Source organism: Silene latifolia, chromosome 3 (genome assembly GCF_048544455.1).
Source record: "Silene latifolia isolate original U9 population chromosome 3, ASM4854445v1, whole genome shotgun sequence".
Classification (NCBI taxonomy): domain Eukaryota; kingdom Viridiplantae; phylum Streptophyta; class Magnoliopsida; order Caryophyllales; family Caryophyllaceae; genus Silene; species Silene latifolia.
In genome coordinates this window covers 120,144,553-120,216,641 of record NC_133528.1, presented here as the reverse complement: position 1 = coordinate 120,216,641, position 72,089 = coordinate 120,144,553, and the positions used below count along the sequence as shown (strand labels likewise).

The window sequence follows — 72,089 nt, the reverse complement described above, 5'->3', positions numbered from 1 at the left end:
TCCTCCGAAGTTTGTTTGAAGACTACCCAAGCAGATTTCTCCCAGCAGTTCCCGCCTGTGTCCTACTACTCACAATATTTCTTGTTTCCCCACGGAGTGCGATAAAGTGTCGTTCTCCAGAGGTTCCCAAACCAGTAGCGTTCCTACACTCAAGCCTTAGTTACCCCTCAGTTTGAAATTGTATTCGGGTCTCCTTCCCTTTGATGCTTTCCTTTAGGGCCCCACACCCTAGCACAATCCTTACTTATCCTTTAGGTCTTACCCTTAGCTCCTATGCTTACCCTTAGCTCTTATGCTTACCCTTAGCTCCTATGCTTACCCTTAGCTCCCACGCTTACCCTTAGCTCCCATGCACCTCCGGAAACGTCTCTTAAGAAGTTTCAGGTATGGTCTCTTCTTATGGCTGGCGAGCCTCCTTACGTAGTCTAATGGACTTTAAACGACCCTCCCCGATAGTCGACAGACTCTAAAATGTTCCCGACGACAGGTCATTGGTTCTAACCCCTTGAGCCGCCTCGCGTCGCCATAGTCGTCAGGTTGTAATCTTCGATTGACCTGATGGCTATACTTTGACTTTCGCCTTTTCCAAGCCTCAGTCAAAGTGGGGGCTCTGTAGATACCTCATTTCCACACCTCCCGCAAACCACCCGGTGATGATTGGGCCTCATGTTTGATACGCGGAACGATTTGTGACAGTTCGTAAGTTTATCGTCAAGTGATTGCTCAAACACTGATGTCTATCTCTTAGTTGTCATCTACGCGCCGATACGGTCGTTTTGACAGTAATTAGAGTACATTTGGAGTCCGGGCCTAAAACCGTCTTCATTTTCTGATAACCGCTAAATCCCAAGTCAGAATGTTCTGGAATGTTCCGGATATTTCTATTCCATATTTTATAAATCTTTCACAATCTTTTATTATTTGGTAAACAATTTCCCGTAATATTCATACAAATATTAAGGAAAATAAGATTATCCCGTCATTCCATAAACCAAACACGGAAATCTTTCTTCCGCAGGAGGAAAACACTTGGGAACAGACGCAGCAGGTGCTGCGCCTCTTACAAGAGACGCAGTGACTGCTGCGCCTCTTCCCAAGTCCTTTTCTGCGTTTTTTTCGTATCTTTTTAATATCTTTTCGAGATTCACTTCCAAAGTCTCTCCGAAAACCCTATTCTTTCACGTGATTAGTATAAATAGGAGCCTTCACTCCTCATATTTCTTACGCGAGTGTCCGCCCTTCTCTTCTCCCTTTGCATTCTAGACCACGTTCTTACTTTTTGGCGTCTACGTGCTTAAACTTTCGACCACGTAAGCTCGGATCCTTCTGAGTACCAGCCTCGTTTGCATGACCGACCAATTTGACCAACTCCATAATTAATCAACTTAACTAATCTTAATCGTTTTCCTCTTACGAGGGCACTTTCGTTACGTTCGAGTCGAGCATCACTAATCGTAAACTTAGTTCATCTCGTTTCGTCAAACATGTAAGTCTGAGGGTGTAAATCTCTCTTTTATTTATTGTTATTTACTTTTTGTATCATTAATGAAAGGTTTATGTTGAAAATATTTGTTAAAACCGATTTCTAAAACCGTGCTTTAAAACCCTTTTTACGGATTACCAGAAGATAACCGTCGAGAAAGGACGCAGCAATTGCTGCGCCTCTTCGAAGGGACGCAGAACCTGCTGCGCCTCTTCGTGAGGCTGTCGCAGCTCCTGCTTCCTTTCTTCTTCCTTCGTCCTCTGTAAATTCGTTTGCTTATATTTGTTTTCGTTTGTTCTTCAATTCTTTGACATACAATCATAATAATTTCACATGTATATTATTTATCATCATTAATACGTTTAATTCATCATTAAATTCGACTTAAATCCTAAATAGTCCAATATTTGCGGGTTTTCGTCATTAAACTCAATCCGGGTTGTAGAAATTCGATTTGTTCATATTAAGTTTCTGGAATTCGACCTTTGATATATTTCCATCTGTCTATTGTCGTATTCGTCATTAGTTCGTCATTAATTCATCATGTTTAACCTATTTAGTTCACCTATGTCACTAATCAATCTTTCATCCATGTAAATAATTCGTTCGTATCCGTCTCATCCATGTTTTATTGCTTTTATGACTCTTTCACATGTAATTAATGTATTAAATCACTTCCATCCGAGTTAATATCGTAATCAATCCTTAAAATCATCAATTAACATTAACGATTTGCAGTTCCGGCTTCACAGCCGGAACTCACCCTTGGAACAGACGCATCAACTGATGCGCCTCTTCCAAAGGGCGCAGTCCTGCTGCGCCTGTTCCAGGTTGATTTCTGTCTCTGAACTCCCTTTCTGCCTTGACCTATTTTGTAACACCCGTAAAATTCTCATTTTGACATTTATAATTTATTTAACCGATCAATTACCTTATTTTATATTTTTAAATTATTTAATTTAATTAATTCATTTTAAGCATGAATTTTATGAAAAGAATATTTTAAAACGTGATTTGTATAAAAATACGTATTTTAGTCGAACGGTAATAATAGTGACAATAATAATAATAATAATAATAATTTCCGTCTTAACTTCCGTCTAGCTATAGACCGTCACATTTCTACTTGTGGGACTAATCCTTTCTCGACCTATCGTATATCGACAACACACTCACCTACCCTCTTACACTCTACCCTTTTAAATAATTCTTATATTCTTATTATTAATATTATTAATATTAATATTATTATTATTATCATTATTAATTATTATTATTATCTACGTCCCCACCCCCCTTTTTCACTTCCCTTTCTTTGCTTTCACACGCAGCAAAGCAACAACAACAATCAACAGATCCCAAATCACCATTTTTCCGTCGACATTCAACCTCAGATCCTGGCCCACTTCTCAACCAAATTCGATAATTTTTGTACCATTCTCTTCCCCTTTCCTTCCTCCTCCTTTTAAGGTAAGAAAGTCTCCTTTTTGTAATGGTCTCGTCTTTCGTCGCCTTATAAAAGTGTCGTCTTTTAGCTTCTTTATTCCGTTTTCTTGCCCTTTTATGAAGGATTCGAAGACCCGGGGTGAGGCTCGTGCCTTGTGGACCATTTATTCGAAGAATAAGGGGCGTTTAAGGTAACACGATTCTACCGTCCCTAATAAATTTATTATTGTTCGGGGTTGTATATATATGTGCAATTATTTGTCTTTGTGTGAAAAAAAAAATTATTAATTATAGATGCTGGATTATCATGATTGTTACTCAATAGTATACATAGTATTACTAGTATATCTAACTTTGTAAAGTTGGTCGAATGGCGAGATGGGTATCCGTAGTGTAGCCTTTAATTGATTTCTGAGTATAATAGTGTGACCTCTTTAAGGATTAATTAGTAGATGGAAAGGTCAGTGATTAGTGATTTTAGAATGAGCGAGCAAGTACAAAAGATTAGTCTTAGTATTGAAATTATGAGGTATGGTGTCTTAATTGACTTGTGTGGTGAGTCGTGTGTGGTGTGGGCTAAAGTATTCAAGCTGGGACTAGCTGGGACTAGGTCCTAGGTGAGTATTTCGGTCTTCATCATAGATAGGTCTTTATAGTCTTTGACGAGTATATGTTCACTGCTTGATAGCCTTTGTGTTCCTGACTAGTGGATGTTTATCCAAGTTGGGGCATGACCTCAGTTACTTATTTTGATAGTAAGTGGTCAGCTTAAGTACTAGCCAACCCTTCGGTGGTGTCCTTAGGGTACTCACTTCACTTTGTTTTAAAAAAAAGTTGTGGGTCTTGGGTGCGGTGGTGTGTATCCGCATGTCTAGGTCTGCGCAGATTTTAGGCTAGGGTTGTGTTGTGTCTTGGCCATGTTTTATTAATATTAACCGCTGAGCCAAGATACCGGTTCGATTACCTTCCCTACCTCGTGGTATAGACTCGAGTTCTGAGTGACTATTGACGGTGCTAAGAACTTATGCCTATCTTTGATATATTGCCCTTTCTTGTATGGTGATTCTATGAATCATAGAAGGTGAGATGCAAGCCGGCTATGGTTGATAGAGTTTGGATTCCTGGATGTTATGTGATTCACATGATAGTGTAGTATGAGTCGGTCTAGTATTCACATGCTAGGACTATGTGTTGTTATATTGTTGTTCACATGATAAGCACGATTGTCTAGCATCTATATGCTAAGGCTATGTGTCATTCATATTCATATTCTTATGTTTACATGTTATATTAATTATGACATTTCGTGGCTGGGAGAACTCGGAGTTACTCCCCTTGCCGTGGCTTTCGTATTTGTATAAAATGCGAATGACAGGTAGGTGATGCATATATGGGGTACATGGACGAGCTAGCGAGCAAAGTAACCTTGGGACCTAGACTGGTTTTATTTTATTGTGACCCTTAAACCCTTTTTATGTCACATACATTTAAGGGACATATGTCTCCCTTTCTCATATTTGGTTTGTATAACTTTGTTTCGCGACTTTAGCGATGATTCATTCATGAGATTTATTTTGGACCTTGCATGTTTGACACCTTCCCTTTTGGATATCTTTATAACAGGTTCAGGTTTTAAAAATTACAGGTTTTTACCCAATTGAACCTATTACAAACATATCCATGCAGTTTTATTCTAGAATTACGTGTTTACTTTTCCGCAATAAATGAGGTTGTCACATATTTAATTAGTTTACGTATAATTAACTATTAACTGTATTATCGCCTACTGATTTGTTCGTTGATTTATTCCTTTATTCTTTCTCTCAAATTATCCGTTTTAGGAGTATTTTCGACATAAATCGCTAAACCCGATGTAATTATTGTATCCTTTATTGTATTTATCATTGTATTTTGTATCACTTGTATGTTTTCACATGTAATTGAACCTTAATTCCAACTTTGACCTTAATTGTATGTTAAATTGATTGTTCACCGACTTAGTCTAATCTTCACATGCTATGATTAAAACTTGGATGTTGCATTGCATGCATATAATCGACGGTATATCAAGTATAGACGATTTTCCCTAATCATTAGTAGAGGCCGCTATCGAGGCGGGCGGGATTAGGTGTTTGATCAAAAGAGCTTCCTAATACGTACCCTCACCCCTTACTCCAGATCTCTGTGAATATCCGTGTTCATTGGCATCCACGAGAGTCATTCTAGACATAGAATGCTAAGGGTAACGAGTTCTTGGTGTTCATGTCACTACTTTGTGTCTTGACATGGCACGAGGTATTCGAACGGTTCCAATTTCCCATAAAAATTGGTGGCGACTCCACAAATGCAAACGCTTGTTTCCCAAGCGCCCCCGTGGCTCCATGTCCACACTTGGTTGTTTGTCCATTTGATCGAATTTCTCCATCCTTTTTGCCGATCTGAATTGGTTTCGGTGATTAATGCGGTAGGATTGAAATGGGCATCTTGTAGTATCATGGTAATGATCTCGTCCTGCGTAGCTCTATCAAATCGATCTTCTCCAAACAGAAGGCTAATGGCTTGTTCGTCTAAGCAAGGTGCTTGACGAGTCTTGACGGTAGGAACCGTTTCTGAAGGAATAAATTAGCAATCATGAAAGATCTTGATTCCAGCTAGTTGTCTTCCTTTATAGTGCCAAGGTTCGGGAAACCCATGGAAGTATTCTTGACTCCCTTCTCTAACAAAGTATCCATTTAGGGTAGGGAGGTAGGGTCGCATTTGAATTCCCACGCTCTTGCGGTTTTAAAACTGTGTGAGCATCTCTAGAGCTTCTTGTTTCGTGGGTTTGTACCCCAATCCTAGTGGCACCCTGTGAGAGTTTTCTTCTATGTAAGGTGCAAAGGTATTTCTTCGGACAATATTCAGTGGCATTCCCGGGATGTATCCCTGAGAACTTGAGTATGTGGTTGACCACTAAATTGGAATATGGATTGAAGTATAAGGGTGTCAGTTCACTTTCTACCAGGTTTATGCTATGGAAGCCCCCAAGCTCGTATACTGGATCTGTAACCACTTGGTTGCTTGACATCTTTTCTATTACTGCCTTGATAGGTGACGAAGTGATCGTCACTACTTTGCCATCTAGTGGGATCTTGATTTTCTGGTGGAGGGTGGATGTTACTGCTTTGGAAGCGTGAATCCAAGGCCTTCCCAGAAGTATGTTGAATGATGCTTCGATATCCACTATCTGAAAGTTAACCTTTCGCTCAATCGGCCATGTGGCTATGGTGAGGTTGACTAGTCCTACCACTTTACATCGTGTACCGTTATATGCGCGAACGCCTTGGTTATTAGGGGTCCAATCCGACTCTTTCATGCCCAACTTATATGCCGTTTTTAATGGTGTGACGTTGACTGCAGAGCCATCATCCACTAAAGTCATTGGTACATTCTTCTTTAAGCAAATGACAGTAATGTACAGAGCCAAGTTGTGACTAACGCCGAAAGGTGGTAAATCCTCATCTGAGAAAGTAACCAGGTTACTTAGCTTAGTTAAATCTTGGAAGACCAAGTTGACTACGTCATCAGGTGTAGAGTTATGTGCCACGTTTAATTTAGCCAAGGCTTGCAGCAAAGCTTGGCGATGAGGGAATGAGCTTGCAACTAACTGCCAGACTGAAAGATCAGCTTTTGTCTTCTGTAATTGTTTCAGCAAGTGGTCGGTAGATGTATCTTCGCCATCATTTGGTGTGACGACGTTGGTGTTAGTAATTGGACCATTAGCTATGGGACCATTTTGAGAAATGTTTTGATATGGACGCCCTGAACGAGTAAGGTGGTCTATATCTTGGTTTTCACTATTTTTGGCTATGTCCTCACTAATCTTGACTAGGTAGTGCTCAGTGAGGTATTCATCTTCATCGTCATCAGCCCATATTCCATTGACGGTAGCAAGCTCTCTCAACCTGATGATTTCAGCTTCTAAGTGGACTATTTGAATGATTAGGTTATCAACCACGGTTACCACTTCTTGCATTGTAGAATTTTGAGAGAGATTTAGTGGCATGCTCTCCTTAGGTATGGTGTTTGGATTACGAAGGGATGCTACTACATTTTCTAGCTCTGAGACTTGTCTATTCACACTCCTCGCCCATGCAATAAAATCGGCGATGGTAGGAGAAATGGTGGAATATAATAACTCCCTAATGCATGGATGTCATTTTCGATTGGAGAAATGAGGTGCGAACAATCTAAGGTAGATTCTTCATTTGTAATCATCAGAACTCCAAGAGGATTCTGAGTATTGTTAGGCTTACCTCCCGGAGGTATGGGTAGGCGACCGTCTTCAATCATATCTTGAAGGACATGCTTTAGCTTGTAACACTTTTCTGTATCGTGTCCCTTACCTCTATGATATTCGCAGTATGAATTTTCGTCCCATAACTTGGACTTCTTTTCCGGATCAGATGTAGGCCCTATGGGAAAGCATTGGAATATGTATCACCAATGTTTGTGAACTTCCTTTGGGGGTTATTCTTCTTTGATGATTCGAGAAGGTTAACCTCATCAGTCTTGCTAGTAGAGCCATAAGAACGACTCGTTGAGCCTTGATATCCATGACCTACCGTTTTGGACAATAGTCCTTTACGGACGTCATCTTCAATTCTTGTCCCTAGCACAGTTAAGTCTTTGAAAGTCTTAATATTTTGGTACCTCAAGTGATTTGCATAAATGGGTCTTAAGTTATCCACGAATTTTTCCACAAGGGTAGCTTCATTCGGACGCTCGACAAGTTGTGTGCTAGTCTTCCTCCACCTACTTAGGAAGTTGGTGAAGCCTTCTTTCTCATTTTGGGTAAGAACCTCTAGAGTGCGCATATTGACTTGAATTTCAGCATTATCCGCGTATTGCTTAGCGAACTCGATTGCGGCGTCATCCCAGGTGGCAATCTTCTTGTGCTCTAGAGAATAGAACCATTGCTTAGGAATGGTGTCGAGAGATTAAGGAAAGATCCTTAAGAACATCTTGGGTTTGATGCCTTTGATAGACATGTAGTCTTTGAAAGCACGAATGTGGTTCAAAGGGTTTTTCTGTCCCTTGAACTTTGGGATATTAGTCATGTTGAAGTTGGTTGGTAATTTGGCGCTCACGGCCTCATACTTGCGATTGTTTTCTCTATAGATATCATCTCCTTTGAGGTACATTAGTTGCTCCTCCAAGTATTGGAGTCGCTTTTCAGCTTCAGTAAGACCTACTGAAGGGTTGATTTCTGCTTGTCCAACATAGGGTGGAAGGTTATCATTCACAAATTCACTAGGAACTTCATCTTCTACAGGGGGTAGCCTAGTTTTTACAACAACAATTTGGCCCTCGATTGTATTGAGGCGATCATAAACTTGGTCTTGGCTTATTTGGAGACGAGCGAACGCAACTAGGATTTGATCATTACCATTTCGGGGTTGACTGTTGGTGCTTGTGGTACTAGTTTCAGGCATCTTGGAAACTGGATAAGAGATCGACGACGAATCAAAACATGATCGACCACTCTAGCACACTTACTCAAAAAAGACTCAAATTGTGGAGTGGGAGTGTGCCACTTGTGTCAAGTGAGGTTTGAAAATGACAAAGTTTTGAAATGTTTGTCCTAGTCAACTGTAGTGTAGTTGTAGGAGTTTTGACTCGAAGTGAGGTTTTGAAATGGGTTTTGAGGCCCGAATTTTGACTCGATATTTGGACAGGGTTTCGACTCATTTTGCGCTAATTTAGGCATTTTTTCGAAAATATTTACATTTCGAAAAGGGTTTTTGATTTTACAAAATTCGTCATGGTTTGGTTTAAAAAATGGTGATCACATATGATACAAGCATTCAAACAGACATTATAACGGTATGCTAAGTGCATTTAAAGGGTTTTGGCTTAAAAGGGTGGGTTGCCATACCGAACAATCAAACCCGGGTCTGTTGAGAGGCCCGTACCAAACATGAGTAAGGTCGGTTCCTAGTCCATTCCCTCGAGTAGTGAAAGACCTCGATACAAACAAGAGTCAGCATCATGGTATGGTTGACATCAATCGTTATCCATCCTTAGGCCCAGATAAGAATTTGGACCGTCCAGACGGGACGATTGGTCGAATGGGTTGGGTTAGGCCTAGGAAGGCCGAATAAACGATCTAAGAAGATTGAGTAATGAAAACCGACAACTGTCTCATATAAACTATTCCCTAACCTTGTTTAAGTTTCACCCTTGGCAACACGTAAGTGTATTACTCCCCAGCGGAGTCGCCAAACTGTGGACACGAGGGGCCCACGGGGGCGCTTGAGAAAACAAGCGTTTGAATTTGTGGAGTCGCCACCAATTTATTGTGGAAAATTGGAAACCGTTCGAATACTTCGCGTCATGTCAAGACACAAAGTAGTGACATGAACACTAAGAACTCGTTACCCTTAGCATTCTATGTCTAGAATGGCTCTCCTGGATGCCAATGAACACGGATGTTCACAGAGATCTGGATTAAGGGGTGAGGGTACGTATTAGGAAGCTCTTTGATCGAACACCTAATCCCGCCCGCCTCGATAGCGGCCTTTACTAATGATTAGGGAAATTATCTATACTTGATATGTTGTCGATTATATGCATGCAATGCAACATCCAATAGATTAATCCTAACATGTGAGATTAAACTAAGTCGGTGAACATGTAATTTAGCATACACTAGGTCAAAGTAGGGATTTAAGGTTGATTACATGTGAGAGGAAACAAACGATAATAAAGAGTAATAAACAAAATATAATAATTAAAATTACAATAATTACAATGGTTCAATGATTTACGTCGAAAATACGTTTAAAACGGATGATTTGAGAAAAGAAAAGGAAAATAAATTAGGGTTAGAAAACGGACAGATTAGCGGTGATATTGCGATTAATAGTCGATTAATACATAAAACTAATAAACTAGGTCAAAACAAGAACATGAGTTTAGAGACAGAAATCATCCCGAAACAGGCGTAGCAATGCTGCGTCCCTTAGAAGAGGCGCAGTGGTCACTGCGTCTGTTCCTGAGGTGAGTTCTGGCTGTGAAGCCGGAACTGCATATTGTTAATGTTCGTTGGTGATTTTAATGGTTGATTATTAATATTCGACTCAAGTAGAAGTGATTTAACGGATTATTTACATGTGAATTAATCATAAAAGCGATAAAGAACGAACTTAAATTAATGAGAATTAATTAGAACGAATTAAAGTGAATTACAGACTTATTACAAATTAATTAGGTTTGATTAATACAGATTAATTAGGTTCATTTGTGCAATTTAAAGAAGATGGATAATGATAAATAGATGAAATATACAAAAGGCGAATTCCAGAGACTTGATATGAACAAGTCGAATCTCTAAAACCCGGGTTTGATTTTAATGAAGAAAACCCGCAAATATTGATTACTTGGGATTTAAGTCGGGTATTAAAGGGTGATAAATAACTATGAATTATGTGTTATAATTATGAAGAAAATATGAAAAAAATCAGAAAAGACAAATAAAAGAAACTAATCAACAAAGAACAAAGGAAGAATAAGAAAGGCAGAAACTGCGGCAGCCTCAGGAAGAGGCGCAGCAGATGTTGTGACTCTTCGAAGGGGCGCAGCAGTTGCTGCGTTTCTTCTCGACGTCTGCCTTCTGTTAATTCGTAAAAATAAGTTTGATAAAGGTTTTATAAATCGATTTTAAACATGCTTTCGACGTAAACCTTACAATAATTGATACAATAAAAAGTACAATAATAAAACATGGGATTTACACCCTCAGACTTACATGTTTGACGAAACGAGATTAACTAAGTTAACGATTAGTGATTGCTCGACTCGAATGTATGATGAAAGTGCCCTCGTAAGAGGAATTAATTAAATTGATTTGATTAATTGAGTGGAGTTGGTCAAATTGGTCGGTCATGCAAAACGAGACTGGTACTCAGAAGGATCCGAGCTTACGTGGTCGAAAGTTCAAGCACGTTGACGTCAATAAGCAAAGAGCCTGGTCTTAGAATGCAAAGGGAAAAGAGAAGGGTGGACACTCGCGTGAGAAATATGAGGAACGAAGGTCCCTATTTATACTAATCACACGGAGGAATTAGGGTTACGGTAAAACTTTGGAAACAAAACTCGAAAAGATTTGAAAATATGCAGAAAAGAGTCAAAGAGCGCGCAAGAACCATGCGACTCTTGGAAGAGGCGCAGCAGGTGCTGCGTCCTTTCCCCGGAAGTTTCCTCCTGCAGAAGAAAGATTTTCCGCGTTTCTTTTATGGAATTGCGGTAGATCTCAACTTCCTTATTTTTTATCATAAAATTTCGGGATATATTTTACCAAAAGATTAAAAATTGAAATTATGGAATAGAAATATCCGGAATATTTCAGAACGTTCCGACTCAGCATTTTAAACGGTTTATTAGAAAATGAAGACGATTTTTGACCCGGACTCCAAATGAACTCTAATTACTGTCAAAACGAACGTAATGGCGCGTAGATGACGACCAAGGGGTAGAAACAAGTATTTGAGCTATCAGTTGACGATAAACTTACGAATTGTCACAAATCGTTCCGTGTACCAAACATACGGCCCAATCATCACCGGGTGGTTTGTGGGAGGTGCAGAAATGAGGTATCTATAGGTAGGTTCGTCTACTCAGTACTGTTGGTTGTCTAGAGTGTCTTTTGATGTGAGTTGGTTGTTGTAGTGTCGGTGTGGTTGATTGATTGCGGTAGTTGGTTGTTGTGTTGTTTCGTTTATCATTGTTGTGGTGCAGCTGATTGTGATTGTTTGTCTATGGTTCTCGAGGTGCGTCCTCAGTTGAGTGGAGTCACTTGCGGGAGTGGCTTCACGCCCGTAGTTCGCCCTTCGTGGAACCCGCCACTGGAGGGGATGTGCACATTAATGGACATGGTTTATCGCTCAGTTTGATGAGCGGGGCTTAGCTGGGAACGGCTGCGGTCCTCCACTGGCAGGGCTGGTCCAGTGGACAGTCGGTGACGGTGATTGGTTGGAGGAGATGTGATGCGTGTATGTTCTGTTGTGCATGTGTTGTATATGTGGTTGTTGGTGTGTTTCTTCAGTTACTGACCTTGTGTGGTTTTGTCTTGTTGTTTGTTTCTGTTGTGCCTGCCGTGATCCCTTATGGTGAGCAGTCAGTCTTAGTAGGTTGTGATCTGTATGTTAGCTGGGTGCTTGGCGGGATGAGTCTTTCAGGAGTAACGACAGAAGTAGTTCACATAGTGGTTTCAAGTTGTATCTTTTATATCAGCAGTTTTGTTAATCATTTGTAACATAACTTAATTGTTCTTTTATCGACATTTGATTATTACTGTCCTCGCCCAACCGAGATGGTAATGCCCTTATATGCTAGGGAAGGTCTTGTTAAGGCTCATTGGTATATGGGGGTGTTACAGTCCCCCACTAGTCCGTCCCCAAACTTGACGTCCCCCGCCTTAACTTACCATGTCATAGATGTTTTGTGTTGATCCGTAGATACGTAGATGGCGAATATCTACAAGGGCGCGTATCTTCTCAAGACATTCCAAGGAAGGAGATATTAAACTGGTTGCTTTACGAGAAATATAAATTATTAGCATTGTTGTTAAGATGCAAATGCTAAATCTACCTAGTACCTATAACCTATCTATTGTTCACATATGAAATGGAAGAATAAAACAATTACCAATACCGCTGATTAAAAATCAAGCATGATAGACGATTAGACGCACAATCCTATCTGAACAAAAGTTACAAATCAGTTTAATCTAAATCAAAAGTTGGTGTAATTTAATCAAGAAAAGCGAACACTGATTGTTTGATATACTAACTAATAAAGAATTGAAGTATTTGGGTAAAAATTTGATTGGATTTCGAGAAGAAATGGAAAGAGGAATAAAATTTCCTCTAAGACTCCTAGAGAAAGGGTAGGTATGGAAAATTTGTGATAAAATGGATGTGTAAGAGTAAAATTGTGAAAGAGTAACTCCGTAATTATTAGCTAAAAGATAGTAATTAGTAAAGGTTAATCATATTAATACTTTTCATTGTCAAGAGTAGTCTAGGGTTTTCCTAGGGTTTCTGTCTTAATTTTCTTCGATCTCTGTCCTACGTTCTTCGATTATCCTCTCGCTCGAGGCTTGACTCACGATCTTTGTCGTGAGTTTGGGCTGCTTTGTTTTCTTTTTGTGTTTGTTCTTGTCTTGTGTGCAGGTGCCAATGGAGAGTGACTCAACGGGCCATAGGGACGAGAAGGAGTCGATGGGGTCGGATGAGGATGAGGGGTTCGAATGGGAGGAGGATGAACAGCCGGTGAAAGAGGAGGAGCGAATTCTGTTGATAGGCAAGATTTGGGCGTCGAGGGCTATTAATGTTAAAGCGGCCATTGATACGATGATAAAGCTATGGAATCCGTCGAAACCAATCATCGGGAACGTAGTCGATGCTAAGGAGAAGACCTTTATCTTTCGATTTGAATCGCGCAGGGATAAGGCAAGGGTTCTTGAGGGGCAACCTTGGCACTTCGACAAGTTTATGTGGTGCTTCGAGGAGCCTGACCAATCCGGTAAAGTTACTGATTCTTCTCTGTTTCCGGTACCTATTTGGGCACGAATCTATGACCTCCCAATCTCGGGTCGTACGTGCCAATCGAATGCCCAACGTTTGGGAAATTGCCTGGGAAAGTTTATACAATTTGAACATGGCCCTAATCCCGAGTTAGACAGAGCTATTCGTGTACGGGTGTTGTATGATATCCGAAAGCCATTGAAAGCAGCCATCCCTATTCGTTTAAAAAACGGCCATAGTATGAGCTTCAATGTCAAATATGAAAGACTCCCGACATATTGTTACGGATATGGGGTCATTGGGCATGGGGAAAAGGACTGTGAAGAGGGTCCTTACGAAGAAGAGGAGTTAAAATTTGGAGATTGGCTTCTGGCATCGCCATGGAAAGTGGTTAAAACGGTGAAGCATGGGTCGGGTAAGGCGACAAGGGACCTACGGGTGAAGTTTGATGTGGTGAGTAAGGAAGAGTATGAGATAGCTATTTCGAGTATGATCGATAAATTACAAAATATAGCTCTCGAGTTCCGAACAAAGAAGGTGGGGAATGCAGAGAAAAGTGGCAGCCATGGTGTTATGGGGGAGGGCAGTGGAGACTCTTGCATGGGGGAAGGGGTGCATGGGAGTGTGGATAAGGAGCGTAGTGGTGGGGGAAAGGGACTGGGTCGTGAACAGGAAAAGGATAGAGGAAGCAGGGGGTATGAACAGTCGGAGGAGTTATGGAGTGGGGAGGGGTTTCTTGTTAATCTGGTGGAGGAAAGGGGACAGGACGATATGCGGGGACGAATTGGTAGTGAGGGGCGGGATGCTAAGGCTGGAGGGGAGGGGGATGGTGGTAAGGGAAGAGAGTGGACACGAGTACCGAGGCAAAAAGATGCAGGTGAAGGGAATGTGGGAGATAAGGGCAGTAGGGGGATGGGACAAGGGAAGCGAAGTAGGGAGTCTGAGGTGGAGGAAGGTGCTAGTAAGAAGGCGAAATCTTCGATAGACGGGGGCGTCTTAATACCTGAGGCAGAGGTTGACAGGGGTCAACCCTGTCAGGCCCAATGAATCTCTTAAGCATTAATTGTCGGGGCCTGGGCAACCCTGACACGGTGTCTGCCCTCCGTGCTCTAGTGCGGAGGGAAGCCCCGACCATTCTGTTCTTATGTGAAACTAAATTGAGTGGTTGTGAAATGAGGAGGGTGAAGGAGAGATTGGATGGGTACTTTGGTATGGAGGTTGATAGTGTAGCCGTGTAGGTAGATCGGGAGGATTGGCGTTATTATGGCGTAAGGAGGTCGACTGTACTTTTGTGTCAGCTTCGGTGCACCACATGGACTTTATTATTAGGGGTTCGGAAGGAGAATGGAGAGTCACGAGGTTCTATGGTTGGCCAGCTGTGGGGGATCGACATCTTTCGTGGGATTTATTGAGACTCTTGAGGGGGCAATCTCGGCTTCCTTGGGTGTGTCTCGGTGATTTCAATGAGGTTCTCTTTTCCACGGAGATGAAAGGGGGAAGCAAGCCACAGTGGCAAATGAATAACTTTCGAGCTGCTGTTGATGAATGCGGTCTTAAAGATGTACCCTGGGAGGGGTATAATTTCTCCTATGATAATGGGCAAGTTGGAGAAGCGAACAAACAAAGTATGATTGACAGAGCCTTGTGTACGGAGTCGTGGAGAGTACTCTTTCCGTACGCTCGGTTATACTACTTAAACAGGGAATGGTCTGATCATGCTCATATACGACTGGTGCTTAATCACAAGGATAGGGGTAAGGTGCGAGAACGAAGGTTTAGGTTCGAGCAGATGTGGGTTGGGGAGGAGGAATGTGGGGAGGCCGTGGAACGTGGGGTGGAGCGTGGTAGAGGCAGTCTCTCTCGGGTTTTGTCTGAGTGTGCTAAGGAGCTCAAAAAATGGAAGGGTACGAATATTCATCAAATAGGGAGGTGCATTGTGCAGAAACAAAAGCAGCTGGGTTATCTTGACGATAAGGAAAGAACTGAAGACAATGTGAACCGGCGTCGGAAGCTTGTGGCTGAGTTGGCTAATTTAAGAAAACAGGAAGAACAATATTAGAGGCAACGATCGAGAGCTCTGTGGTTAAAAGATAGAGATAAAAATACGAAGTTTTTTCATACTAGAGCCGATGAACGTAAACAAAAGAATTTTATAGCGCAACTTGTGGATGACGAGGGAATTATGCGGTGCGGGGATGAGGAGGTAACAGCCATGGCTACTAGCTATTTTCAGCAGCTATATTGTCGACCTCAAATCCGGAAATAGAGGTTGATGTCCTTCATGGGGTCGGGCAGCGTGTTACCGAGGGGATGAATGCAGCTTTTCGGCGAGATTATGGGGAGGAAGAGGTTCTGGTTGCCTTGCACCAAATACACCCGCTTAAAGCTCCGGGGCCAGACGGGATGAATGGTCTTTTTTACCAAACTTATTGGGATTCGATTGGAGGGGAAGTGGTGAGCACGGTTTTGGATATTTTGCGCGGATACAAGCAGCCAACAGAGTTCAATAAAACTAATATTGTCCTTATTCCTAAGAAGAAAGCTCCAGATAAGATACGTGATTTTCGACCCATAAGTCTGTGTAATGTGGCCTATAAACTTGTCTCTAAAGTGTTAGCCAATCGGCTAAAACCGTTCCTGGGTGACATTGTTTCGGAGAATCAGAGCGCTTTTACTCCAGGGAGAGCAATTTCGGATAATGTTATAATCGCTTTTGAAATTTTTCATTATATGAAGAATTCGAAGAGTATGAACGGGACCATGGCATTTAAGTTAGATATGGCTAAGGAATATGATCGGGTTGAGTGGACATTTCTGGAGAGGGTTCTTATCTCTATGGGTTTCGATCAGGTATGGGTAAGCCGGGTGATGGATTGTGTCACGACTGTCTCTTTCTCTGTGCTCATAAATGGGCAGCCCTTAGACGAGTTTCGACCCTCACGTGGACTGCGACAAGGTGACCCTCTTTCACCTTATTTATTTATTCTCTGTGCCGAAGTTTTATCTAGCTTGATGCGACGGGCGGTTGAAGCGGGCCGTTTACATGGTATCCGAATTGCTAATCAGGCCCCTCCTATATCGCACCTTCTTTTTGCGGATGATAGTATCTTTTTTATGAAAGCGACGATGGAGGAAGCTGAGGTTGTCACGAATATTCTTCGACGGTATGAGGATGCTTCAGGGCAGCTGGTAAGCCTTGACAAGACTGCGGTCTCGTTTAGTAAGGGTGTGCCGATTCAGAAGCGGAGTAGCAATTAGGTTGGGTATAGTGGAGGTGGAGGAGCAGGCGAGGTACTTGGGTCTCCCTACGGTGATCGGACGGTCAAAAAAACCAATTACGAATATCTTGAGAGATAAGCTAAGCAAAAGACTCAGTGGTTGGCGCGGGAAAATCTTGTCTAGGGCAGGTAAGGAGGTTCTTATAAAGGCAGTGGCCAATTCACTCCCTACCTAAGTTATGAGTATTTTTAAAATTCCTGTAAGTTTTTGCGATGAGCTTAGATCGATGATATCTCGGTTTTGGTGGGGTCATGAGGAAGGGAAGAGGGGGATAAGCTGGGTGTCCTGGAAGCGTTTGTGTAAGTCCAAAAGCTTGGGTGGGATGGGTTTCCGCGATTTCAATATGTTTAATATGGCTTTATTGGGGAAACAAGTGTGGCGGTTGTTAACTGAGCCGGAGTGCTTGTGGGCTCGTGTTATGAAGGCTAAGTACTACCCAGCCGAGGATATTATGTCGGCTTGTATTGGGCATAATCCGAGCTATACTTGGAGGGGAATTGTGGAGGCTACAGAAGTGTTGAGGTCGGGATGGAGGAAGCGAATTGGGAACGGGCTGACAACTCGTGTCTGGGAGGACGCTTGGCTGCCAGATACACAGTCGGGACCGCTTATTTCACCCATTATTGTGGGCATGGAGAATTTGGTTGTGGCGGACTTGATGGACGAGGAGGGGCGGGGCTGGAAGGAGGAACTGCTCGCATCTTTGCTTCTTTCCTTTAAATGTGACCGGGTGAAAAATATTTGACTTAGTAGGAATCGTCCGGAGGATGGGTGGTTTTGGGTGGCGGAGCGTGACAGGGTCTTCTCTGTGAGATCTGCTTATCGACGGCTTGCAGGGGAACGGAATAATATATATGGAGTTGGGAGGTGCGTCGGATTGGGAGAGGGAAAAGTGGTTATGGAATAGGCTCTGGAAAGTCCCGGTTTGGCCCTGAGTGAAACTCTTCTTCTGGCAGCTGTGTAACGAGGCTTTGGCGACACGAGTTAACATTGCTTCTCGAGTGCGAGGTGAGTCCACTTTCTGTTCCTTATGTAATTCTTCTGATGAAACTAGTCACCATTTGTTTCGTTTTTGTCCTATAGCCCGACAGGTATGGGAAGGGATTGGACTAGGGGAGGACGAGAGGGAGACAGGGGGGGGAGGGGGGGGGAGAGATTGGGTGGAGGGGAGGTGGAGGGAGTTTGGGTGCCGAGAACAGTCGCTCTTTATGGTGGGATGTTGGGCCTTGTGGGAGCACCGCAACAAGGTCATCTTTGATAATCAAGAGGTGGATCCTTGGACCGTTGTTAGACGAGCTAAGGGGGTGATGGAGGAGATTGAAGGATGTGGTATGGTGCCGGGGCGACGTGGAGGTAAGACGGGAGATGGAGCCGAGAAGGGAAGGGAGGGCTGGACAGCGCCGCCAGAGGGATACGTGAAAATTAACACAGATGCCGATGGTAAGGAGGGGGAAGGCTTTAGTGTGGGGGTGGTATGTCGTGATGAAGCTGGGTCGGTCCTATGGGGAGTGTCGGTGGTGCAGGAGCAGCGGTGGGAACCCTAGATGGCTGAGGCAGCGGCTGTGTTGGAAGGTGTGGCTGAGGCGGCGAGACGAGGGCATACAAAGATCGTTGTGGAAAGTGATTGTATGCCGGTGATTGAAGCATTAAGGAGGAAGGATTCAGGACGCAGCCTACTCTCGCTTATTTATGACGATATTCATTCTTTATGTACTGCTTTTATTTCTGTTTCTTGGTCGTTTACTAATCGTAGGAACAATAGTGTGGCACATTGTTTAGCTCATTTGTTTCCTATTAAAGTTGGTAGATCAGTGTGGTCAGATGCTTTACCTCCGGCTCCGACTGCGGACAGCGCTGTTATTTATGATTCGGTATTAATGAAGTAAGGCCCTCGGGCATTTACCCTAAAAAAAAAGATAGTAATTAGTATATACTTTATTATTATTCTTATAAGAATAAAAAAAAATCACGGTTCCTCTACTTTTCTTAATTTTTTTACCTTTTTGTTTTATTTTATATTTAAAATACTGATAAATGGTTACTTATGTGCAAAATACAACAAACATTTATACAAAATCCGACAAAGTTTCGTCCAAAAAAAAAGTGAGACAAACTTTAGATAAGACCTTTTAAAATTTCCTAAAATAAATATCCAAAAATTTAGCGGGACCTCATTCATCTCTCTCTCAATTCTCAAAGCATTTCCACGTCGACATCTTCCTCCCAACAAAATAAAATTAAAATAAACATTCCCCTGAATCTTAAAAAAAGGAAAATAAAAAAAATAAGCAAAAAAATAAAAAAAAATTCAGCCACCATTTTTACTCGTACTAATTTGTTCCTCTTTTCTTCGTAAAATCGTCGTACGATCCCTTTCGCTTTCTCTCTCCTCCGATCAACAAATGCTGGCATTTTAATTTCCAATTCCGTAATTAATTTGAGCTTTGCATCATTCAATTTTGATTCTTCTTCATTCCAGGTAGCTCAATTTTCAATCTTTTGTTAAAAACCCTAATTTGATTTTTTTATAACTTAGGGTTTTTAATTTTTGATTAATTTTCGTTTTTTTAGTTGATTCGCTTAGTTTTAGTAGTGTATTAGTAGCTTAATTGTGTTAATTTGGATTTTCTGGTATTGAATTTAGTTTATTTTTGTTGCTTGTTATTTTTGATGGTGTTACTGAATTTTGGTGAATTTGAAGTATTGTGTTTTTTTGTTTGATCAAGTTATGAAATGATGTAATTGGTTGCTGTTTTAAGTATTTTGTGGGTGATCATACATAAGTGTAAACTTGCTAATTGTGGTGGTTACATGTTTGTTTTAGTTAGTTAATGTAGTATGTGAATAGTTGATTACTATGATTAGTCAAACTTAAGCTACTCAAGTGTTTGATTATCTTTTAGTTGAGCAAAATCGGTCGTTTTTATGTAATTTTTGTGCACTTTCATTAGTTGCTGTTTCTGGCAGATTTAGCTCAAGTCTGGTGCAAGCGTGATATTTATATATCTGGCAGTGACTTCTATTCTTCATTTGGTGCCCGAGCTAGCACGGGTCTTTGATGGATTGATTCTCAAGGTAGTTTAGTAGTATGAGGTGGAAGTTTTGCTGGACATGAATTAGTTTTTTTCGGTTTGAGCTAATGGCCGGAAATGCAAAGTTTGAAGTGAGCTCCATTAGCCCAGATGATTCCGGGTTTATGGGGGGTTACTCGAATGGCCAGCGGGTTAGCTATTCAGGTCCTAGTCTAGATAGGTCTGGTAGCTTCCGTGAGGTAAGTGATGGTAGGAGCTTTAGTTCCGGACCTGGCACATCCAAGTCAAATGCTTCAGCCATGACAGATTTACCACATTTAAATTTGGATCCAATTACAATGGGAGATCCAAAACCTATCAGACTGGGTGAATTAAGAAGGGCATTAGGAGTTTTAAACTTTGGGAATGTCTCGGAAGATAACGCCTTTGCAGGTTCTCAATCAAGACCTCCGACTATTTTGAACACAGATGAAATAAAACGGTTTAGATCATCTGTATTGGAAGGATCTCTGAAGGCCAGGTACATATCTAAGATATTAGGAGTCTAGGACACTATGTGTTAAGTGGATGACAACTGTCTTAGTTACTTTTGTGGAAACTATATGGCACGAGCAATATTCACATTATGAAAATTTGGACGAGTACTAGTTTTTGGTTAAGATTTCATCTAAAGATTTGAAAATTTATATGGACACAGTTCCTCACTTCCGCCATTAGAGGATATTGTATGGTTTGAGTCAATTGCTCCATTTCTCTCCGGCACTTTATTTTTTGTTAGATAGTATTAGTCATGATAGCTTGAAAGCTTAATCCACTCGCTATCCTTTTTGTATAGGTCTCACTCTCTTGGTGTCCATGGGCCATTAGCGTCTCTCCGTTGATGTCCTTTAATCTATGTACTCTATTACTTATAAAACGAAGTCTTGATTATACTTCTCAAGTAGAAAGATCTCTGACTGTCCAGGGTTTTGGGTTATTGCTGATTAGTAGGAATTAAATTGTAACTGCAGGAGTAGGGTGAAAAGATTTGATGAATTGTTGAACAAATTGAACAAGTATTATGAAGTTGGTAACTCAAAGAAGCAACATACAAATGAGAGGTCTGGTGGATCAAACTTGCTCAAAATGGGAAGTCAGTCTCATCGGATCTCACCAGAACTTGCAGCTCAAAAGTTAGAGGATAGGAATAAGAATATTGGTCTCAATAAGCGCGCCCGCACACCAATGGGAGACTTGCGGGTTAGTATATGGACGATATTATTTCCATTTCTTTTAGTTCAAATTTGTTTTTCCTATTTATATCAAGAAACCAAATTCGTAGTCTTTGCCATCGTCCACATGTTTAAATTCATAGTTTTTGAAGGCTGGGACTATCACTTGCGTCTCACAAGTCACAAGTCATATCTCTGAAAATACTTTGTTTGCTTGAATATGGTAAAATAAAAGAATTGGATGCTCCATTTTGACGATCTGAACATTTGAGGTGGCTGCTTGGGATTTACACCTTTAGTTGTGGTAATGACTTTTTTTTTACTTCTCATCCCCATGGTAGATCATCTTGTATTAGATTGTTTTATTCCTTCATTGGTGATCCAGTTAGTAGTGACTGGAGTTATTCTATATGAGAGTTCAGATCAATTATTAACGTAGTTTGTGAAAAAAAATGGCTGAGGAGTGTGGCGCTTCTGATTGTCTCAAGACCCCCTAGTCCCAACACGTGTCTAGTGACTATTGATTCCAATGATATAATTGGTTCTGAAAAAGTACAAAGAAACGAAAGGTGGGTAGCTGAATTATGTCCTGCGCCCTAGGAAGAGGTCAAAGCACCGAACCGATGCTTAAGAGTACAATCACAGTGTCTGATTCAAAAATCTTTTTGAGATTTCCCTGTCTCATTTTGATCATTGAATATATATATGACATAGCTGTCCTTGAAGCCTTCTTGTCCATAGCCAAGGATGGTGCCAAATTACCAAACCAGGCAAATCACTTCTCGACAACTTGGAGGAACAATATACTCTAGTCCCCTAAACATTTTTTGTACCATTTTCACGTGAATGACTATGGATATGTTTTTGATTTAGGCTCTCAACTTTTTTGATTCATCACAATTCAGAGAGAAAATGTGATTTTATATTTCTTAATTTGATAGAAGATTGACAACTAACGCAATCTTAGTTTGAGTACAAAGCAAAATCCAGTTGAAATGATCTCTTTGTTTCAGTCTGTCACATCTGAGTTGCATTGGTTTTGTATGTGTTACTTGTTGTTACTGACATTTGTATCATACTGGCTTACTGTTGCTTTACTTGTGTTTTCAGGCAGAAGGGCGCGTTAATGGTTCCCCTAGGCAACACTTAGTGTTAGGAAAAGATAAAGATTCAGCAAAAGAAGGCAACTTTGAGGTTGGTGAAGAAAAAATTCGCAGATTACCTGCGGGTGGTGAGGGATGGGACAAAAAAATGAAAAGAAAACGTTCTCGCCCTCTTGACGGTGATGGGGAGCTTAAAAGGACAATGCATGGAAGGCTTGGCAATGACTCTAGTATTCACACCTTGGACGGTCATGGCTTCAGGTCAGCACTCTATAATTATTTTACTGACTTCAATCTTGTCTAAGGAGTAGAGACTTTTCTGATTTGCGTACTTCTGAATTGTATTTACTTTGCACAAATAGTGAACATATTAGTATCCAATGCCAATAGTCCAGTAGAGTAGAAGCAATTGACTCAGAAAGTTTGAGTGCATTACTGAGTTAGTTACGGAGCAAGAACTTAATACGTCCCATGTGGACCAGATAGGTGTAAGGGAATCAAATATTGCTTGCTGTTGTATGAATTATGTGCCAGTGTAAAGGGTGATTCCATCACTGCATATGCAGTGCCTGTATGTCTGCTTTGGAATTGGGTCTAGTGCTCTAGTCTAACTTCGCCTCAATTAATCCCTTTGTTAATTGTTAACATGGATGTACATAGTTGACCGATTTGTTTGGAGCTGGTTTAAGTTGATCAACCATTGATGGCCATTATTCATTACCTGGAATCATTGCATCAACCTCAAGTGCAAGAGTCTGATTTGTTTTTACTTCTATGTTTTTGTAAGAAATGTGCGTCTCATAGGGTATATTGAATTTTGAGGAGTATGATAGGAGATTATTTTTATTTTTTTATTTCTTATTTGTTTTGGAGAAGAAAGGTGGCAGGGGAATTCCTTTAAAAGTGGATAAAGTTGTTTAACCTCGATCTGCTCAGTTTTGGCCTTTGCGTTAAGGTCTTAAGTAGCTTTCACACTTTCTGGCTTAATCTTCTTTGATAAGCATTAAATATCTGTATGACGATGAAACAGTATAACTATTGTTCAAAGTAGCATAATGTGCACAAGTGTAGGCATATGTAGGTATAGCATATAAACATGTTCTCAATTCTTCAACTCATCTGAAGCATAGTTGCTTCTTATTCCTTACCGTACGGGTAGCAGTTACTCTTGGTCTGCTGATCAACTAAAATCGATTGGAGACATGAACAAATGGGTCACTATCTGAAGTCTCGATCCCGTTTACTTCACATCAAAATGACTTGGCCTAACATTTAACGAAACCTAATGCCACTTGATGCATTTTCTTCGTTGATGATTTTCACAATTTATTTTGGAGAGTCAAATGGATTATCCATATTTTGTGAAGTTAGCGTTCAACTTCGCAAAATTGCTTAGTATTCTGTGTTTTGCTTTAAGCACACTTTTTTTGTCTCCACCTTGCAGATCAGTGTCGCCCAATGTTCTTAGTGGCAGCAGTAAGGTAGATGGGTCTCCATCATCTGTGAGCTTGAGTGGCCGCATAACGCCAAAGAATGAATCAGAAAAAACTTCTCTATCTCGAGAACTCGTTGGGATGAAAAAGGAAAGAGTAATTCAGAAAGGAAATATGAAGTATGTGTGCTAGCTCAAGATACTCATGTGAATATGTGCTAACTTCTGTCAAGATGACTAATTACTTACTACTTATGATAATATAGTAATCATATTTGTTCCTGTGAAATCCTTAAGAAAGCCCCATAGACATACCCTCAATGAGTTGAAACCGACTCCATGAGTCCAAAGGAAGTTCCACCCAAAACCCAATATATGATAAGAAAACAAACTTCTTAGTTTATAAGGTGATCAACGGCCTCCTCTTTTGTCAATGTGGGAAACTCACATTTGGTACTTTATGTGTGGGAGCTCTTCAACATTTCTTATCCTGATAATTTAATTGACATGCTGATCTATATATTCATGTGCTGTTGTACATTTCATGTAGGTTAAATATGCGTGAAGAGCCTCATTTGTTTAATCCTAGTTCCATAACAAAGGGCAAGGCTTCAAGAGCTCACAGAGGTGGCCCTGGATCTGCAGGGAACTCTTCTCCCAACTTCTCACGCGTGTCTGGAACACCTGAAGATTGGGAACAACCCCTAAACGTGAATAAAGTTCATTCATTAGCTGGAGTTAACAATCGCAAACGTCCACTACCAACTGATTCATCATCTCCTCCAATGGCTCAATGGGTTGGCCAGAGGCCCCAGAAGATTTCCCGTAATCGTAGAACAAATATTGTATCTCCTACATCAAACTCTGATGAAGTGCAGATTCCAGTTGAAGGATGCACAACACCTGATTTTAGCACTAGAGTATCTGGTGGAATGAATGGCTCTGTTCCTGTTAGGAATATAATGAGTAGCTCGCAGCAGCTTAAAGCAAAACTTGAAACTGTGCAGTCTCCAGCAAGATTATCTGAAAATGAGGAAAACAGCGGTGTTGAAAACAGACTGAAGGATAAATTGCTTGGTGGCATTGACATTGATGATAAAGGTACGATCGATCATCAAAATGCCAATCCTTCTGGATTGTTTACAAAGAAGAGTAAATTGCTTGGGAAGGATGAAATTGGTGATAGCGTACGTAGACAAAGCCGTAGTGGGAGGGGGCCTTCTTTTCCAAAAGGAAGCATATCTCCGTTGCGGGAGAAGCCTGAGGGTCCAGCTGTAGCGAAACCTGCTCGAAGTACTAGACCTGGTTCTGAGAAGAATGGAAGGTGTATAAATTTACAATCAAGTTTTTGACTGATGTCATTTTTGGTTGTATTGTAGATTTTTTTATTAATATAATTTGTACCTCTTTGTTTCAGCAAATCAGGCCGTCCTCCTCTCAAGAAGCATACTGAACGAAAGGGTTTTAGACGTCCGGGATCAGTCTTGAATAGTAGTTCTCCAGATTTTACAGGTACCATATGATCATACATACTAATCCATGTTTGCGTTGATGTTTTTTGGCACTCCATCTGCTCCAGTAAGAGCTGAATTTGTCTGTAAGGAATATAATATTCGGTGAAATTATCAGCATCATGTCCTAACATCAGATCTTTGTTGTTTTTCATGCTGAGTGGTATTTGGAGATAATGATGTTAAAATAGTAATCCAGAAAATTCTTGTATTCAATGTATTTTCTAAACCATCTAGAATAATCTAAGAAGAGAAGGGTGAAGATTAGTCTAGATTAAGGCACTTGAACGTTGATCTAGAAAGTTCCTATAATGATCTGGTCTTACCCACCAACTAGACTAGTATAAATAGCAATGCAAACCTCATTTAGGTGTGTGTAGCCTCAAACTCGAATATGGAGGTATCAAGATCCATGTTTGACAATTTATACTCCGCTGTCAAAATTCCAACAAATGATTTGAGCTTTTACTCGAGTACTTTCCAAGATGTAAAATCTTTCGTTTTAAAAGGCACCAGGCGCGCACTGAGGTAGGGCCTGTAGCAACGAGACGAAGGAGCAGTGTATTGCAAGCAAATTTGAACTTTCAAATATAATATTTGGTGTCAAATTACCCATTTTTGAAGAAGTCTTAACATGAAAAAGTATAGAAAATACGAATATTATGGCAAAGTGTAGGAAGTAATAAAAGAGCTAGCAAGAAAAGAATAAGATCATATAGTAGAGCGCCTCACAAGCTGTGCACACTTTAGGCACATCGAGGTGTTTTGGACTTTTGGCTAGTGCCCACCGAGCCTGGCTTAAGTACACATGTTAAAGCTAAGATCTTGTTAACAGAGTTATTGCGTTCGTTGATTGGTCTTGTTGTCGTTTGGGATATAAGTATCCGACTATATTTTTAGATAGATTGATAAGACACTTAACTATATAAGTTAAATAACGGCAACAAAATGACAACCTCTAAAGGACCCCAAGACAAATACTCTTTAACAATCCAGTGATGAAAACATAGTCCAAAAAGAAAAAGCAAGAAAAATCCAGATCTTGGTGATTAATGACATAAATGTATCGAAAACCCCTTTTACTAGCTTGACCAAGGAAGCTTTGTCTGGTTATGCATATATCATTTAGATTGTTAAATTAACTTAGTTTCTGTGTGTTGTTTTAGCTGAATCAGACGATGACCGTGAGGAAATTTTAGCAGCGGCCCTGTTTGCTTGCAATGCTAGCTGTAAGTTTAATTAATTTCGTGCTCTCTTAATCTTGTATTCTGATGTATATGTGGTTTGACATGAAGCAACCTTTTTCTTTTTAGATAATGGTTGTTCTTCGTCATTTTGGAAAAGATTGGAGCCAATTTTCTATCTTCGAGTTGAGGAGAAAACCTTTTTGGAAAAGCAGGTAAAGGATAATGCAGTTTGATAGATAAAAATTTGATGAAGTGCCAGTACTAATTCGGTTTTTGTTCGGAATTGAGACTCTCTTTGTTTTATTTTTCTTTGGCCTATGTATCAGCTCGTAGATATAGACAATCATCAATCAAATTCAAGTCAGATGCTGGTCCTGAATGATAACATGATGGTATGCATATTTAATGTTGTTAATTCTTTCATTTCTCTGTCAATAACAATGATGGAAGCAGTGAATATCTTACCCTGTTCAGTGTTCACTGATTATTTGCGCAATGCTATGCTAAGTCTTCACATAAAAAGTAGTACTCGGCGGTTTTTTTTAGTTATGAGCCCCGCAGTGAGGTAATATCTGAGCATAGCTATGGAAACTGGCCAAAATTCTTTTATCAAAAGCTAACATAGCATGTTCCATTTTGTATATCACAAGGATTCCAGGGAAAACGAAATGAGCTTAGCTATGGAAACTGCCAGAAATTCGTTTACTAGAGCTAACAGAGCATGTTCCATTCTTTGCATTGGAAGGATTCTTGAAAATGACCTGTATTCATGCTAACTTACTGCCTTATCCTGCTTAATAGTCTAAGATGAACAACGTAGTAGAAGTAATTTCACCAGTTTATCGTAGATTTTTTTTTTTTTTAATTGTTTCTCTGCTTAGTTGACTTTGTATTTGTGCTTTGTTAAAAACGCGGGTTATGCGGATGATTGTGTTAGCTCTTTTCAGCTCGAAGAAAGAGGGAGAGTGGAGGATAGTTCCTAGTATAAAACTGCAGCTTGGTAGAATTGGAGTGTGTTGAGATAAATATTTGCCTTTTGATAACAAAAGTTTGAAGTATTATTAATAAAAACAGTGCACTGGTACCAATCTATGTTATTGCTTTAATGAAATCAAACCCGCATGTGTTATTTAATAAACTTTGTCATCTTGTTACCTATTTCTTCACCCTGTTTCTGTTTCTTTCTATCTGTCTCTACTTTTGCGTTACCTCCTTTTAGCAACTTGAGATGATGAAGGCTAGCCAACCTCGGATTATTTTGGGAACTAAGCTATGTCGCTATTCTTTTTCTTTGTTTTGCAGAATCATATGTCTCAAACAGAAAAATGTTGTCCCCAAAGTTCTGTTCCTGCAGAAAGCACAGAATGCATCTTGACCGAATCAATAAAGACAGGAGGCCTTGTTAGTCAATTTCAGGATCATGATTTGTCATATAGAGGATTGGACTCTGAAAAAAGGCCCGACAATATAACTCCCTTGTATCACAGAGTCCTTTCTGCTCTCATAGTTGAAGATGACTTCGAAGAGTCCAAAGATTTCAATTTTTTAAGCGATTCACCTTCTATGGTGATTAGGAATGATTATTATGGAGAAGATAGAATTTATTGCAATGGCAGTGCTGGTCAAAATAGGTTCTCAAGCACCCAGGTTTCTACGTATGAGGAAATCGAAGAAGGCAATTATAGTTTACAACACTCAAATGGTCAAGGAGGCCCTGGACCGTACCAAAACGAAGTGAACGGATCCCTTCCTATTAGTATTCATACTTCGTGTAGCTCTTCACTTGTTTGTGAATATGATCAGATGTGCCTGGACGACAAACTGCTCCTTGAGCTGCAAAGCATTGGATTATATCCAGACACAGTGGTATGTTTTCAATCTGCATTGAGTGTAGATATTTATGAACTCATTTGTTATCTGCTAAAACAAATGTTTTGTATATTGATAATTATTCTTATGGTTACATGATGTAGTGTGACTGTACTTTTGTGGAGTATTTGATTTGATTTTGCACTAATTTTTCTTTTATCACCACTCCTGCTATTTTGAACTACATTTTTCTTTTCTTTATACTTAAGATTTGTTGGAGTGAAAAATTTATCCGTTTATATACACCGATTTTAAAAGAAATCCGGACTTCGATTTAAAACCTATAAGGCTTCCTTGGCTTTTGTATTATGTTTCACTCCCCTTTTGTTTTTCACTTCGATCACCCATGGACGGTTCTAAAGGATGATTCATGCCAGCCGACCCCAAACCATTTTGGGACTAAGGCTCTGATGATGATGTATAAAAACGTCATACGCATCCATAAAAAAACTCAAAATTGACCAAATACAAATTTATAAAATCAAACAATACAAACCTTCTAAAAGATCACAATTCATATATGACATTTCTGCATGACCTTTATTACACTTGCATTCATTCATGCAACCTTCCGGGAGGGATCCTGTAAATCTCACATAGTTAAAGAGGATGAATTTTATGTTGTAGACTAAAACTGATATCTACTGCACCACCACTTGAAGAGCCACCGAAGCGCCCATCTTCCATCGAAATCTGAACCCCTCAGATGCAGAGATAAAACCCACAAATAGATGGGATGGGTGGAAAACTCTCATAGTAGGAGAGACAAGATTTATTTCAAGCATACAATTACTTGAAAATAATATTTAAAATAAAATTTAGGGCTTTTCACAACCACAACTGGTAGATAGTGGCCTCTAATTGAGATGATGGGTTTAGGGTTTTTAAAGAGGGGGGAAGGAGACCGGGGAGGGGGGGCAGATATTTTTTTGTACTTATTTTCAGGTCTTTTGTCAATTCTCTTTTTTAATTAATTTATTTTTAAGGTGGCTTTTTTCTTAGGGTTTTTGGTGCCTTTTCTTTTCATTCTTTGCTGTCATTGACGTTTAGAAATGTGGATTCAAGTTAGTCGACTCCCTATCATTTTGTGATTAAGGCTTTATTTTTTTTGTTTTAATTCTTGTCCTTAGGGTTAATGTTATTGTTGCAAATGTGTTCTTGATAAACTGTCGGTGTTCTCTTAGATTATTTTTGAATCTCGTATGCAATTCTGTACTTAGCTTATGGTTTTTCTTCTATCAGCCGGATTTAGCTGAGGGTGAGGATGAGTTGATTAATGAAGACATTGCTCAACTTGAAAAGCAACTTTCCGAGCAGGTGATTACCTAACTTTTAACTGTCATATGCAATAATTGCGTTAGACTATTGCTTCTTTGGATTGATATATCCTTCTAAGCCAATGGTGGGTCACTAGAAGACATAATTACATAAGCTTTCATGATTTATGTCACTTATTTCTTCAACCGCTGTTGTTTTGGCTGATCATAATTGGACAAATGTTAAGATGTATCATGTAATGTTGAAGAAACAAGTAGCTAGCGAAGGTATTTGGAGGTATTCCCACTGTCAGCTTTTTACCGTCTAAGCTGTGTGTCACAGAGAGGAATACATGCTGAAGGGCAGGTTATGAGCGATTTGCTATCTGCTCTGACTAACTTTAGTTACTCTTGTAATTGTGTAGGCTGGTAAGAAGAAGGTTTACTTCAAAAGAATACATCAAGCCATTCAAAATAAGGATGCTCTAGAACGGTTAGTGTTTGCTTTTCAGTATCGTCATCTTCAAATTTCAATCTGCTTGAGCTGATCTGTGAACTACTTTATTAAATTGCTGTGTAAAACTGATTTGCAGGGACCTTGAGAAAGTGGCAGTAGATAGGTTGGTTGAATTAGCCTTCAGAAAGCTTCTGGTAATTTCCTTTTCTTAAGAGCGTATTTGTAGTTAGCAAAAAAGCTAGTTCTTGATTTCATGGGCATTCGTTGAGTCTTACCCTTTTCTTTGGTGAATGCACTGTAATTCTATGAATGTGCTGTTGAATGATGAATCATATATTTTTCTTTGCTGGAGCTGGATGGGTGAAATTTTTTGGCAACACATTCTACATATAATACCTTTCAGCACAAGAGCTGATTTTCTTTTTCTAGAGTTCAAAGGATGACAATCCATAATTCCATATCAAAATCAAATGCAAGAAGATGAATAGCACCTAGATGTGACTACTGCCAAGCATTTTGCTTGCAAGTCCATTGCGTTCAAACTATTAGCAATATAAAGTGTTGGGTTGTATCTCAGTAGGAGAAAATAATCACATAAAGTTCAGGTTCAGCGATGATTCATCTGCTACTAACTACTACTGCATTTGATTTCTACTCCAGTAAAATAGGGACGATTCAGGGTAAGTTACACCTAATGGGTTGTGAAATTTTCTATTTATTCAAAACCAGATTGGTAAAACGAACATATAATCTCTGAATATGGATATTAGAAAGTTCCACATTTTGTGATCATAATTTCATTCTGACCTCAGAAAGTTTTTGCATGAATCGAACAATATAATAGACAGGATATTATATACTTTTCTACAGATTATTCACCTATTCTACGTGCTTCACTAATTCCATAACTCCAGCTATTCATTTTATCTAATATGGTTTAAGATGCTTTGGTTTGAGTTATTTGTATATTATATTTTACATTTATCTCAAAGTTGTGTATGATACTCTTTCCATTCCACTTTTACTTTTATTTTTCCGGTTTGACTAGGATCACTTTTCAGAAATGTATTTTAATATCCATAATATCCTTTTGACTTGGAAATATGTTGATATGGAGTGATGTTAATGGGTGATTTTGGATGCTAATTCTTTTTTTGGCGAGGGTATATGGGTAGTTATATGGGAAGGCTGTCAATGGTGACTTTCTAAATTAGTAGGAGTACAATCATCTTAGAGCAATGGATTTGGAAACGAGGCCGATAAAAGTGGAACGTGTAAAGGTTTTACCTGGGCCTTTAATAATTTTGACTCTGAAACTGTGCACCTCACTTCAACAAGAGGTGCACTTTTTTTTTTTTGTTCCGCGAAGGCTCCATTAATCTTATTGCCTCAGTGCCCCTCGCGTCATTTCAAGCAGTATGAGTATTCTAAAGAAAAAGTATTGCCCGTTGCTATGTGCCTATGTTACTCTAGCTTGGTTGCAACTTGCAAGTGCTGGATGTGACATGTTGCCAAGTAACAGTCACAACAATTTAAAAAAAAAAATCCATGTTTATGGGACTAAAATTAAGTGTTGAAAATATAATGTTCTGTTGGAAGGTTAGAGCAGTGGATGCACGACGCACCATCAAAGTGAAGAGTCAAAACATAGTCTCGTATTATTTCCATGTAATACTACAACAACTTACCTCAAGGACCCCCGCAAATTGCACGTCACGGTGGGGTCGGATGTACATAGGCTTATCCCTATGTTAACTACTCAAAGAGGCGGTTTCCAAATGACCCTAAATGAAAATTGCGAGGAACTCTGCTTCGAATGACTGCTGCTTCACAATAAAAAGAAGCGCAACTTGTGTAGTGAGTCATTTTGCTTTATTCCATAATGGAGAACCAAAGAATAATGAGTTTTTGGCTTCAATTTAGTGAGTAATTTCTTGTACCAAAATGGCCATTGCACATAATAGGAGTGAGTTTGTTTTGTGGGATATTTGTATCGTGGGCTCAATATAATGTATGTATGCGCGATGGAAATGTACGGAGACATTGGGAATGGAAACTGATGGCTTCTATGCCCTTTGATTCCGCCAAAATATCACCCTTGGCAGGGAGAGGAGGCTAGGTGTCAAGAGAGTTAGTAACAAGATTAACAGTCTTAACACTCTGGAAATGTTGTGCGCGCGCGTGCGTGCACCAACTTACTCAGAGTACTGTAGGTTAATACAGTTTGATGCTGCATGGAGTTGCGTGCGTGCTCGCCAACTTACTCAGAGTAGTGTAGGTTAATACAGTTTGATGCTGCATGGAGTTGCGTGCGTGTTCACCAACTTACTCAGAGTAGTGTAGGTTAATACAGTTTGATGCTGCATGGAGTTGCGTGCGTGCGTGTGTGTGTGTGTGTGTGTGTTCACCAACTTACTCAGAGTAGTGTAGGTTAATACAGTTTGATGCTGCATGGAGTTGCTGGGCATTGCATCAAAGGAATCAATATGGGTAGTTTTGGTGGCATATTTCTTTAACTTGCGTGGCTTGAGCTTTTCGGCATTTTTGGTTATAGCAACCCATTAAAACTGAATGGGATTTTTTTGTTAATCTCTGATATGTGTAAATTTAAGCAAGAATTGGCGTTACCTCTGCAGTGTAATGTGAGTATGTAACGTGGGGTTAGAAATAATGAGCTATTTTAATGTTTCAGGCCACTCGTGGAAATTATGCTGTTAAAATTGGGATCAGTAAGGTCTCCAGACATGTGGCTTTGGCTTTTATTAAAAGAACCTTAGCAAGGTGTCGGAGATATGAAGAAGCAGGAAAAAGTTGTTTCAGTGAACCTGCAGTTCGAGATATACTTCTTGCTGTTCCCAGCACTAGTGCAGGAGCTGCTGCTGGTATCCAAGCAGACCAGAGACTGGAAGCTAGATCTTCAGGTGAGGATTTTAATATAAAGAACCAATGCAACTGTAAGTATATTTATTGAATTAGCTAGGTTGGTTGGTAAGTCTTTGATTACCCTTGGAACAAATATATGATTTTGAGTATGTTGGTCAATTAAGCTTAAGTTGTAGGGGTTCTTTTTTAGTCTTGACATAATATTTGAAGCATTGGTTTTCTTGCTTTTTAACACTTGTGTCGAATGCCAAATCTGATATAGTCTTTGATGGTTATAGCCTATAGGAAAATTAATATTTTTACATAATTTTGTTTCCACGAGCCGTTCCTGTGTGTGCAGGTTTCTAGTGAAGGATACTAAACCTAAAAAGATTTTGTAGACTGGGAGAGTTGTCGTTTGTGTGTCACATTTGTCATCCAAGTACAGTATATGCATTTTTAGTTTATATAGATAGTGAGAATTCTGTTTATGTGGAACATATAATTTTTTTCCCTTTAGCTATTTACCTTCATATTTTCATATGCTTGTGTTTCTTTAAATGAGTCGCGTAACACAAGGTTATCCTCTCAATGCATCTTCTTCCTCGGTAAGACTGTTTTCCAACAGCCTATACCAAATCAATTTGTGTGTTAACCATGAGTACTAATTTTTGTTTTGTTAAAACTATCAGTTTTAATATTACATCCCAAATCATTTGAGGCTTTGCGCAATTGTTAACCATGTGAGATCCGTTTTTTTTTTTTTTTTTTTTTTTTTTTTTGGTTAAAGAGAGCGACTAGATAGTTTTGACGATGGTGGGTATCAACCACGTTATGAGTACCACCATTCACTAACCGTGGTAGGTTAGAATGTTTGCTGTTGACAGGTTCTGAACAAAAGTCATGAGTTTATACCAGTCAATAACTTCACTAGTAACATGCTAGTGCTAGTAGGTTATATTCTCTTTGCTCGTTTTACTTAGCATGCCCTTTTGTTATCTCTTCTGTTTAGGTCGCTACCCTGGTGGTTCGGAGCAGCTTAACAACCTCCAAAATGATAAATCCGAAAGGAGCGTGCTTGATACTTTTGAACCTCTCTCCCAATCTGACCATGCTTTTGCTAGGAATGGACCTATATTGAATAGAGGCAAGAAGAAGGAAGTCTTGCTTGATGATGTTGGTGGCAATGGTTCTTTGAGAGCAACATCGTCCCTAGGATCAACACTTCCCGGCGGAGCAAAGGGTAAGAGAAGTGATAGAGATTCGGGTCCCAAGGCTGGCCGGCCATCACTATCTAACTCAAAGGGTGAAAGGAAAACAAAATCAAAACCGAAGCAAAAGGTGTCACAATTGACGACGCATCCGGTGCAAACCACAACTTCTGTTTCCGGTGAGTTTGTTAATAGGAGACGAGAAGGTCAAAAATCCCCAAGAAATATCCCTGATTCATCTAAAGAAAGCAATGACGCTATGAACCTTAGCAGCCTGCCATTGAGCGAGCTAGACTCGATCGAAGATCTAAATGTGGGGAATGAATTGGAAGGACATCAGGATCTGAGTAGTTGGTTAAATTTCGACGAGGTTGAGGGTTTGCAAGACGATGACGGGTTCGGAGGTCTTCAAATACCCATGGATGATCTTTCGGATCTCAACATGCTTCTATGAGGATAATATATACATTGTACAAAATTAGTAAGTTGATAGTGTTTAACTGTCCGGAGTAAGCCGGCTGTATAATTTATCCTTCAGAAATCGGCACTTGTAAATTATGCCCATTCTTTTTGTATACTTAGGATTTAGATACCTTTATAATTTGTTAATGTGATTTAATAGTGTCCACCTGTAACAAATCACAGTTTTCATTAATACAAGTCATTTTCTTCCTTTATTCTTGTAGCTTAGCTTTTCGTTTCCAAAGAGACTCTTACAATATCTTCTGATTCTCATTTGTTCAGCACATGAAGCACAGCTTTAATATATTTGCAATTTTTGGCTCACCTTTCGAATCAATTGCATTTTTTGGCTCACCGTTCGTGTTTTCTCGTATCATGATTCTATAATTAAAACCAGTAATATAACCTTGTTACTGGACGATGTTTAGGTTCGAAAACAATGTCAGCAGATAGAGATAAATTTGTAGATTCATATACCCAAAGTTGAATGAAATGAATGTTGTTAATATTAGAAGAATAAAGTACTCTCGGTAAAAGAGTTTCGAACCTAGTCTTTTTTTTTTTTTTTTTTTTTTTTTTTTTGGCAGCTGTGAAAAAAGTTCTTATACAGGTGACATTTGACTCATTTGGTCAAATGCACTTATTTTACCGTAAACTAAGAAAGAAAAGTAACATCATCGGGTAACATAAGTGTGTTGATGGCGTACGGATTGCTGAACACGGAAATCAACATCAACATCAACATCCACAACATGCTGGAATGGACGATCAGCACTCGCCGAAGGATAAAACCAATCATTACTCGTCGTAATGAACCTAGTCTTGTATGTTTCTCTTCTCAACAAAAAGAGCAATAAATCTTGTAAGAAATTTTCTCACTATGAATCCAACTTAAATACTGATCAATAATATAATATTACTATTTTCTTGATTTTAATTACATGTATAAAATACTATGCTTGAGACAACAATTTGTCCAAAACCAAGATAAACAAGGTATCAAGCTTTCTCTATAACAAAACCAAACTGCATACTCCTTGGAATCTTTCACAGCAACACAGATTTAACCAGGCTCTAATAGCGATTCAATCAGTCGGCTTTCGAAGTCACAACCTTGTCGCTCAAGGCTGGCTAATATTCAAAACAAACGAGATTATATGTTCATAATAAGTTCATGAAACTCGTTCTCTTCAGAATCACAGGAGGTAGAAGCATAAAATAGTTCTTCAGACCACTGGCTTGGTTAAACATGTAGGTGCATGCACGATGATTGCGTTTTGTTACAGACAATTGGAACATTCTCAACAATAAATTAGTTGGGTATGAGTTCCTCAACAGTTCTCCACGAGAAGCTTGGATTTGGAAGATTCAACCATGGATCATATACACCTTCATCCAAATCGGTCTGTCCAAGTGCTTGTTTGTAACTCTCAGTTGCCATACATGGGGAGCCCCGAGCAACGGAAACCTATTTCAGAAGGATAGAACAGACAATAGAGATGAACACATCATTTATCATTATCAGCGAAATTCACCCAATTTACCCTTTCTAAAACCTAAATAGCGGGCTAATACACTCTCATAAAAAGCAAAACGCACAAGGGTTAACGAGTAATTTTGATCTAGTCCATTATATCCCAAAAACAGAAAGAGAAGTGAATATTTGGATTTGTTGGGAATAGGAAATGGATGATGTAGGTCGCATCATTCGGTGAAGAAATCTCAAGCATCTTTTTTCGAATTAAGTAATTTTTGGTAAGAAGCCATGGGAAGCCAAATGTGGAGTAAGAGAAAAGAACAAACGATTTACAACACGAGGAACTAAAACCAACCGAGCCTACCATCAGTCCAACATCCAGTTGCAATAACCCAGTCTAATAAAAAACTCACAAATCTATCATAATACGAACTCAGAGTAAATTACACAACATGGATGATTCAAGAGTATAATACTAACCAAACGTGAATAACAAAAGAACTTTGAACAATGATCAAGAAACTTACAAATAGGCCTTCCTTTAGCTCAAAATGCCAAAACTTCCAGCCCCTAGCTTCTTTTTTATTTATATTCACATAAATATCGGTCCAATTGATGTGATGAAATTCCAGGACATTCAACGGATACCCCAGTCCAGTTCCGATTGCTTTAACGAATGATTCCTTTAGCGTCCAATATCTGTTTAACTTCTCTATATTAATACACATAAACTAGCTGTTCTTAAATAATCATAGTAGATTATGTTGACATGGGAGGGAAATTAAAGTGACTTTACATATACAAAAAGCAATGGGTAAAGAAAATACACAATTTTGAAAGAGACTACAACACTACATACACAAACACATTCTTCTTTTCTAAAGAATGATATGACCAATTTAATCTTGCAAATAATCCCTACTACTATACAGGGGACTTCATTATAGAAACAGGCTAAACTGCATATCTATCTAGTCCACTGCTACATCATCTGCTCATTTGACTTTACACGGTAACGCCACTTTGACTTCAATATTTTGCGTATTCTTTTACATATTTATAGTAAATGTAAACTTTAACCTAAAACCCCAAATGGAAGAACATAAGATTACAGAGAAAGAAAAATAAACAAAAGTAATATAGGAAAAAAGGAAAACAGTGAGTGATATGAATATAACAACATACTCCTATTAGGTAGGAAATGAATATCGTCTATACGCTCCTCATATATTTTTAAATCGTAAGATGTACAATTTATAACATAAATTTGGAAACTATGGTTCTCTAGTTAGCTAAAATAGCAATGAAAAATTCCAATTCAACTGGTGGCACAACACTACTCATGGTGTAATCCATAAGCAAAGTAAAAAAAATTGCATATGTCTGGGTTTGATCTTAAGTTTACCATTTCCAGAATTTTACGGTAGCAAACTAGAGAAGGCACAAGTACCTGTGGAGCACTTTTAGCCTATCATCAAAAGTGGCAGTGTTCATTATGTTGTACCATTCCATACTCGAAAAATATGATGAAAAACTCTGGATATATTCCGGAATAATCTGTTCAACTGGAAGTGCATGAAAAACTATATCCAAACCCACAAGACAAAATGGTTCAGATGCAATAGCCACATAATCACCATGATGGCTGACATTAAAATTGAAATTAGGAAATTCTGGTCCCTCCTTGCCATATTTCTGAAAACCAAGGAACTATAATGAAGAATATTTATATGCATAGCAGAATGGGCAAAAACAGGAAAAAAAAAAGCACTCAACTAATTTTAGAAGGCGTAAAGCTGTTACATGATAAAATCTGAAATATAATGCAATAGCGCAAAAAGGGAGATGTTTTCTTATAATACCAAATTGAATAGTTATGTTGGCCTTTGAAATGACGAAATGATTCATGGGGAAAAATTTAAACCTTGTAAACATACATCGTCAGCAGAAGGCATCTATTGAGTACATACTTGTAAGAACATGGGGAAAAGAATTCTTATTGACCATAACACGAGATCTAGGAAAAAATGTATGAGATGCGATGGATGGGGCTCTTTTTTAACTTCGTTCATCTCTGGCTCCTATTTTGCAAGGAGAAAAGAGATATATGAGGTACAAAATCCCGCCTTACGAGGCTATCCTCTCAAAACTCCCTGCTATTGAAAATATACTCAAAGAAGAGGTGGCCAGAGGTTTCAGCTGTTTTATAGCAGAAATAAATCTTAGCCAGTTGGAAGCCCCAATGATATAGTTATGCCGAGTAGGCAACTGTTCAAAACAGGAGAGTGTATTACCACACGATCCTTGTATTGCAATAGTTGCCTAAACTTCATTCCTGGTAGCAGGAAGTTCGAAAAGACATCTGAGTATCAGTAAGAAAGACCCCATGGAAGGAACTGTGAAAATTGAAAACTATTGTTCTGATAGAAATCATGGAAAGCCCCTTTTTCTATTTCATATTTTTATTTTATTCATATTTCCTCCTAGAGTCGTATGTGTATATTTCATTCTTTACTCTCTGCATCTTTATTCTGCTTGACAGCAACCCCAATTCTTTTGGGAATAAGACGGAGAGCCACGTTTGTAAGACTTACATATATAGCTCAATCACCTTGATTAGATAGTAGAATACTTGCCAATTTGCCATACAGTTAGGGTCATGAGAATTACATGGAGAAATAGCTTCCCCCGCAGGTTTTATTAATGAAAAGCAAAGATACGGAGTAACTTTTTATCATATTCACTATTATTTCCATGGCATAGTTCATTTCTCCACTGACAATATTAGTGCCCTTAAAATCTAAAATTATATGGACAACACATGAATTTCGAGAAAGTAAATAAATATGTATCAATAACTACGCAAGAATCCAAGGATAGCAATCAACAAAAGAAAAATCGGTAGCAAAGAAATAAGTCGGAAAATGAGGAAATCACATATTTTCTGAAGATCAATCCAAAATAAAGACATTACCACATAAGGTTTGCCTTGAACAGTTCTCCTGATGATAATCTCATCAAATGGAATCCCCAACACTTGATGCACAAGTGCATACTGAAGCAGCCTGCTTACAAGTGCACGCTTCCGATCTTCGACTTTCACATATCTCTCATTCAACAACAACAACAACCATTTCAATCAGTATTGGATTTAAGCAAATGTGATTAACTATCCTCTTTCCAATTTTCAAATATAAGCACAACTTTCAAATTTCACTAACCCCATCAAATTTAACTTCATTCTAAAAGTTACAACCATCCCATGATTCCAAATTTATTTAACTTTGCAATTTTCAATCTTCACTAACCCGAACAAATTTGTAGTCCTTCCGCCCCGGTCATTTATTTACCTTTGCTTTTGACATAAATAAAGATTCAGAAAAGAGGAGAGGGGCAACTATAAGGATGACAAGTCGACCAAATAGGTAAACAATTGACCAAATAGAAAAAAAAAAGGAAGAAAAACAGGAAATGTGTAATACATTAAAACATTAAACATTAAACATTAAACATTAAACATACCTGGTGATGGAGGAATGTTCATGTGAGGGAAGAATTGAAATAGCGCGGGAGAAGTCTAAAGCTGAAGCCTTCCAAACTGATATGTCAACTATCCATCTCTCCATTTCATCACCTTTTTTTTCTTTTTTTTTTTTGGATGGACGAGGTAAGTCGAGGCCGCTTTCAAACCACCTCCATAGAATTTTATATATATATATATATATAAAATAGGGTATTTTTACAAGGTGACCCTGAACTTTTTCGAATCACACATGGTAACCCTATAAAATAGAAAAAGTTTTTGGTAAACCTGAAGTCCCTTAAATGTAATTAACGTGACCCTGAACTTTAATTCCGTCAAAATGGGCCGTTAAGTGTCATATGTGGTGAATGACATGGCTAATGTTCGCTAATGACTAGGCTGTTTTATTAATACACATAGGAAATGAAGAAAATTAAAGAAAAAAAAAACAATCCACCACAATCACAGCCTCCGCTATAACCACCACTATCGTCGTCGTCACCTCACCCTTCACCAACCTTTGCGAACTACCGTCGGCGCCTCCCCACCCTTCACCGTCCGCAGCTGCCCGTCGAAACACCAATCCCGCCGCCACCCATCGAAACCCGACACCCTTAATCTTCTCCCCCACCCTTGTAATCTCATCTTACTTCCCTAAAAACACTAGATCTGGGTTTTATTGAGAGGGGGAAGGGGTTTCTAAGGTAGGATTGTGGGCCTGTGGGGTTGGGTGGGGGATGGTGGTGCTTTTGGGATGGGGAACCTCAATTTATTGATGTCGTTGCTGCTCGTTGATGAATTCTGGGCTGCTTCTGGTGTCGCCATGGTGGAGGTCTGCGAGAGGGGGTGCTGGCGTGGTGGTCTGAGGTGGTAGCCACGATGGTGGTGCAAGGTGGTGTAGAAGATGGTTTAACTTGTGTCGTTTTTTGTTTGTTTTTCATCTTACATTATTCCGTCTCGCAATCCCGCCTTGCAATCCCGTCTCGCCTACATATTAAATTAATAAAATGATAATGATACTTATAATATATTAAAAACCCGACTACTTATTAAATCTAACTAATACGACTAACTAATTAATCCCGCCTTGCAATCTATGTCACACGCCACATCAAGATCAAATAGCCATATCACACGCCACATCAACACTTAATACGGTAAATGGATGTTTAATTTCCGTCTGGCATGCAAATCAACCATTAATCCAACTCGACATCTTATACTTGATACTTGGATTAAATCAACCGACTTAGAAAGTTCTCACATGTTAGGTTTAAATTATTGGATGCGCATTCATGCATTAAACCGTTTTATCAACTTTTGCATTCAACCAACCAAGATCGATCGAGAGAGCGCTACATGCGGCGGGATTGGGTGTCTGATTAAAGAGCTTCCCAATACGTAACTTCACCTTTTACTCAGAAACTTTGGATAGTGGACGACCTTATCCAGGGCATACGAGAGTCATTCTAGAGATAGGATGCTAAAGAGGGGCGATTCCTTATCTTTATTACCTATGTCAAACACTGCTTTGTGCTTCGTTTGACCGAGGTATAAAGTGGATTCGAATGGGTTCCAAGCATCCCACAAATGCTTGGTGGCGACTCCGAACATCTCTAATCGTGTCGAGACCCTTACCGAGACGAAACCGACCGATCTAAAACGATCCGGTCGAAAGCATCTTTACGCCGCCGAGAGTGGCTTTCAAAAGACCGCTGTATGCCCACAGATTGGCTTGGCGTGCAGGTGTCCCGTGACCGCAGATCGGTAGGTGGCCCAAATTCACAGACCGGCCTATGGCCCATGTCCACAGATTGGCGACTCCGCTGGGGAAAACTAGGACACTTGTGTCTTTGTGATCCTTAGAGGTGAAACTCGAATGAGGTCGTGGTTAAAGTGCATTAATAGATATTACGGTCATAAGTCGGGTTCCTTGTCCGGGCCCATAACCTAACCTTTTCGACCAATTAGTTCGTCCCGTCGGCGTGAGTTTTCTCATCCCCGCGTTTCGAATCCCGATTGAGTCAAGCATACCATTGACGATAGACATTTCTGTTTCGTCAAAGAGCTTTCATCACTTTCGAGCACGAGGTTAGGACACCCTCCTTACACATTTTGTTTGGATTGGTATCCCTCTCGAAAATCGGAGTTTGATTGCTTGGTGTGTAACCCACCCTTTAAGCCAAAACCTGTGTCAGCATTATGCATAATATAATGAAACCGCGAGTGCTTATGTGCTACCTGATCATAAGTCCTTCCGTGTCATTTCAAACTCTCAAAAACACCTTTTCGCGCCGTTATAATGGCCATTTCAAAACTCGGTCTTTCGCCGACCGTTGCACGCCTTTTTTATGCCGTCGTATTGGCTTTTTTCAAACTCGGTTTTTATAACCATTTCAATACACCTTCTTAGGCCGTTATAATGGCCATTTCAAAGCCCGGTTTTTATAACCGTTTCAAATACACCTTTTTATGCCGTTATAATGGCCATTTCAAAACCCGGTTTTTATAACCGTTTCAAATACACCTTTTCATGCCGTCGTAATGACGATTTTTCAAACTCGGTTTTTAAAAACCATTTCAAAATACCCTTTTACGCCGTCGTAATGGCCGTTTCAAACCTCGGCCCCTTGCCGACGGTTGCATTCTCAATGCGCCTTTTTACGCCGTCATAATGACGAATTCTATCCTCGATTTTTCAAAATTCGAAATCAATTTTCAAACAAAAACGTTTTTTCAAACCGTCGTAATGACGATTTCAACTAGCGCAACTTTCCGAATTTCAAATCTCGTTTTTGAAATCAAATTTGGCTTTTCTAAGCCGTCATAATGACGATTTTAATTATCACAATTTTCGATTTGCATACCGTCTTTCAAAGGTTAAAACGGTTTTCTACCCATCGTAATGACAAATTCAATCATCATAATTTCCAATTTCAAATCATTTGAAAACAAATTTAACCGTTTCAAATTTCAATTCAAAATCAAATCTTTGAAAACAAATTTAACCGTTTTCAAATTTCATATCCAATTTCAAATCTTTGAAAACATATTTAGCCGTTTTCAGATTTCAAATCCAATTTCAAAATCAAGTCTTTGAAAACAAATTTAACCGTTTTCAAATTTCAATTCAAAATCAAACCATTTGAAAACAAATTTAACCGTTTTCAAATTTCAAATTGAAAATCAAATATTTGAAAACAAATTTAACCGTTTTCAAATTTCAAATTCAAAATCAAGATCATTTGAAAACAGATTTAACCGTTTTCAAATTTCAATTCAAAGTCAAATCTTTGAAAACAAATTTAACCGTTTTCAAATTTCAAATCCAATTTCAAATCCTTTGAAAACAAATTTACACGTTTTCAAATTTCAATTCAATTTCAAATCCTTTGAAAACAAATTTAACCGTTTTCATGGCCATTGTGATGACGATTCCAAATTCTTCATTTCTCGATTTTCAAATTCGTGATTCGGAATTTCAAAAATCGTCTTCGAAAACAACACATTGTTTTCAGAGCCGCTGCAAACTCAAACTCAAACCGTCTTTTAAAAACAAACCTAAGACAACTCTTCAAGTGATCGACTTTCGGAGATCCCTACTCTTCAGAAACCGTCCATAAAACGACAAATGAACCTTTTTGAAAATTTCTATTTTCGAAAATTTCAGTCCACCTTTCCGATTCAGCCTCGAGTCGATTGGAATCCAGTCGATTTCAAGTCCAGTCGTCTAGATAACGCCGAGTCTCTGCGGAAGTTAGTACTTACCTTCTGGTCTAGGTCGTGTCGTCTAATTGTCGAGACATCTTCAATGGAGTTAGTAGACTCAAAACCTGTCGGGTTTTAAACCCGTATTTTCCCTACATTACGGGTCAAAGGTCAAGTTTGTGTATGTGTCTTGTCTAACGGCGTCACGCTATCAACAAACCTCCAAATCCCGTCAGAATTCGTCTGTCTAGGCATCACTATGTCAAAGTCAACACTCGAGTATAAATTCAAAGTCATGCACCAAGAGTTCAAACACAAGAGGTCATTCACGATCTTTAATGAACTCATAACCTAGCCACATCGTCGCGTCTTCACGACATAACTGCCTTTTATACATATGTGTCGCACTTGCCTTTATTTGTGCAATACCTTGCCAAGACAAGTTATAACGCCAATCCTTATGTCAATTAGGAATCCCTTGGGTGCCATCAATCGCCAACCAGAAACTCAAGAAGCCGATCAATCTGCATCCGCCATGACTTCTGCCGAAACCAACAACATGGTCCTTCGACTCCTGGCTACCGTGGAAAACTTGAGCACTCGTCTCTCTCAAGTTGAGGACAAACTGGCAACCGGGAATTTTCCCTCTTCTGATATTGAGCAAAGGGTTAAGCTCCTTGAAAGTCGACTACTTGCCAACGACAAAACCAAAACCAGACGACCTTATAGGTCCTTCCCTGATTTGGGTATTCCTTATGCCACAGCCTTGGAAAGGCTAATCTCCAAAGGAAAACTCAAATCGATTGGCCCAACTCTGGACCCTCTACCAAACAAGCGAGGTCGAAGATGGGATGGGAACCTCTTTTGCCAATATCACCAAGGTCGTGGACATGACACTGAAATGTGTCTCCCCCTAAAAGGCGCCATCCTTGATATGATCGAAAAGGGTGAATTACCATCACCTCCCTCAACAAACAACAAAAACAACCCTCCATAAAACCCTATTGGACACAGTGAGGAATCTTCCCTGGACTGCTCTCACCTCATCTCTCCTGACGATGAGAAAATTCATGCAATTGATGAGGATGGTATACAAAGTGCTATAATGATGCTCTCCGTCTCTATCAACAACATATTCTCAAAGCTGCAAGTGGCTATCGATGATTTGAACACTCGGGTAGCTGATTTGGAGAAGAGGTTTGGTAGTACCGAAAATGAACCTAACCATCAAAGAGAAGACCAACCCTCCATTCACCAACCAACAACTGTTGAAAATGAGAAGTCATCCGATGGTTCCCACATCCACGAACCCACAAACAAAGAACATAAAATTGCCTCACCAAAATCCCTTTCAAAATATCAAGCAATTTCCCCAAAACTTCCCATTGACAACGACCAAATCCTGTTTTCGCCCAGGATTACCAAAAACAAAACTCACAAAAACATCCCCAAAAACACCAATGTTGGAACCATGGAAAAACATCAAAGGGTATTCACAGATCTGGGAATAACATATGGCACCGCTCTGGAGATACTTGCTTCAGAAGGAATGCTGCAACCCATTGGTCCGACTTCGGACCCACCTGAACACAAAAGAGCCCGTTCATGGAACGAAAATGTCTATTGCCAATACCATCAAGGCAAGGGCCATGACACCTAAGCCTGTTCCAAACTCAAGCATGCCATTCAAGATATGATTGAAGCTGGCAAAATCATCATTGCACCTCTCAGTCAAGACAATCCTCTTGAATGTCTCAAATCAAACAACAAGGTTGAGCGTTCTCAAAGGACATTCACTAAACTCAACACAACCTATGCCGCAGCTCTTCAAAAGCTCATGACTGAAGGGAAGCTACAACTAATCGGGCCCACTTCGGACCCATCTGAAAGCAGGAAATCCCGTTTCTGGGACGGCAGTGCCTATTGCCAATATCATCAAGGGAATTGTAATACTACGGTTTTATGAGTCTCTGGGTACTCTATCGAGTGGGGCTTACTCTGTCGAGTAAACATGTTTTGATTTACGAAACAGTTTTCTGCCTGTAGGGTACTCGATCGAGTAGCCTTGGCAATCGATCGAGTAAGGGGCACTCGATCGAGTACGTTAGTTACTCGATCGAGTAAGTGTGTTTTACGGGTTTGTTTCGACGGGTTTTGTTACTAATGCGGGATTAATATAAAAAGGTTCCGTCACTTTTCTTAAACACTTTTATCACCCTAAAACCTTTTTAGAGAAGATTGAAAGTTACGTTCTTCGCATTCATCGCATTAGTGGCAAATCCCAAGGCTTAGTTGGTCGGATCATCTTATTCTTTACACCGTTGTGATCGTCGTGTCAGGGGTAAGTTCCTTGTATAATTTATGTAGTGTTTCGTTGAGTTTCTTTAAAACCCTAATTGGGTAATTTGAGGATTTTGGGGAGTATTGTTGTTGTAGATTGTGATTGTATGATTGTGTGTCTATAGGAGGTGATTTCGTTGAAGAATGATTATGATTAGCTGATTGTGACGATCTTGGTGATGGCTTATTTCAGGTAGGGTTTCCCTACTCAGTCTTAGTTACATGATTGTGTGGTGATTGTTATTGTTATTGAGTAATTATCGTACTGGAATTGGTTGTTGGTAATTGTTGGTGTTGTGACGGTTGTTGTTTATTGTCGTTGACTATTGTTGTATCTGTCTGTGTTCTTCGGGGTGCGTCCCTGGCTGAGTGGAGTCACTTGTGGGAGTGGCTCCACGCCCTTGATTCGCCTCCTGTGGAACCCGCCACAAGAGGGATGTGCACATTAATGAACATGGGTTTATCACTCGATGGAGATGAGCGGGGCTTAGGTGGGAGCGGCTGCGGTCCCCCACTGGCGGCGAGGAGTAACCTGTTGCGATGGGTACTCTAGCAGGGCTACACACTTTAGTGTGTAGTCAGTTGTGTGGAGATTGGAGATGGAGACTGGGGTTGTGTTGAGCTGTTTGAACTGTTTGTGTACTTGTTTCATTGTGGTATGGTTTATGTGTAATTAGTAATCGACCCGTTTAATTGTTTTAAAAACATGGTGGTGATCCATTCGGGGTGGTGAGCGATTATTGAGCGGTATGATATGACGCGTATGGGATAGCTGGGATGAGTCATCACGTGGCAGTTAGAAGTCTTCCGCTGTGTCAGACGATGTTTTATAACTTTGATAGTTTTAGCAGTAGACCGTCTGAGAATCTTGTATTTCAGTTTAACAGTTTTGGTTTTGATCATGTAATCACTTTAAACTATATTGTTATTTAAATGTTGTTTCGTTATTGTCTTATGATTATCATTGCCTCGGGAAACCGAGATGGTAACATCTTTATACCTGAGTGGTCCTGGTAAGGCACTTGGAGTATGGGGGTGTTACAAAATGGTATCAGAGCGACGATCCTGAAACCTGTAACCAATGAATCTAATGAACCTAGGGAGTCTAATTAAAATGAACCCGGGGTAGAAGTTGTAGGAGCTAATGCAAAGATTGGGAGACGTCCTAAAGTCGCGAACTTGCCCTACAATTTTGAACCGGTCACCATGGGATATGAGTCGGGATCGCTATGCGTTTATCTTGTGAATTCTGTATCTTTGTAGCAAAGTGTGGTATAAATTGGTGGATGTATGTATGTGGAGAATGGGGAATGTGTAGATAAAGATGATAATGAGGTGATGTTATACATTATTGATTGAAAGCATGATAGTTGTTTTTACGATATGGCATTATAGAAATACGGAAAGAAAATTTGTTTGATTTGAGTTATACATAGAGTTATGGATACATATATGTTGTTGGTAGTGTTGTACGAGTTTATATAGCTGAAAGTTTGATTAAGAGCATGAATAATTAGTGGGAAAAGATGATAATTGTTGCATGATAATATGATTTTTGATAAAGCATGTTGTATGATGGAAGAGATTTTATAATGTTGTTATGCTAGTAACATGTGAATAGGAGACTTGATGTTATATATTTGTGATTTTGTTTACGTAAAGTTATAGAATAAAAACATGTAGGTAATACATGCTTGGTAAATTGAATGATGCATGTGCATAATGGATGTTGTTGCTTGGCTTTTGAAGATAGTAACATGTGGTTAAGGATACTGGTTTTATGAGCATCGAGTTATTTTTGTTTACCTTGTTGTCGTTTAAGTTGTTTGGAAGTAAAATCAAGTAGTTGTGTTTTCGATTATAGAGAGGTTGTCTTTAAACTGTTATAACTTGAGATGCATAAATGATTTTAATGTGATTCCAATTGAAGGTGATAGATTGTTCTTTTACGATTCTAACGATAGGTCACACGCCCAAAACGACCAAGAAACGAGTGAGTTATGACCGTTTTACGAAAACTGGACAGTGCTGAGAAATGCGTAGGGTACTCGATCGAGTGGCCCTCACTCGATCGAGTGCACCTTGGTACTCGATCGAGTACCCCTTACTCGATCGAGTAGCCCTGGTAATTTGTTATACGTGTCTCTGACTTTCACCTACTCGATCGAGTAAGTCATTTACTCGATCGAGTGGCCTGTATTCGATCTAGTGACCCCTATTTTGGGTCATTTGCTTATCTTTTGACTTCGTTGCATATTATGTTTAATTCAAAAGTGTTATTTTGCTTCTTTATTTATGCATTGTTTTATATGTATGTTGAGCCTGATGCGTAAGTTACCCAATCTTATGGTGTAGTGAGTGGCACTTATGGTGAGTATGAGTTCGGTGGAGAGGACATGAGTTATATGTGGTTGTGATAGATAGAGGAAAAAGAAAAGGAAGATTAGCAAGGCTTAATTGAGGCATAGAGCATGTTTTGTGAGACGGGATGTGTTAGTCATTTAGACCATGTTAATACTCATCTTATGATATTAAAATTATAAATTAATTTAATATGGTCTAAATCTACATGCATGCAAATAAAAATATAAAAAATGGTATAAAACCATCTTAAGACAAAAATCCTTACAATGGTTTAAGGCAAGTAAGGGCACTACAAAGGTCTCCTATGTAATACCCCGTAATTTAATAATAATTAATGAGAATAGTTTATGTAATTTAAATAATTAATTAATGAGATTTCTAATAGTAGTTGCGAGAAAGACGTTAATTAAATAATAAATAAATAAGCAAGTCGGGAATTGGGTTTAGCTAGTAATAAGCCTTGGGCCGTGTGTTGTGAATAATGGGCTGATTATATTAGGCCTAGCAAGAGTAGTAGTCGGGATTTAAAGCGGAATTTAATAATATAATAATAATAAATATAATAATAATTGGTAATTCTTAATAATAATTAGAAAAGGCAAAAGTTTCCTAATCGGTCTCATATACTCCTTAAACCTAGTCTATAAATACTTAATAAATCTGGAAAGTAATTCATAAAAGAAGAGGAGACACGTAGAAGGAATTAAGACGGAATCTACATAACTAATTAACTCGAGGTAAGACCGTCTCATGTATACTCTTTACTATGCTATAACTCGTAAACTAGACCACCGTAGGACAAGCCGTGACCATCGTTGTGACCATGGACCACCAGGGAGTGACTATGACCTTTCGTTGACCGTTATTGACTATCGTGGTGGTGGTTAGGGCCGGATTTTCGAAGCTAGACGGGGAGGGTTATGCGGGTTTAAAACAGGGGACTTCGACCCATATTCAACCCTTATTTGGACTCAACTTAATCTGGGCATGGTGGTTTTGTTACCTGGGGGTTGGGTCGTCCATGGGGGAGGTGTCGTGGTGGATCTAGGTGGCGGTTCGTGTGGTGTTTGGCCGGAAAAACGCGAAAACAGGGGATGATTGCTTGTTGTTGTTGCTGTCGGGTTTGGGAGTTGCTATGGAGGTGTCGTTGGGTCAAGGTGAAGGGAGGACCACCCCTGGAACCACCAAAGAGCAGCGGTGGGATTGGTGGTGGTCGTAGGTAATTGTTTAAACGTTGAGTGAGAGGATGGTATCGGGTTTTCGGTTTTAATGGAGTTCGTGGCCATAGGTGCTAGGGCGTGGGTTTATGGTGGTTGGAGTCGGTTATAGCTGGTGTTTACGGCGTGGGTTGGTGGCTGGCAGTGGAGGCACCTGGTGAGCAAGGGTGGCGGTCTTGGTGGCGGTTGTTGGGTGAGTTTAAATAGGTGTTTAGGGAAGGTGTTGGACACGGTAGTACTTGTAGTTATTGGTGTTCACGGGATGAACGGGTTTTTGTTTTATTTTTTTTATTTTTTTTATTTTTATTTTTAAGGCGGGTTAACTCGGGGTTTAATGAGAACTCGGGTCTTGATTTTTAATAAACGGATTTTCGTATATCATAATAATTAATGATAATGAGTTATGAATAAATATGACAATTAATAATGAATTATAAATAAAGTATAAATAATTATTATTGAATAATTATTATTATTTGTTTAGGTGACGGTTTTGAAGTGGAATTTTCCTAAGATAATTCTGCTCGACCTATTAATTGTGTACCTTCTCATTTAATTGGATGTTGTGTTAATTGAATTGAACTGTTTGGATAATTGGATTATACATATCTTGTATATTGTGATTGGAAGCGGTTTTATTGGATGTTCTTGAGACGGTGTGGTAGTTAGCCATTATTGTTGCTACAGTTGGTTTGATAATGAGTTGGATATCAGGTTTAGCCTGGTTGAGGTAGACATCATGGTAAGAGCCTTCGGGTGATGTTATATAAACTTACTGGCTGAGGTAGACATCATGGTAAGAGCCTTCGGGTGATGTATTATAAACTTACTGGCAGACACCGTTTAATACCTTCGTGGTGGTGTATTGGGAGAAAAGTTGATTTGGCGTTGGTGTTCGAATCTTTATACTATTTATATTATTTGTCTTGAGATTGTTATCCTACTCAACCTCGTGGTTGACAGTGTATTCGTGAACACCTGTGATGAACCATAATGGGGAGCAGATTTGACAGGTACTAAAGATTAGCTGACTTGGAGCATTGGGATGTGAGCTCGACTTGGACCATAGTTGCTGTCTAGATCACTTAGTGACTTATACAATTTTATTTATGTAATTTCCGCTGCGTAGTATATTGTAATGTTAAGGTTTAAATTTAACCGGTTGGCAATGTAATATAACCGTTATTTCAGTTAAAGTTATTAAAGTACTTTGGTTTGTTTTAATTTGTATCATTTACCTCGGGCAACCGAGATGGTAACAGTCCTATTTATTGGGAATGTCTTGCTAAAGGCTCCTAAATAAATGGGGGTATTACAAAGTGGTATCAGAGAAAAACGATCCTCAGGCCTAACCAATGAATCTAATAATGAATGTAGGATGTGTCTAATAAAATGAATCCGGGTAGAAACTGTTAGGAGCCCTTTTTGGCTTAGGATGAGAAGGTACCCTCACTCCGAACCCCGACCCTTTCAGTTTTGAACCGGTTACCTTGAGAGATAATGAAGAGTGGGGTAAATTAAAATGAATTTTGTTTATTTTCTTAGGAGTAATTGTTAGCTTGGATGTGCATTATTTCCGTTGATGACCAAGGTCACGGGACGTAACCTTCATTTTTTTTCTTTTTTTTAAGGAGAGTAGGATGGATGATATAAGGATTTGATGTTGAATTGTCTTTATCATGAGCATAAAAGTAATTGTCGAATTGGTATTAATTATTTGATTGGATGATTGTAGTAGTATCATGTCTAGCGATATGCGGTTATGTGAATCCCGAAACCATGTTATTTACAAATTATGAAATAATTAAACTTGTGAAATGAATGCTTTAGAATAGATGCTAGTTGTGTGTGAAGTAGGATGATTAAGTTGTGTTACTACAAGTATAGGAGGATGTTAATAAGGATTTATGATCTAGTAAAAAGCAATGTAGAAGCTGGGCCTTATTTGTCAGATTTTACCCCTATTTGATTTAGTTTCCATTTCACCTCCGTTTATCATACAAGGTTGATATTTTTATGAGTGATAACCCAGTGAGTTAGCTTACCAATGCCGTTGGTCTCATGTTTAAAAGTTTTATGGGTTGGGAGAAATTAATATTTTAGTGGACAGTGGTCGGAATATTCCTGTACAGTTAAGTTTTCGACAAACGATTTTGTAAAATCTCTCATTTACTTTGTACTTAAAATTTTTACCTAATTCCAACTCCACTATTTAAAGGACTCAAATATATTTTCAAATTGATAAGCCACGTTGTAAGGTGAATTTTTGAAAATTAATAGTGATTTTTACAAGTTGACCTAAAATTTTTAACTTTTTGCTGATCGGTTTTGTTTCGACCCACTGAATTGTAAAAATCTTTATAAATTGATTATTCGAGATTTGGACTTGATTCTTTTTCTCTTGATTTAAAAACTCTTTATAGTTTCTGGAAAGTATAAAAACTCAATGTAAAATGTAACGGTTGTTTAATGGTGGTTTTTGAAAGTTACAGCTTGACTTTGATTTCTGAAAACGCGAGTTTTACCAAAAGTTTAATATAAATGTTTTATCAGTTATTAACCTATGATAATGGGAGGTGAGAGTGATGATAGGAGGACCTATGGAGGGGGTAATAAAGGATAGAATTGATCAGACCTTATCTTTGTAAGTATAGAATATTTAAAATGTTAAGCCATCTTCGGGTAGAAACTTATGTTGTCTTGTTTTACTTTTATAGAACCATGCCTCCAAAGAGATCTACACCTACACCCTCTACCATGTCCCAAGAGGAGATTGACCGTTTGATATCTATGAATGAGGCTTTGACTGCGGCTCAAGGCTAAAGGGTCGATTCAGATCCAAAGAAAGATGAGTGCTAATATTGCAAGACATAACCCGACGAAGTATGACGGATTAGGTGAACCATATTTACTAGGAGATTGGCATAGGGAGTTCGATAACCTTTTTGAGTTGTTGGGTTGTCCTGCGGAGCTACAAGTAGATCAAGCTGCTTACTATTTGAGGGGAAAAGCGGGTTTGTGGTGGAATCGTAGTAAGGAGGTCTTAAGGGAAGCTTGGAGGGAGAGTGATGAACCTTTTATTACTTGGAAAGGTTTTAAGGAGACCATGAGAGCTGTATTTGTGCCAGAACATATTAGGAGTAAGATGAGAGCTGAATTTGATTCTTTTAGGATGACTGATGAGATGACAGTAGAGACTTATTATAACAGGTTTATGGAATTATCAGAATATGTAGCTGACTTGAATTTTAGTGATGAGATGTTGGCACTCCGATTTGAAAAGGGATGAACAACTACTATTAAAAAGAGACTTACAGCTGGTCAGCCAAGTACCATGGATGATGTTTATCAACGAGTTGGGCACGCAGAGAGGATTGCCGATAAGTTAAAGGAAGAAAAGAGGGAGAAGGAGGAAAAGAAGGGGAAGGGCGAGAAGAGGAAGGTAGAAATTACAACTGAGAGTGCAAGAGGCAGTAAGAAACAGAGTGTGGGTCAAACTCAATCATATTTTTCGAGTGGAGGGTTGTCTAGTGGAGCTAGTAATGTGAATTGTTTCAGGTGTGGGAAGCCGGGACATAAGAGGTTTGAGTGTAGAGTAAATTTGGAGAGGCAAGGGAGTGGTGTTGGAAATGGGAATCAGAATGGGGGTTACTATACTCCTATGTCAGGTTACGGGAGTAATCAGAAGACCGGGGGTCGGAGCAATCAAGTGAATTTTAATAATAGATACAATCAGAGCTACAATAATAGGCAAGGCAAAGGAGTTGATCAAAGTAATGGTGGAAAGACGACATTTGGAACAGCTAGCATCGTACAAGGGAGTGGGGAGAAGAGTAACTAGGATTTATTAGGAGGAGTGGAGTCTTATCATTTATAAGTATTTAAGTTGTTAGTTGTTTTAATAAGGTAGTAGTAGTTCCGAAACTTCGGGACGAAGTTTATTTTTAGGGGGGTAGAATGTGACACCTCATATTTTAAGTTTATTTTGTGATACATTTTCATGTTTTGAATTAGTTTGTGATACATTTTGATAAGTATGATATGGTTTGATAATGATTAAGTAAGTTAATTATGTTGCAATGATCATAAGTTCGAATGAGGCTCAGTTGTGCGAATGTTTATAAATGTTGTTTTAGTAGTTATGGGCGAACTTCGGGACGAAGTTCATTTTAAGTGGGGAAGACTGTAATACCCCGTAATTTAATAATAATTAATGAGAATAGTTTATGTAATTTAAATAATTAATTAATGAGATTTCTAATAGTAGTTGCGAGAAAGACGTTAATTAAATAATAAATAAATAAGCAAGTCGGGAATTGGGTTTAGCTAGTAATAAGCCTTGGGCCGTGTGGTGTGAATAATGGGCTGATTATATTAGGCCTAGCAAGAGTAGTAGTCGGGATTTAAAGCGGAATTTAATAATATAATAATAATAAATATAATAATAATTGGTAATTCTTAATAATAATTAGAAAAGGCAAAAGTTTCCTAATCGGTCTCATATACTCCCTAAACCTAGTCTATAAATACTTAATAAATCTGGAAAGTAATTCATAAAAGAAGAGGAGACACGTAGAAGGAATTAAGACGGAATCTACATAGCTAATTAACTCGAGGTAAGACCGTCTCATGTATACTCTTTACTATGCTATAACTCGTAAACTAGACCACCGTAGGACAAGCCGTGACCATCGTTGTGACCATGGACCACCAGGGAGTGACTATGACCTTTCGTTGACCGTTATTGACTATCGTGGTGGTGGTTAGGGCCGGATTTTCGAAGCTAGACGGGGAGGGTTATGTGGGTTTAAAACAGGGGACTTCGACCCATATTCAACCCTTATTTGGACTCAACTTAATCTGGGCATGGTGGTTTTGTGACCTGGGGGTTGGGTCGTCCATGGGGGAGGTGTCGTGGTGGATCTAGGTGGCGGTTCGTGTGGTGTTTGGCCGGAAAAACGCGAAAACAGGGGATGATTGCTTGTTGTTGTTGCTGTCGGGTTTGGGAGTTGCTATGGAGGTGTCGTTGGGTCAAGGTGAAGGGAGGACCACCCCTGGAACCACCAAAGAGCAGCGTTGGGATTGGTGGTGGTCGTAGGTAATTTTTTAAACGTTGAGTGAGAGGATGGCGTCGGGTTTTCGGTTTTAATGGAGTTCGTGGCCATAGGTGCTAGGGCGTGGGTTTATGGTGGTTGGAGTCGGTTATAGCTGGTGTTTACGGCGTGGATTGGTGGCTGGCAGTGGAGGCACCTGGTGAGCAAGGGTCGCGGTCTTGGTGGCGGTGGTTGGGTGAGTTTAAATAGGTGTTTAGGGAAGGTGTTGGACACGGTAGTACTTGTAGTTATTGGTGTTCACGGGATGAACGGGTTTTTGTTTTATTTTTTTTATTTTTATTTTTAAGGCGGGTTAACTCGGGGTTTAATGAGAACTCGGGTCTTGATTTTTAATAAACGGATTTTCGTATATCATAATAATTAATGATAATGAGTTATGAATAAATATGACAATTAATAATGAATTATAAATAAAGTATAAATAATTATTATTGAATAATTATTATTATTTGTTTAGGTGACGGTTTTGAAGTGGAATTTTCCTAAGTATCTTATTGGACTGCTATTTGGGAGTATATGCTGAAGAGGTAGGATAACGATTCTGCTCGACCTATTAATTGTGTACCTTCTCATTTAATTGGATGTTGTGTTAATTGAGTTGAACTGTTTGGATAATTGGATTATACATATATTGTATATTGTGATTGGAAGCGGTTTTATTGGATGTTCTTGAGACGGTGTGGTAGTTAGCCATTATTGTTGCTACAGTTGGTTTGATAATGAGTTGGATATCGGTTTAGCTTTGGTGAGGTAGACATCACGGTAAGAGAGCCTTCGGGTGATGTTATATAAACTTACTGGCTGAGGTAGACATCATGGTAAGAGCCTTCGGGTGATGTATTATAAACTTACTGGCAGACACCGTTTAATACCTTCGTGGTGGTGTATTGGGAGAAAAGTTGATTTGGCGTTGGTGTTCGAATCTTTATACTATTTATATTATTTGTCTTGAGATTGTTATCCTACTCAACCTCGTGGTTGACAGTGTATTCGTGAACACCTGTGATGAACCATAATGGGGAGCAGATTTGACAGGTACTAAAGATTAGCTGACTTGGAGCATTGGGATGTGAGCTCGACTTGGACCATAGTTGCTGTCTAGATCACTTAGTGACTTATACAATTTTATTTATGTAATTTCCGCTGCGTAGTATATTGTAATGTTAAGGTTTAAATTTAACCGGTTGGCAATGTAATATAACCGTTATTTCAGTTAAAGTTATTAAAGTACTTTGGTTTGTTTTAATTTGTATCATTTACCTCGGGCAACCGAGATGGTAACAGTCCTATTTATTGGGAATGTCTTGCTAAAGGCTCCTAAATAAATGGGGGTGTTACATCCTACCTTTGTAGTTCTTGAGCTATAGGAATATGGATGATCCTCCAAATACACCACAATTACCAAAATAGGTAATCTCCTTTGGATGCACCCAAGATTAAACCCAAAAATCCTAATAATTACTAACTAGATAATTAGTAGGATAACCTTGTATACTATGTAATATTATTACACTAATAATATTAGTTTATGTATATTATAGTTTTGTGAATTATTTTTGATCATGATCAACAATTTGATCAAGTTTTTGATGAGAAAATATGAAGAAAATAAGGTTTTTTTTTTCTTTCTCTTTTTCTCTTCAATATGGCACGACCAAGGGTCTATTTTGAGGTTTTTTTTGGTCTCCAAAATCATCATCTAATGAATGTAAATAGTGGAGTATTTATAGAGAACAAAATGTAAAGAAATGAGTTAAACATTTCTTAGTGGGTTATGCCACATGTAATAACACTTATCGTATACAAGTGTCAACCCACATGTAATATTTTGGTCCATTTCGATTTCCGACATTTGTCCCACAAATGCTTATAAGTCTTATATTTAATTATCTTACATAATTAAATATTAATTTAATTATTTAACAGTTAAATAATACAAATTAACCACTAATGATTACTTAACTATTAAGTAATCATGAGACCATTTTATCAACATATATTGTGTCAATACTACCCCATTTAGCTAATTTTACAACCTCTTGTAAATTAAAATAACTAATTATCTTTACCTCAAAACTTATACATATATCGTATAAGTTTAATTAATTAACAATTAATTAATAAATTCTAATTTATATTTATTAATTAATTATCACATAATTAAATAATAAATCCTCTTGGCCCGAGTTCGTAACCCATCATCAAATAATACATTCACACGACTTATTAAAAGTCAATTAATATAAGGAATTAATTATATCGTATCTCATAAAAATAATTAATTTATCCAATTTGGGCATCATCCTATAGGTGTGACCTAAAGGGATCAGCTGATCACCGCCGTCACACGACAGTAATGTCAAACTCTAGTCAGCCAATCATTACCGATTAACGATGACCAGCTGACAAATAAATAAATAAATCCCTGATATTCCTTTTACGAGATTTATTATGTAAACGCACTTATTGTGGAGGACACTACTCCAACAATCTCCCACTTGTCCGACACAAGTGTGCGTTACCAATTCTCTTGTCCAATAATATCTCCCACTCAATGCAAGATGTCTTTCAGGTCGTTCTTGCACGTGATCATATCATAAAGTGGTTTCCTCGATCAGGAGAATGACTGTCTGACCGGATAATCTACTATAGATCGCATCCGAGCGTGGCCACGCATTCACAGTCATCTCTCCTCGAGTGGCCTTGAGATAAAATATGACTTAAAAGGACAATCCTGTTGACCTTTTCTTCATTCGATACAGATCACAATGACCTAGTAAATGCTCATCGGCCTCCTTTTACGGTGCGACCTAGAACAAAAACCAAAGCCACCGGAAAACCGTACCAACTCAGACAAATAGTCACTAGTCTAAAGAATTGACTCGAAGGAATAAATAGAAATCCTCGCCACGACCTAGCAACAAAAGGACTCTACAAACGGTCACTGTCCGACAAATTGTCTCACAATCTGCCTATGTAATCGACCAGCCATCACTATGACCATATGACAGTCGAACCTGTCATCTATCGCCTTAAAATCTAATCACTCCGAGACGTCACCTCATTAAGTAACTAGGGACAAAATACAATGTTAATCCAGTTCACTTTAATAGAGTTCGACATTGTCACTACAATCTATTTGGATAAAACAAAGTATATAAAATTCAGACATAAAACTGAATATGACGATAAATGCAACTTATCATATATGAAATAATAAATACAATATTTTGATTATTACATATCATATAATTTACAACAGTTCTGGCATTCGTATCAACCCCATCGAAACTACATGACTATCATCTTTAGCTTGAGACAAAGGTTTGGTTAAAGGATCAGCAATGTTGTCAGCTGTCCTAACCTTACAAACTGTAATTTCTTTCCTTTCGATTAAATCTCTAATTATATGAAATTTGCTAAGTACATGTCTAGATTTGTTACTAGACTTGGGCTCTTTTGCTTGAAAAATTGCCCCACTCTTATCACAATACAATGTGATAGGATCCTCGGCGGTCGGAACTACTTTCAGTCCCTCTAAAAATTGCCTAATCCAAACAACTTCCTTTGCAGCCTTCGGAGAGGCGCAATGTACTCGGCTTTCCGTTGTAGAATCGAACACGACTCTTTGAAACTTCTCCAAAGAAACCGCCCTCCGTTCAACAAAAAGACAAAACCAGCTGGGGATTTCAAATCATCCCTATCGATTTGAAACGGCATCCGTATAACCTCTTATACGTAATTCAGATTCTCCTCCAAACACTAAGAATGAATCTTTAGTCCTTCTCAAGTACTTTAGAATATTCTTGACGGCTATCCAGTGACTCTCACTTGGAGTTTTCTGAAAACGACTCGTCATACTCAAAGCATACGAGACGTCAGGACGAGAACACATCATATCATACATGATCGATCCAACAGCAGAAGCATAGGGAATCGATTTCATGCGTTCAATATCCTTAGGCTCAGTAGGACACTGTGACTTACTCAAAGTGATCTCACTGCCCATAGGTAGAAAACCTCTCTTGGAGTTTTTCATATTGAATCGGTCAAGAAGCTTATCGATATAGGCTTCTTGACTCAATGCTAATATCCTTTTGGATCTATCCCTATAGATCCGGATACCCAAGATGCGCCGAGCTTCTCCCAAATCTTTCATTTGGAAGTGATTTCCCAACCACTTCTTAACAGAAGCAAGCATATCAACATCATTCTCAATGAGTAATATGTCGTCCACATAAAGAAGTAAGAAAACAACTTTACTCCCACTAAACTTCATGTATAAACATAGTTCCTCAACACTTTGAGAAAAACCATTCTGTTTAATAACATGATCAAAACGATGATTCCAACTCCTTGACGCTTGCTTAAGACCATAAATGGATCTCTTAAGTTTGCATACTTTGTTAGGATTTTTAGGATCCACAAAACCCTCAGGTTGTGTCATGAACACTTCCTCTTCCAGAAACCCGTTCAGGAAAGCGGTTTTAACATCCATTTGCCATATCTCATAATCATGAAATGCAGCAATCGCTAACATTACCCGAACAGATCTAAGCATAGCAACTGGGGCAAAAGTTTCATCATAGTGTAAACCATGACCCCGAGTGAAACCTTTTGCAACCAATATAGCTTTGTAGACATCTTTATGTCCATCCATACCGATTTTAATCTTGAATATCCACTTACACTGAAGAGGTCGAATATCTTTAGGTAAGTCAACCAGGTTCCATACCTGATTATCATACATGGAATCCATTTCGGATTGCATGGCCTCGAGCCATAGTTTAGATTCAGAACTCATAATAGCTGCTTTATAGGTCTTGGGTTCATCACTTTCTAAAAGTAAAACCTCGTGGTCACCATCTTCCTCTATAATACCAAGGTATCTATCAGGCTGGCGACTAACCCTTTCTGACCTCCTAGGTTCAGAGGGAACAATAACTGATTCAGACGTAGAAGGAACATCTTCCTCTATTGTCAAATCAGTTTGTGGCTCTTGAACTTCGTCAAGTACAAATTTTCTCCCACTCTGTCTTCTAGAAATAAACTCTTTTTCTAGAAAGACAGCTTCACGAGTCACAAACACTTTGTTCTCGTTACTATTGTAGAAGTAATATCCACAAGTTTCCTTAGGGTAGCCTACAAAAATACACTTTTCAGAACGAGGTGCAAGCTTATCGTCAGACTTGCTCTTGACATAAGCATCACAACCCCATACTTTCATGTATCGCAGATTCGGGACTTTCCCTTTCCATATCTCATATGGAGTTTTGTCAGTTGCTTTAGTGGGACTTTTATTAAGTGATTGTATAGCAGATAAAATGGCAAAACCCCAGAATGACTTAGGTAACTCTGTTTGACTCATCATCGATCGAACCATATCTAATAAAGTTCGATTCCTCCTTTCAGCCACACCATTTAATTGTGGTGTGCCAGGAGGAGTTAACTGAGATACAATACCGCAGTTTTTAAGGTGATCTTTAAAGTCATTGCTTAAATATTCCCCACCACGATCTGATCGTAATGCTTTAATCTTCTTATTTAATTGGTTTTCTACTTCATTCTGAAACTCTTTGAACTTATCAAAAGCTTCACTTTTATACCTCATTAAGTAGATATACCCATATCTACTCATGTCATCGGTAAAAGTAATGAAATAGTCATAATTACCTCTAGCAGTGACTGTCATTGGGCCACATACATCGGTATGTATTAAACCCAATAACTCACTAGCTCGAGATCCTTTTCCTAGAAAAGGTAAACGAGTCATCTTGCCAAGAAGACAAGATTCGCATGTACCAAATGATTCAAAATCAAAAGGTTTAATTACACCAGTCGACACTAGTCTTTTAATGTGCTTCTCGTTGATGTGTCCTAATCGACAATGCCATAAATAAGATTGATCAGGATCACCTGTTTTGAGTCTTTTATTATCTAAATGATAAACATCGTTGCAAGTATCTAGAATATAAATACCATTGATTGAAATAGCTTGACTATATACAATCCCATTAAGGGAAAAAGTACAATACTTGTCTTTAATTACAAAGGAAAATCCTTCTGTGTCTAACACAGATACGGATATTATATTTCTAGATAGCGTTGGTACAAAATAACAATTATTAAGATGTAACTCCAACCCCGAAGCTAAATTAAGTACATAAGTTCCTACTGAGACGACAACTACTTTAGACCCGTTTCCCATTCGGAGATCGACATCACCCTTGTTTAGCTTTCTTATGCTTTTTAGGCCCTGCAAATGATTACACAAGTGAGAAACACAACCAGTATCTAATACCCAAGTTGTATTTGAAGCATAATTTATGTCTATCATAAAATATTCAGTTGAGAAATTACATGTCGGCTTCACAATGCCAGGTTTTATGTCATCCAGGTACTTTGTACAATTACGTCTCCAATGTCCCTTGTTATTACAATGATTACAAGTATATTTAAGAGGATTACCCTTTATAGGTTTTGGCTTGGTAGAGCAATTCGCAATTGCTTTACCTTTGCCCTCCACCTGAACGGGCTTCTTACCTGCGTTCCTCTTAAACTGCTTCTTTCCCTTCACGTTAATCGCAAGCACATCTTTCCTTGTACTCCCACTCAATCCCATGTCCTTCTCTGCTTGTACAAGCAGAGAATGGAGCTCATGTAAACTCTTTCTCATGTTTGTCATATTATAATTTACCCTAAATTGGGTAAATCCTTTGACGTGAGAGAGAGAGAGAGTGGAGCACTCGGTCCACCACTAGTTCGTCGGGGATTTTACATCCCAACCCCTCTAAAGTTTCCACGTACTCAATCATTTTAAGTACGTGTGAACTTACAGGTTGACCATCTTTGAGGTTAGCCTCAAAGAAACGAACAGCGGTGTCATACTGAATTATTCTCGGGGCTTGAGAAAACATAGTAGAAAGCCTCGAGAATACTTCATGTGCATCGCGAAACTTGACACATTGCCTTTGTAAAGCAGGATCCATTGAAAAAATCAAAACATTTTTTATTGCAGCGGATTCCTTTTGATAATTTGAAAAAGCCTCCCTTACATCGGCAGTGGCCCTAGTACTAGGCGAAGGGGGAGAAGGATCGACAAGGTAGCGTAATTTGCCATCACCTGCGGCAGCTAATCGAAGTTGTTCCTCCCAATATTTAAAATTACTACCGTCGACTTTTAAAACATATTTGTCCATAAAAGAACGTAGCCATGAATCTCTAGCTATGGTGACAGTTTCACTAGTAGAAGTCATCGTGATTACTACAAAGGAAATAAAGGAAAGATCAACATTTATCGTCTAGAAATATTTAAGTTGTGAAACTATTTAACAAGTTCCCATTTATATAATGATCTCCCACTGAATTATATAAATGATTCCAAGATCCAATTTTATATAAACACGGGCACGGTGGACCGATTCAACCCACATTTATATAAATTTGGTGAGTCAACAACTTTTACTGATTCTACTACTAGAACTCTTGGTTGAAAGATTTTCTTAAAATCTATCTTTTAGCCCCAGAATAAATATGGGCACGGTGGACCAATTCAACCCATATTTATCCCGTTGAGTCCAACCAATTTTCACGCGTAATAACTTTTATTACCCTACTTACCCAACGTAAAAAGAGTGTACCTCGGTGATCCGAACCTACCTCTAATGAAGAAGGGATTCATAGGTGCTATTATTTGGTAAGGCTTAATCTCAATTTTAAACAAATGTGAGAGATCTTATCAAATTAATTGTCTATCACTTTTAAGTGAACTAAATTGGTGAATGCTAGACAATTAAATCGATAACAACAAAAATAAAATATGTAGTGACGATTTGGCATGAATGCATAAAAGAATTAAAACAAACAAGTCCTAATATGGCCACCTAGTTAATCTAATTAACTAAAATTATTACACTTCGGAAACCAGCTCCTTGGTCCCTTGAGTCTTCATAAATTGGCCTCCTTCTTTAGGATTTCGGAACGCCTTTCCGAAAACACCGTCTTCATGAAAACTCCGTCTTTAGATGCTTCATCTAATTACTAATAATTAAATTACATAACAATACCCTATTATACAATTAGTAATAAAATTAAAATAAAACTATTAATTAATTACAAATTAAGCGATACGAAATCGCAATTAATTACAAAACATGTCGATATTCCCTTACATTACGGGAAATACCAACTTCTACCTATGGCCATATTAGGAAAAATTACATTATTATAATGCAAAAAAAAATATTCATCCAAATGAATAATAAAATGCATTATGGAAAATGACATGCCAAATCGTCTAACTTTCCAACAACGATCATTTGAGCTTGCTTTGACGGAATTTTTACCAATAAAAATTCATAATCAATTCTTAAAACAATTTTAAGACATACTCATCACACTAATCTGGTCATATATCAAAATAATTATTCTCAAAAATTATCTTGAATTTATATGGGAATTAAAACACAATTATGACAAAAATGATATAATAATTCACAATTATCATACAAAAATTCCATTTAATTTAAAAATTTATGGAAAAATAAATTTCAAAGCCATGAACATTCTGGTTTTACACCAAAAATTGTGGGATTTATCTGTATGCATCCCTTTAATTTTAAGGACTATAACGAATAATAACATGATGAATTACTAGTCATAAAATAAATGCATAAACAAGATCGTAAAGGATTAAGAAATAACCTTCGGTCCTAGCAAATTCGGCCTAAGAACAATATCGCAATGATATTCGCCTATCAGTTGCACCCAAGACGATATGTGAAATGCCCTTAACTTGTTGCTAGAATCGATCCCCAAATTTCAGTAAATTAAATTAGGGTTTATTGTTTTTGTGTTTTTGTGTTTTTGATGAGAGGCAAGCAAATGGGAAAAATGAATTAGGTTAGAATCATCTCCCTTTTCTCCCCTATAAACCGTGTGTATGGAAGATTAGGGTAGATTTCTTCTTCTTCTAATTTTCGGCCCATTACCGAATTTAGGAGAATTAATTTCTCTTATTTTCGGTTATTCCAAAAATGTAAAAATGTGTTAAATATAAATTGTCATCTAGTGAGGATCGAACCCATAACCTCTTGGTTTGAGTACCCTCACTATTACCACTATGACACATTCATCTTGTTGATATTAAATATAACCGATTACATTTAATTACGAATTAACATATTAATTCGTCCAAGCTAACATTACATACATTTAATTAAATATAACTTATTATATTCAATTTACGAATTGACAGTTAATTCGTCTCAACTAATATTATTTAATCTTCATTAAATAATTGTCTCATCAACACATTGACTAACTGTTTAGTCATATAAGGCATCAATGTGATTATATTTCTATAACCACATCTCTCAAACACATCCTATAGGTGTGACCTTTAGGGACCAGTTGATCACCGCCATCTGTATGATAATAACGTCAAACTCTCTAGCGAGCCAACCGTTATTAGGTAATCGTTAATCAACTGATTAAAATACTAAGTATACCCTTGTGAACCTGTAAGAGATTTACAAATGTTATCACACTAATTTGTGGAGGACACAAGCTCCAACAAACTCCCACTTGTCCTCACAAGTGTATGTGCGATAATCGATTCTCATATCCTAAAATTTCTCCCACTCAATGTAAAACAATTTGCAAAATCTGTATTCGCAAAGGTCGTATTTTACAAGCGATCATCATCAAGAGTGGTTTCCCCGACTAGAGAGTAACTTAACTGATAAACGAATCATCATTCGAGCATGTCCATGCATTTCAGTTACAACTCCTCGAGTGGCCCTGAGAAATAACTATACCTGATAAGGGTTGGATATTTTCCTCAACTCGAATCCTGCCGATGTAAGCACGAGTATGAAATGACCCGGAAAAAATCTACTTAGCCTCCGATTCACGGCAGATCGTGAGAAAGAAACCAAAGTCACCCAAAAACTGCCTTAATCTCAAGAGACAGTCGATAGTCAGAAGAATCGACTCTAGGAACACAATGGATGTCCTATCCACGACCTGGCACCGAATGTTATAAACATTTAGGACTCCATTACGTTGTCACAAAAATTTGTCCTACGAGGTATCGTTATAATCTCGCATTTGTGATCGATCAGTCAACAGTTTGACTTATGGCTCGTTGAACCCACCATCAATCGACTGCACAATATAATAGCCAGAGTTATCAGCTCATTAAGGCGATTACGGACCAAACAAAATATAATGTAATTCATTCACTTTGTGGCGTTCAAAGTTGTCGAGACAATCCACATGAAAAACAAAATATTATAATAAAACGATGAAGTTATAAATAGTATATGAAAAAGATAATGTATCAAATCCACAATCAACTACTACAACTCAGGAACACGTTTAATTCCCATGGAAATAACGTGCCCTTCATGCTTATCAAAATTCAACGGTTTAGTGAGAGGGTCCGCGATGTTATCATCCGTCGCAATCTTGTCAATCACTATCTCTTCTTGCTCCATGTAATCACGGATCAGGTGAGCTTTCCGATGTACATGTCTAGATTTGTTGCTAGACTTAGGCTCCTTAGCCCGGAAGATGGCACCTCTATTATCACAATAGATGGTGATCGGGTCATTCGAACTAGGAACTATCGTAAGTCCTTGTAAGAATTGACGCATCCATATCGCTTCCTTAGCTGCTTCCGAAGCGGCATAGTACTCGGATTCAGTAGTAGAATCTGCTACAACACTCTGTTTCGAACTCTTCCAGCTGACCGCGGCACCATTAAGAGTGAAGACGAACCCGGACTGAGATTTTGAATCATCTCGATCCGTTTGGAAGCTAGCATCTGCGTAACCGATTGCGCATAGCTTAGTATCGCCTCCATAAGTCAATACCCTATCCTTAGTCCTCCGTAGGTACTTGAGGATATTTTTAACACTATCCAAAGATGTGTTTCACCGGATTCTTTTGGTACCGACTCGTCATACTCAATGCATATGCCACGTCGGACGTGTGCATATCATGGCATACATGATTGATCCTATTGCGGATGCATAAGGAACACGACTCATGCGCTCAATCCCTTCAGGCGTGAGTGATCGAGACTTACTCAACCGCATCCCGGCGTCATTGGAAGGTTCCCCTTCTTGGAGTTGGTCATGCTGAACTTCTCAAGAATCTTATCCAAATAAGACTCCTGACTAAATGATAACGTCCGTCGTGATCTATCTCGGTAGATGATACGTGCCTAATGTATAGTCTTTTTGGCCTATTTCAGCACGTATTTCTATGCATTTCTCTACTATTTTTATAGTATTTTGCCCCGAATTGGCTACTTTGGTGTATTTTGTCCTTTTTATAGGAATGATCGCGAAAGTGGTGGAACCATGCTCCTTTTCGTCCTTTTTGCATGCATTTAGAGGAGACGGGATTGTCCCAGAGTGAGATGTTGCACTTGGAAGTGTCGTTGCACGCATTACGAGGCGTTTTGGTGAAGACGTGAGCTGAATTGAAGACCCAGGTGGTCTATCGAGCTGTTTGTTGGACGATCGAGTAATCCTTTGGCTCCCAGAGGCTCGATCGAGCTATTCCTTACTCGATCGAGTAAGGTGCGTATGACCGATCCTCGATCGAGTACCTGCTGGTCGATCGAGGGACTCTCTTTGAGATGATGGTCGATCGAGTGGTTTAATCCACTCGATCGAGGGGTTTTTCACGGGCATGGGCTTTGCTTCAGTCCGTGTGTTTAATTTTCGCTAAACATTGTTTGTTTCCTATTTAACCTATGTTTACTAGGTTAATTAGGCATCTCACTTTACTTATTCCTGGGACTATCTTTCTTTTACTATCATACACATTAGGAACCTACTGTTACTTCTTACGTTGCTCTTGCTACCGGGATTGCTTCATTGAATTTCGGTTCTTTACGCCGGAATCGCTTAGATTGTAATCTCTTCCTTCTCTTTAATAATAATTAACCTTCTTTTGTTTTTAATTCCTGTTTATGTTATCGTTCTTCTTTGCCCTAATTTCTGTTATTGCGCTTTACATTTATTATTTCATTATGTCTTCTGCTGGAAATTTGTGTGCTGTTAGTTTAATAATCGACATGAGTAGCTAATCCCCCTTCATGTTGGGATTAGGGGATCTGCGGTAGAATAATGACGACGTAGTGAATGAATTAGATGAATTGGCATAAGAGACTCTGTCACTATAGCAATATAACTGTAATTCTCGACCTAGTTGAGTGCACGCTTCTATGTCACCCATTAATCTGGCTACAATTAATCCTGGATCGAAAGATTGGACTAAATAGGCCTGCTATAAACAGTAGACTACCCTAATGAGGACGAAAGTTAAGTTAGCGGTATTTTAGGGTGGGAAGTGGACCGAAAGGACCTTCTAATATCCGTCTCGCATTAGTTCGTCTGAGTCATTTACTGCTAAGTTGTTGTACTACCGTAGTGAACCGAGTTCCCGACATGCCCCCCCTCTTATTGATAGTTTTAAATCATTTTTCCTGCTTATCTGCTCTTCTCTTTATTTCTCTTCCTTTTACTCCGTAGTTTAGAACCAAAAATCTAATCAACACCAATTGTTACCATAGGATTAGGAATAGATAGCTGTAGTTGCATTACCTCCCTGAGGATTCGATACTCGACTGCCTCTACTACATTTTTAGTTGAGACCGTTAGGTTTTATTTTTGACAGGTACGCGACAGACGTGTCAAATTTTGGCGCCCTTGCCGGGGAGGCAATTGTTCAATTTACTAGCTGTTTTATTTTTAATTCTCCTTTTAGTTTAAGGAACATCGTTCCTTAAACTATTCTCATATCTTGTCTTTAGTTTCGTCTTATGCGCAGGTCGCAGGGTGGTCCACTACTACCTTTTGATCCCGAGATTGAGAGATCTCTGCGCGTAAAAAGGAGACTATTTCAAGAGCAACAGTAGAGGAAGAGCCCGCTTCTCGTGGTAACTTTTACGAGAACGAGCTTTTCGAAGACAATCCACCATCTTCTCCAGTTTCCAATTCATCACTTGAGTCTATCACTTTCCCAGAATTTCCCGAAATGGCTGAGGAAGCAACCATTGCTAGTCACTCCGAGCCCACGGCTGACAATCTCTATAAAGGGTTCGAATTACCAGGAGATGCTAGGAAGTTCGAACCGAAGCCTTCTTACATTAGCATGGTCGAGAAAAATCAGTTCGGAGGAGCTGCGAAGGAAGATGCAGCTCAGCATATGGAGACCTTCATTGATTACTGCTGCTCCATACCTCCTCCCACTGGCGTGACAGCTGATCAGATCAAAGAAACTATGTTCATCTTCTCACTCCGCGATGCTGCAAGGGAGTGGTACAGGGATTTAGACAAAGCTGCTCACGGCATAACAGATTGGAATTCGCTAGCATTGGCGTTTTATAAGAAGTATTTCTCTGCTTCGAGAACCATCGCCATCAGAGCTCAGATAACAAGTTTCAAACAAGGGCCCGACGAGAACTTCCACGAGGCATGGCTTCGTTTTAAGAAACTAGTGCGGACCATACCACACCACGGTTTCGAAAAATGGAGTCTGTGCAACCATTTTTACAATGGTTTATATGATGATCAGAGGGCTATACTAGATGCAGCAGCCAACGGTCGATTTTCTGACAACTTGGGGCCGACGAAGGGATGGAAAATCATAGATGATTTAGCCACTCACAGGGCTGAATACGGGAATTCAAGGGGAAACCAAAGGAGAGCTGCTGAATCCTCTTCAGTAGCCGCATTAGAAGCCCTTACTGCTAGGTTCGACAAGTATGAACTAGGGGGAGCTCTCAAGCCAGGGATGTACCAGGTTAATGCCATGACAGACGGTCCTTTCGTGCATGCGAGATGTGGGGTAGATGGACATGTCGCTGATTATTGTCCTAGTCCTTATGAGCAATGTGCTGCCTTTCAACACTACAGGCAAAACAACACTCATTACGAGCCGAATATCCACCCCAATTTGAGGTGGAGTAATCAGAACAACGTACTCAATCCCACCGCCCCTCCAAATCAGCAGCAGCAGCCCTATATTCCTCCGCACCAGAAGCAACAAGGCTATCAGAAGCCTCCGTCCTTTAACCCTCCTAACCACGGTTCATCTTTAAGTGGGGTGAGTGAAATGGGCGAGTTAAAGTCTATGATGCAAGCCATTACAAAGCAGCTTCATGCGAGTGATCAACAAAGAAGCACAAGTGATCAACAGCGAGACGCGTCCATAAAGGCACTTGAGACTCAAGTTGCCCAACTCGCCGCGAATCAATCCTCGAGGAAGCCGGGTCATTTACCGACTCAAAATGAGAAGAACCCAAACGAGACGGTACATTTGATAGAGTTGAGAAGCGGTCTTTCTTATGAGGGACCGAAAATGAAGAAATCGGACACGGAAATAGTCAGAATCGATGATGAACAAAGTGTTACTGTTAAGAAAAAGGGGCTCACGACGAAAGCGATTACTCGATCGACTGAAATCGGTGTTCGATCGAGTGGAAATTGTGAAGAATCTGTCGATCGAGTAGTCTTTCTACTCGATCGAGTGAACTGAAGTCAAGATGGTCGATCGAGTGGGAATGTTGCTCGATCGACTGAAGTTGCTGAAGAAGGTGTTCGATCGAGTGACCACATTGCTCGATCGAGTGATATTGACGACGGGAAGCTTATTCGAGAGCCTGCTAGTGCTCGTTTAAGCGATGAATTACCAGAAAGGCCTCGTTCGAGAGGTAAGAAGCGTCCGAAGGATACTGAACTTGCTCCGGAAGACACTTTGGAGGCAAGAAACAAGGGACTCGAGATTCCAATTACTGTTCCCTTCCCGAGGCGGCTGCAGAATACCAAGATTAATCAACAGTTTAGCAAATTTGTTGAGCTTTTGAAGAATTTGGAAGTTTCCGTGCCGTTCACTGAATTGCTGACTAAGGTACCTTCTTACCTGAAATTTATGAAAGAGATTTTAGCACGTAAGAGGACCATTAATGATAATGAGACCGTAGCTTTGACTGAGATGGGGTCAACCCTATCTCAAAATAAGCTACCTCTTAAGCAATCAGACCCGGGTAGTTTTTCGATCCCTTGTCACATAGGAATGCAATTGATTGATAATGCGCTATGCGATTTAGGCGCTAGCGTAAGTGTTTTACCATTGTCTCTAGCTAAGAGACTTGGTGTGACAAAACTGAGTTGCACCAACATGACTGTCCAGATGGCCGACCGTAGTTTATCACGGCCACTAGGTGTAGCGGAAGACGTACCTGTTCGGATCGGGAAGTTCTTTATTCCCGTCGATTTTGTCGTCTTAGATATCCCCGAAGATGTGCACACCCCTATCATTTTAGGGAGACCGTTTTTGTCCACTGCCCGTGCAGTGATAGATGTCGGGGGGAAGACTTTGACCTTTCAGGTAGGGGATGAGGAGCTGATTTTTCATCAGTCCAAGTTCCGGAGGGCTCCTATGCAAGCTCAGCCTTGCAATGCCCTCTCTTCTGTTGACCCTATTATTGACACTCCAGGTGAAAATTTGGAGAATATTGCTATTATTGTTAACCCTCCGCCTCAGATTGAGAGCAAAAAGGAGAAAAAATCGTCTGTTGTCCTTACTGCAGGTACAGATGAAGGCAAGAAAGGAGCTGTCAAGGGACAGGGTGCAACCATTATCAATCAAACTGGAGCAAAGGATGCCAAGGAAGATGACAGAGGGGCGAGAACGAAGACAGTTCGCACCTACATAGATGGGAACTACATTCCTCCTACTGTCGCAAACAGTAATTCAAGCTCATGGAAGTCAAAGAGGACGGTCAGTATCGCTGAAGTGACGTCCTCCAGTCAGAAGCCCACCAAGGGGCTACTGAAAGCTAATGGGAATTAAACGGGGAAATGCCCCGTGTAACAAAGTGTAATAGATTTTCGTTTAAATTTCTTTTGAATTTATTTATTACGTTTTTAATTAGGACAATTAGTTTAGACATTTCTTTAGCTTAGACAGAGACTATAGACTGTGTTTTTCTGCGTTTTTGGTATTTTGGGATGTGTTGGATATGTTTTACGCAGGTTTGGGGAAGATGCACGCAATTCAAGGAAGTAAAGACGGAAATCCAAAGAAGTCTACACGAGGAAGTCCTCGATCGAGTACTTTTTGTACTCGATCGAGTGAATGTTGGTTCGATCGAGCTTGCTGGTTACTCGATCGAGAAAGGCCACGAGGGAAATGGTCGATCGAAGGGTTCCTTATTCGATCGAGCAAGGGGAACAGAGAAAGTCCTCGATCGAGTGACTTAAAATCACTCGATCGAGTGAAATGAACAGTGGACGGGAGTTTTTCTATACTTAACTCCTTATTTCAGTTTTTCATTTCTATTTGTTTTATCCCTAATTTCCCCTAAACCCTCCTTAATTGCGATTCCCATTTCCCCCAAATCCCCAATTTTTGCCCAAAATTACCAAATCCACCACCTACATTCTATTACTAGCACCTAATTCTTCAATAGCCCCTTATTTTCCCCTTCTTGTGTGTTCGTTTCGCGGGTTTCAAAGGGAATTAGGGTTTCGCGGTTTTTTGATTAAAATCCGCCTTGTTGCTTGCTATTTGAAGTTTATTTGCTCTTATTGTAGGATAATCATCATCAAGTAAGTGTTTCTATCACACTCTTTGCATTTTAGCTTTAATTAATTCGAAATTCTTGAGGTGATTGAACTAGGGTTCGAAAATTCCTTGCCTAGTCGAATTTGTTCGATTAAATTGTGTTTATTTGCCCTTGATTAGCTTGTTGATGATGTTTTCGCAATTCCTCACTGTTTTTGCATGATAAATTCGAATTTTGCGCGATTTCCGCGATTAGGGTCTCTGTGAGTCGAACGTGTCGACTGTCAGACGGTCTTCTGTTGCCTTGCTTGCTTAACTTCAGTCCATGCTTACTTATTACTGTTGTTAATTGCCGTTACCGTCCCCTATCGCCTTTATATGCTGTGATTTATTAGGAATCTCGCGCTGTGAATGGTTACTCTCGACTGCCCGGAGTCATACATGCCCCATTTTCGGTTTTCATGCCGTATTAGCCCTTTTGCAGTCATTGTTTTATCATATTATCACCACTCACATGCTGCTATTCGAAATTTTTGAGGAATTGTTGGTTTTGATTTCTGGAAGTCGATTCTTTTTCGACTAATAGGGCCATTTTATGCTGTCACATGTTGGTTAGCGGGTTGTTTTAACCACGGTTAGCAGCACCCTCTCTTATTCGTGCCCTTTGATACCTTGCAGGATGGACGCGAGTTCTTTGCCTTCTACTAGTACGTCCTCCAGCTCGTCCGCGAGCGAGTCAGTGGCCCCTGCTGTTGCCACTAGCTCCGCCTTGGTCACCACTGCAAAGACACCGATTCTACTTGTCTCACTGCAGGGACGGTTTACTCCGCGGCTAGCTCGGCGGGAGCTCGGTTCGAGCTACACCAGCCACTACTCCTACCGGGCCTTTCTCCTTGCTTTGATCGGACGCACTCCTCGTCTCCCGCACTGGTATCTGCCACCGAGGCCACCTCGGCGAGGCTAGCCACCGGCCTCACTTCCGGCCCTTCGAGGTCGTTGTTACGGAGAGGGCGCTCTCACACCTTTACCAAAGCGCCCACGTGTTTCACTTCGAGGCTCACCGGAAACGGTTAATTGCTTTACTTCGTTGCCCTCTCTCCCCCACCCGTTTCCTTGCGCGGACTAACCTAGAGACCTTAGGCATTTATGAGGAGGTCTGTAGTTTGTTGAACGGGACGGGTATGTCGGGTCTGATTACCATGCAGGAGGCTACCATTCGTACCCTCACGTACGAATTCTTTAGCTCCTATTCCTTTGACACCGAGTCTTATGATGCTGACCACTCCAGCTCTTGCATTCACTTTCGACTCCGCAACGAGTCACACCGCTGGACTTTGCCCAAGTTTGGGCAGGTTTTAGGCTTAGTCAGTGACGGTCCCACCGACCCACC

The 72,089-nt window shown here is 39.3% G+C and overlaps 4 protein-coding genes and 1 long non-coding RNA gene across 7 annotated transcripts; 4 read left to right on the top strand and 1 right to left on the bottom strand.

The window, feature by feature from the left end:
• The first annotated feature begins 2,798 nt into the window (after window positions 1-2,798).
• LOC141646252 (uncharacterized) lies at window positions 2,799-4,465 on the top strand. The gene is made up of 3 exons (XR_012545460.1): window positions 2,799-2,953; window positions 3,053-3,120; window positions 4,305-4,465. It is a non-coding gene; the product is annotated as an uncharacterized LOC141646252 (long non-coding RNA).
• Window positions 4,466-14,983: 10,518 nt separating this feature from the next.
• LOC141649595 (uncharacterized) lies at window positions 14,984-15,556 on the top strand. The gene has a single exon (XM_074458280.1). The coding sequence runs from the start codon at window positions 14,984-14,986 to the stop codon at window positions 15,554-15,556; it is 573 nt and encodes a 190-aa protein (XP_074314381.1).
• Window positions 15,557-17,002: 1,446 nt separating this feature from the next.
• Window positions 17,003-17,521, top strand: LOC141649594 (putative mitochondrial protein AtMg00310). Its single transcript, XM_074458279.1, has one exon. It carries the CDS (start codon window positions 17,003-17,005, stop codon window positions 17,519-17,521), a length of 519 nt encoding a protein of 172 aa, XP_074314380.1.
• Window positions 17,522-18,879: 1,358 nt separating this feature from the next.
• LOC141647927 (uncharacterized) lies at window positions 18,880-34,579 on the top strand. 2 transcript variants are annotated; one of them, XM_074456300.1, is made up of 16 exons: window positions 18,880-19,255; window positions 19,744-20,328; window positions 20,819-21,047; window positions 22,130-22,383; window positions 23,567-23,734; window positions 24,105-24,878; window positions 24,972-25,066; window positions 26,232-26,294; window positions 26,379-26,464; window positions 26,579-26,644; window positions 27,555-28,118; window positions 29,364-29,438; window positions 29,803-29,870; window positions 29,971-30,028; window positions 32,527-32,755; window positions 33,709-34,579. In XM_074456300.1, the coding sequence occupies exons 2-16, from the start codon at window positions 19,916-19,918 to the stop codon at window positions 34,359-34,361; spliced, it is 3,795 nt and encodes a 1,264-aa protein (XP_074312401.1). In that variant the 5' UTR covers window positions 18,880-19,255; window positions 19,744-19,915; the 3' UTR covers window positions 34,362-34,579. The 2 variants fall into 2 exon arrangements, with proteins under 2 accessions (XP_074312401.1, XP_074312402.1); XM_074456301.1 differs by lacking the exon at window positions 23,567-23,734 and having other exon boundaries at window positions 18,954-19,255.
• An 888-nt stretch (window positions 34,580-35,467) lies between these two features.
• LOC141647926 (uncharacterized) lies at window positions 35,468-39,594 on the bottom strand. Of its 2 annotated transcripts, none has more exons than XM_074456298.1 (5): window positions 39,369-39,594; window positions 38,821-38,953; window positions 37,297-37,541; window positions 36,374-36,545; window positions 35,468-35,837 (listed from the first exon to the last, which is right to left on the bottom strand). In XM_074456298.1, exons 1-5 carry the CDS (start codon window positions 39,470-39,472, stop codon window positions 35,682-35,684), a joined length of 810 nt encoding a protein of 269 aa, XP_074312399.1. In that variant the 5' UTR covers window positions 39,473-39,594; the 3' UTR covers window positions 35,468-35,681. The 2 variants fall into 2 exon arrangements, with proteins under 2 accessions (XP_074312399.1, XP_074312400.1); XM_074456299.1 differs by having other exon boundaries at window positions 37,297-37,403; window positions 39,369-39,526.
• Between the last annotated feature and the right edge of the window lie 32,495 nt (window positions 39,595-72,089).

Coding starts and splice junctions, on each gene's coding strand:
- LOC141649595 (XM_074458280.1), top strand. CDS start 14,984: ATGAAAGGGGGAAGCAAGCCACAGTGGCAAATGAATAACTTTCGAGCT.
- LOC141649594 (XM_074458279.1), top strand. CDS start 17,003: ATGATATCTCGGTTTTGGTGGGGTCATGAGGAAGGGAAGAGGGGGATA.
- LOC141647926 (XM_074456298.1), bottom strand. CDS start 39,472: ATGGAGAGATGGATAGTTGACATATCAGTTTGGAAGGCTTCAGCTTTA. Junction 38,954..39,368: donor GAACATTCCTCCATCACCAG/GTATGTTTAATG, acceptor GTTGAATGAGAG/ATATGTGAAAGTCGAAGATC. Junction 35,838..36,373: donor AGCTAAAGGAAGGCCTATTT/GTAAGTTTCTTG, acceptor CTTCTGAAATAG/GTTTCCGTTGCTCGGGGCTC.
- LOC141647927 (XM_074456300.1), top strand. CDS start 19,916: ATGGCCGGAAATGCAAAGTTTGAAGTGAGCTCCATTAGCCCAGATGAT. Junction 23,735..24,104: donor ATTCAGAAAGGAAATATGAA/GTATGTGTGCTA, acceptor CATTTCATGTAG/GTTAAATATGCGTGAAGAGC. Junction 29,871..29,970: donor AATAAGGATGCTCTAGAACG/GTTAGTGTTTGC, acceptor ACTGATTTGCAG/GGACCTTGAGAAAGTGGCAG.